At 37.8% G+C, this 71,728-nt stretch overlaps 4 protein-coding genes and 1 long non-coding RNA gene across 15 annotated transcripts in view; 3 read left to right on the plus strand and 2 right to left on the minus strand.

Moving 5' to 3' along the window:
* Positions 1–17,367: 17,367 nt before the first annotated feature.
* Positions 17,368–20,070, plus strand: LOC311277856 (uncharacterized protein). Its single transcript, XM_084388321.1, has 3 exons — positions 17,368–17,841; positions 18,680–18,799; positions 18,999–20,070. The coding sequence occupies exons 2-3, from the start codon at positions 18,742–18,744 to the stop codon at positions 20,021–20,023; spliced, it is 1,083 nt and encodes a 360-aa protein (XP_084244447.1). The 5' UTR covers positions 17,368–17,841; positions 18,680–18,741; the 3' UTR covers positions 20,024–20,070.
* Positions 20,071–33,256: 13,186 nt separating this feature from the next.
* Positions 33,257–37,111, minus strand: LOC311276619 (uncharacterized protein). 3 transcript variants are annotated; one of them, XR_014625099.1, is made up of 6 exons: positions 36,818–37,111; positions 35,572–35,613; positions 35,432–35,482; positions 34,780–34,932; positions 34,590–34,682; positions 33,257–34,167 (listed from the first exon to the last, which is right to left on the minus strand). XR_014625099.1 is itself a non-coding variant. In XM_084386404.1 (4 exons), the coding sequence occupies exons 1-4, from the start codon at positions 35,157–35,159 to the stop codon at positions 34,096–34,098; spliced, it is 495 nt and encodes a 164-aa protein (XP_084242530.1). In that variant the 5' UTR covers positions 35,160–35,391; the 3' UTR covers positions 33,257–34,095. The 3 variants fall into 3 exon arrangements, 1 of the variants encoding a protein (XP_084242530.1); XR_014625100.1 differs by lacking the exons at positions 35,432–35,482; positions 35,572–35,613; positions 36,818–37,111 and adding an exon at positions 34,983–35,392 and having other exon boundaries at positions 34,780–34,875; XM_084386404.1 differs by lacking the exons at positions 35,432–35,482; positions 35,572–35,613; positions 36,818–37,111 and adding an exon at positions 34,983–35,391.
* A 2,868-nt stretch (positions 37,112–39,979) lies between these two features.
* Positions 39,980–53,302, plus strand: LOC311277851 (sterile alpha motif domain-containing protein 3-like). 7 transcript variants are annotated; one of them, XM_084388311.1, is made up of 18 exons: positions 40,006–40,091; positions 41,470–41,599; positions 42,713–42,789; positions 43,999–44,161; positions 44,255–44,351; positions 44,468–44,524; positions 44,640–44,696; positions 44,812–44,868; positions 44,968–45,064; positions 45,181–45,237; positions 45,337–45,433; positions 45,550–45,606; positions 45,706–45,802; positions 45,919–45,975; positions 48,223–49,159; positions 49,845–50,000; positions 50,126–50,215; positions 52,331–53,302. In XM_084388311.1, exons 15-18 carry the CDS (start codon positions 48,224–48,226, stop codon positions 52,652–52,654), a joined length of 1,506 nt encoding a protein of 501 aa, XP_084244437.1. In that variant the 5' UTR covers positions 40,006–40,091; positions 41,470–41,599; positions 42,713–42,789; positions 43,999–44,161; positions 44,255–44,351; positions 44,468–44,524; positions 44,640–44,696; positions 44,812–44,868; positions 44,968–45,064; positions 45,181–45,237; positions 45,337–45,433; positions 45,550–45,606; positions 45,706–45,802; positions 45,919–45,975; position 48,223; the 3' UTR covers positions 52,655–53,302. The 7 variants fall into 7 exon arrangements, with proteins under 7 accessions (XP_084244439.1, XP_084244437.1, XP_084244438.1 ...); XM_084388307.1 differs by lacking the exon at positions 45,919–45,975 and having other exon boundaries at positions 40,031–40,091; XM_084388308.1 differs by lacking the exon at positions 45,919–45,975 and having other exon boundaries at positions 40,031–40,091; positions 41,470–41,566.
* Positions 53,303–61,325: 8,023 nt separating this feature from the next.
* LOC311277131 lies at positions 61,326–68,737 on the minus strand. Its single transcript, XR_014625167.1, has 3 exons — positions 68,596–68,737; positions 64,990–65,103; positions 61,326–62,317 (listed from the first exon to the last, which is right to left on the minus strand). It is a non-coding gene; the product is annotated as an uncharacterized lncRNA (long non-coding RNA).
* Positions 68,738–71,260: 2,523 nt separating this feature from the next.
* LOC311277854 (uncharacterized protein) overlaps positions 71,261–71,728 on the plus strand; it is a 12,022-nt gene continuing 11,554 nt past the window's right edge. For 2 of the 3 annotated variants that reach the window (XM_084388317.1, XM_084388319.1), the window contains exon 1: positions 71,287–71,367. The gene's annotated coding sequence lies outside the window, so the exon portion shown is untranslated. Of the gene's footprint in view, positions 71,372–71,728 lie in introns of all 3 variants that reach the window. The other variant, XM_084388318.1, reaches the window with a different exon arrangement.

The raw sequence follows: 71,728 nt of genomic DNA on the forward strand, positions 1-71,728 counted from the left end.
AGAACTTGTGAAATAATAAAGTAATGATACCTCCAGTATGCTTCGTCGGCACATACAGTTGCATGTTCTGGGTACCATTTCATAACACATCAGAAAATGTTGGATCAGAAAATGGATTAATGTGTGTGTATGTGTGTGTGTGTGTGTGTGTGTGTATTATATATATATAAATATATATTATATATATATAAATATATCTTTAATCTGTTAGACTGGAGTAATGGATAACTTCTAATAAAGAACTAAAGTGATTAAATCTCAGTTGCAATAATGTCATGTTTCTCCATACATGATGGATATATTATCAGGGACCCCCAAGCTCCCAAAAAATGGGGTGAAAGATTTTTTTCCCCAAAAAACAAAAAGTCATGTCTTAAAAAGACATTTAGTTAGAAATGGAACTTTCTGTACTTATAAAAATAAGTACTCTGGTTTAATTTACCACGTAGCTTAGATTTTGATGTTGAAACAGGGATTGCGTGGATGTGCGAGTGAGACTGAGCCAGTATACCGCATGGAAGAAGTGACATCTTAGTGTCTGTAGGGTAGACTGTGTACAGTTGAGACGTGTACAGTTGAGACACATTAAATAACTTGTGTTCGCAGCAAGCACAATTTATGATTTTTGCTGTGTGTGCGTATTAGTCCTCTTTGATCGTGGGAAATTTGAACAACGGACGCATCTCCGATCCGAAGATATCGGCAAAAGTTTTTTTTCTAAGGTAGTCTATGACGTTCACTTCACCATGCACTCTCTAAAATGAATAGCTTATTATCCAAATGTGACTGTTAATGTCACGGTTCATGAATCCACTGTCTCTCTCTTGTCTTGCGTATTGTGTGTGTGTGTGTGTGTGTGTCTGTGGGCGTGGTCACTGATCACTGCTGATCAGCAGCACCAGCTGGTACCAATTGTTTGTGCCTTTATATGTGCAGTAATTCATGTCTCATGTTGTCAGATCGTTGTGGTTCTCCGGTGTGTTCCCGTTCTGTTCCCGTGCTGTCATCTGGATTGTAGATTGTGGATTTCCCCTCTGTTCTTCGTTGTGTCTTTCGTTTGGATTCCTGCACTCAGCACTGGATTTACGAGCACCGTCACGAGGGAAACACCACTGGATTACCGAGCACCATCACGAGTTGTCCACCGAGGTCCCTGCGTCACTTACCATCGAAGCTTGTGATCGTCTGACCCACCATCTGTGTTGTGACTTTCTGTGTTGTTTGCCTGACTGGCTACTGATTATCACCTTCTTAATAAAGCGTTATTTGCAATTGCATCCTGCACCACATTATGGATGCAGCAGGCGCAACAAGTTGGGATGATTTTGCTTCTCGCAGCATAGCGAGGATGGATCAACAAGAAGAGAGTATTGCCAGCACAGGTCGGGCGGTCCAAGCTCTTGTGACGCAGGTGTCCGAGCTCACCCAACAACTTCAACATCTGAGGAGTCCCGCTGCGCCACCCACACCGCCCGTTCAGCCCATTCCACCAGAGCCGCCCCATCAGCACGAGCCACGCTTACCCACACCTGAAGGATACTCAGGTGAGCCCGAGTATTGCAGAGCATTCCTTACCCGTTGCTCGATGTACTTTTCATTACAGCCGCAGACGTTTCGCCATGAACAGACCAAGGTGGCATTCGTTCTCACACTATTGTCGGGCAAGGCGGCTCTTTGGGGAACGGCGGAATCAAGATCCATGCTGCGCCTCGTTCCAGGCACTCTCCGAGGAGATGAAGAGGGTTTTTGATCGTGCAGTGGCGGGTAGGGAGGCGGCCAGACTACTCGTCGATCTCCGCCAGGGAGAGCGCTCGGTGTCGGAATATTCCATCCAGTTCCGCACCCTGGCCGCAGAGTGCCATTGGAACGAGGAGGAGCAGTGGGACCGATTCCTGCATGCAGTGCCGTCGCTGGTGGGGTGCGAGGCCCTGTGCGAACATGAAATGCGAGGCCCTGCTCTTTGATGTGAATGCTCAATTGCGCATGAATTACAGTCACACGGACGTAGCTGTTCTAATTATATTGCACGCATAATCTAGCTGCAATACATTTTTATCAAGTAGAATAATAGGCCTACAGCATAATCATGCACATAGTATTAGTTATGACTTTTTGCTTTTTATTTCAGAGGGAAAAAAATCAACTGTGCAACAACGAGTGGCTTTACATCAAGTCAGCTCGAGAATTTTCATAGAGAATCCGCCTATGTAATTTAATGTGTAGCTTAATGGTCCTGTGGTAGAACTTTCGCCAAGCGTGTTAGAAGTTCTGGGTTCGAATCCACTCGCGTATGGTTTTATTTTTCTCATATAACGTTAGTTTATTTTTTTCTCATCAAAACCTATTATGTTCATCAGTGGTTGTATATCAAGCAGGGACACATTTGTGTGCATTATGTTAGAGTATCCGCAACAGATTGAAGCGCGCGTCCAAATGAAGACAGTGTGGCGTGCGCGAGCCACACGAGAAAACACTGTATCCGCGCCACTGATCGCAGCGGCAACGAGCACTTTGATCACTTGATTTAAAAAACTAATTTCAGCGCTAGATCTTCTCTTGAAAACGAAATGAATGCTCTGCCAGTTAACTGGAGATGTTTTATTTATTTGTAGAATTGTTACATTCGTGCCGCGAGATGTTTTAAAAAGTGGTGAAAAAAAACACACAAAAAACAGTAGGATTGCGAGGCCCCCTATTGGCGCGAGGCCCTGTGCGGTTGCACAGTTCGCACAGTCTATGCGACGGCTCTGCCTGCATGGGCTGGCTGACCGTGTCCAGAGGGAGATTTACATGCTGGACCTCCCTCATAACTTGAATGGACTCATCGAACTGGCGCTAAGAGTCAATGCTCGGTTGAGCAGGATGGGCCGGTTTCAGCAGAGTCATCAGTTTTGCGGCACGGAGAACTCACACACCGACAGGAGGGACACGGTCAGCCCCGTCTCCGATCCCGAGCCCATGCAGGTGGTTAGAGCTCGGCTTTCCCAGGAGGAGAGAGAAAGGCGGAGATCCCAAGGGCTTTGCCTATACTGTTGTAAAGCGGGCCACTTCATCCACTCCTACCCAGTAAAAGATCAAGCCCGGTAGTAACAATGAGGCTACTATCGGGTGGGATCTCTGCCGAGAAGACCTCATCATCTACACTCCTCCCGGTAAGACTAAGGTGGTCCGATACACCCGAGGCTGTATTCGCTAAACTTAAGAGTCGCTTCGTTTCGGCTCCCATCCTCGTTGCCCCTGATCCATCACGTCAGTTCGTCCGACGTTATTCAGTGGGGACATAGTTCCAGCATAGCATGTCATCCAGGGGTTAACCGCACCAGTTTTTTGGTAAAGCAACGATTCTGGTGGCCATTAATGGCTCGCGACATCCGCAGTTTTGTCTTGGCTTGCTCGGTTTGTGCCACTGGTAAGACTTCCAGTCGACCCCCAGATGGGTTACTTCAACCGCTGTCAGTCCCTTCGAGACCCTGGTCCCACATCGCACTAGATTTTATTACCGCCCTCCCGCCCTCCCAGGGCAAGACGGTCGATTTGACGGTCGTGGACCGGTTCTCGAAGGCGGCTCATTTTTTTCCCTTGCCTAAATTACCCTCCGCCAAGGAGACAGCGGTAACTGTTATAGATCACGTCTTTTGTTTACATGGCCTCCCGATGGACGTGGTTTCTGACAGGGGTCCCCAATTTGTGTCCAAATTTTGGCAAGAGTTTTGTAAACTACTTTGAATGTAGTTTAGGTTAACAGCCACCAGTTTTTCCCAGTATGGAATCTGAAGTCGCGGTCTCCTCCGCTCACGCCTTCGTCCAGAGGTGCCGTCACACCTGGAGCAGAGCCCGTGAGACACAGTTAAACGTAACCGGTATCACCACAAACGTTATTCTGTGCCTTAAAAACTGGCATATTTCATGGTATTGTGTCATGCAAGGTCATTGCAAAATCTAGAGAAATGTGCGAGATGGCTAGCGAGTGAGACACACATGTATCAACTGTCCCCACTATTACGTTACACGCTGTTTAGTTGTTCAGTGTGATAACAGGTAAAATGTCGTAATAAGGCAGCATAGGACGCAAATGAAAATTAAATTTGATATTTGTGATATTTAAACTGTGTATTATTAATAAATATTGTTAAATAGGCCTATCTTGGTCCTGCTTTATACATTTTAACCAGTGCTAATTTAAATAAAATGAATGAAATGGATGAATAAACAAACATGTTGCCCAATTGTTATTTTCTTTATTTGTCTTTATTATATTTACAATGAATGGTTAGTTACCTTTACATCATTAAAAATGGGTGTCTCAACTGTACCATGGTACTGTCTCAACTGTACCACATATGGGTACAGTTGAGACAAAAAGCACCTTATTTTTATGAGCTAATTGTGGAAAATATTAGCCTATTATGGGTATTATTGGTTGATAATATCTTAGTCTACAAGCTAATGAAATGTCATGTGGAAATTCATTTAAACCGATTTGTTTTACATATTCTTTCAGCTTCTCTCTGAACTGAATTGATAGTTTAACAGTGCTGGAAATATAGAGTGCATTTCTGATAATAACCGCGATCTAACGCATAAAAGCGCTAAAGAACGACGTTATCAGCATGGTGACGTAAAACTACATTTCTTGTCTATTACCACCAACTGCTGCTTATACCAATGATGAAAATAAGCACAGTTAAGGCCGATTCACACCAAGAACGATAACTAAAGTTATATTTGCATCCACACCAACGAATAATAACGGTCTGTTTATTCTAAGCTTGCGCGGTGCTGTTTCAGAGTGTGTAGGCCTACAACATGTCATTGAACATGTTTTTGTTGTTCTTGCTGCATTTACACAATTTTAACCAGCATATGTCCACAGCAGGCTATTTTTCAAGTGAATCTAGCTAGTGCAGGGGTGGGCAATTAATTTCCCCAAGAGGCCACATGAGAAACCTGGACGGTTGTAGAGGGCCGGACCAATACACTTAACTCAGTTCTGCCCCATTTATTATGTCTATTTATATAAAAAAAAATTAAATAAAATGAATATGTGGAGCACACAATTATACCACTATTTAATGAAAATTCACAAAAATACTGAAATTCTTTTGCAGTGTTTCAAAAACTAGCATCACAACTTTATACAAAAAAGCAAGAAGGCTATTTCAAAGACCACCAGCATCACATTAACTATATTAAAAAGCAATACATGCCCCCACTCCCCAGTGTTGGCATTTATGTAGAAAAATCTTTTGATTTGACTTTTAATACAGCAGTCCATAACTTTTGGCACTCTAGCGGTTAATAAACAGATTTGCATGTGTCTTGTGGAAAAACATTGCAGCCGGAGCTACTTCTCTCATGTCTATGACGAGTCACGCAGGCACTGGTCTTCTCTGCAGCGGTTAACCCGACCGGCCTAAAATAGTCAGAATATAAACACTGATTATAGGTGTACCATAGTGATTCAGGATAAGACAAAAACACGTTTTGGAAAATGTATTTATTCAGCTGGGAAAAAAAACATTCTGAAAGTGATTCCAATTAGGAATATCGTTATCATTCTGATAAGGCAGTTCTGAAGGCGAAATGGGGTCAAACACAGTATTAGTATGGTGTTCCTAATAATCCTTTAGGTGAGTGTACATCGTTATCGTTATAGTGGTGGTGTGAATTCTACTAGTCTATCTTTATCCTTAACTGTATAGTTATCGTTCTTGGTGTGAACGGGCCTTTTGAAAAGTAAAATATGTGGCAGGGCGTTGCTATAGTGTGATTATATTGCATTGCAATAGGTACCAAATCAAAACTAGTTAACACATCATTTGTAATTGAAAGGGTTTGATGACAATAACTCGTTATGGTTACACTTAAAATAGTTACATGAAACAATAATTTATCCAGCATGTATGAAAAATGTTATCTGAGGGATTGAAAGCGAGAGACTGAGCTAATCAGAGATTTACATTTCTCAACCCCAGAATAATTCAGTTCGTTTCTATACGAAGTAAATTGAGTGTTCTCACAGATTTGAAAGATGGCAGCATTTGTTGTCATTGTCAGTCATTTTAAGGTTTCATGGATGAAGAATCGTCTGTGAGTAACTTTAGCTGGACAATAACTTTATTCTAGAGCTGCTATAAAGCCAAAACAATCTCTGTTACTTTAATTTCCTATCAATGTAAAGCCGCTTTGAAACAATCTGTATTGTAAAAAGTGCTAAATAAAGGTGACTTGACTTTAAATGAATTATTTTGTCAAATATCTTCACAAAGTCTTGTTTTTCCCTCACATTTTAAAATAGTTTATTATATATATATATATATATATATATATATATATATATATATATATATATATATATATTCCTCATAATTTGATGGCTTAAGCAAACTTTTACTGGGTTATTTAAAACAAATCTGCACATCACTTTTGGCCACTACTGTATTACTTTCATTTCTGCAGTTAAGAGTATTGATTTGTAGAGTAGGGGGAGCTAAAACATTTCTTAAAGGTCAGTAACAAAAAGAATACCTTGATGATCAAGCTTTTATCGCTTGATCAACTCATCATTTAACTCCAAAATATTATTTGTTTGTTGGAAAGTGTGTGTTCTCCTACTCTCTGCTGCCATCTTTACTCTTAACTAGGTTAGGATCCCTCTCCAGCGCTCTTAAATAGTTTAGGAGCTGAGACCTAGTCTTAACACTTAGAAACCTGTATGATTCACACTTATTCTTAAGGTTAGGAATAAGAGTAGAATTATGTCATTCTTAGAATTTTGACACACTAAAGACTAATATTTTACTCTGAGCGGCTTTATACATTCGGCCCCTGATATAGATTTCTCCCAAAAAAATAGTCTGATAAACACAGTGAATTAATTTAGTTAAACTGTTTCATGAATCACAAAATCTGCTCAAAATAAGTTAATTTTCATTACTTTTGTGGACTAAATTGTTTGCCCAAATGTAACATATAACCATATAGCTAATGTAAGAACCTAAATGACCTTATTTCATAAATAGATAGCAGCTGTAAAACAAGTCTGTAAATTGTATCTGCTCTCAGTGATGCGTTTGTCGAGTCCATATTATGAGAGGAATCGCCTTTTAAACAATTGGTGCCATTTTTTTTCAAAAAGAATAAGTGTTTACTACTACTGGTTAATTAGCAATGCTGAATACAATGTTAAACTAAATTAAATCTATTCATTAAACCTAAATAAATCAGAAGTTTTATTCAATTTTATTATTGTGCAGAGAGTGATTCAATCCAACAAAGTTGTCAATATGTTCTCAATGCATCACCTCTAAACAGCAGGACTAATATGAATATGCATGATATGATATATGAATGATATTTGATAAACTATTGTTTCCATTGTTTCACAAATGCCTCATATGTACAATACAAATAATTAAACCAGAAAGTAACAAAATACATCCCTTCATAAATCATGGTGTTTTATGGCGACACACAAGTTTTCTGAACTATTATTCTTGTACATCTGTATGAGATGACCATGCACTGCTTGAGCGATGACACTGACACAAGTATTTTCACATTGTTGCTTTACTGTTCAGTTCATCTTGTATACAGGTAACACTCAGTGTTTACTGCGCATGTGCGACACAACAGAGGATCGATACGGGTGTCGGAAGAACAAAACATGCAACACTTAGAATGCAATTCACAACCATTTTAACCAGTTCCCCTCATCAAACAATCAAACTTCAATACTAGTTTTAGATTAAATTAATGTATTAAAGCAGCACTCAGTAGCTTCGGGATTTCTTCGCTGTATTCTCGCTTTTTGCTCGCAGGTTTCTCTCTAGAGCTCCCCCCACAGCTTCAGAATAGATATTTGACAACACTGTTGTAAAAACTCTTTGGTGATTCTCAGACACCAGAGGCTAGTAGATCAACGACATCAAAGCAGATGGGACATTCTTTAACACGTCTTCTTCATTCAGGTTCGGACAGCGTGAGGGAGCGCAATAATGACGGCATTTTAGCAGATTTCTTTTGGCCGTAAAGCAATTGTTTACATCGCGAGACCTGATATCACGCGATACTTCCTGCCGCGGCGGCCGGTGGCCCGCCGGCTCAAAGTTGCAAGTGCGAATTTTCCGCTCACGGGCACCAGGGGGGTGCGAAACGACCACCATTCAACCCGAAATAAGTATTATAACCATTCCAATGACTCCGAAGCTGTTCAGTTAAGGTAAAAAAGTTACTTAGTTCACCTTTAAAGGTTATTCCATCTTTTGCTTATTTACAAGTTATGGGAGTGAACTTTGCTCAATTAGACACCTTTGGGCAATGATTTTTCTTATGTGTCTGCAGACTAGATGATTGGGTGAAACTCTTCCCGCATGAAGAGCACTGGTGCGGCTTCTCTCCAGTATGAACTCTCTCATGAACTTTCAGGTGTGCTGACTGAGCGAATCTCTTTCCACAGTGTGAACACTTGTACGGTTTCTCTCCAGTGTGAATTCTCTGGTGTTTTATTAAGTGGCTGGATGAAGTGAAGGTCTTTCCACAGTCAGAGCACACATAAGGTCTCACACCAGAATGAATACGCTCATGCACTTTTAAATGTTCCAGTTGTGAAAAACTCTTTCCACATACAGAACAAAAGTGAGGCTTCACACCAGCATGAGTTGTAAGGTGTCTTCTAAAGCTTGATTCAAAAACATATGTTTTCTCACACTGATCACAGCTGAATGATCTCACTCCAGAGTGACGGCGCAGATGTTTATCGAGAGAGCTTTTGTAACTGAAACTCTTTCCACACTGAGAGCATGTAAACGGTTTTTCTCCAGTGTGAATTCTCATGTGTATATTTAGGTATCCTTTGCTAATGAATCCCTTTCCACACAGAGTGCATGTATAAGGCCTTTCTCCAGTGTGAATCATCATGTGTATCTTCAGCTTTGGTTTACTTCTGAAACTCTTTCCACACTCAGAGCAGGTGAAAGATCCACCAACTCCAGATTTTCCAGCTTGTTTCTGTGTGAAATTCTCTTCAGTCTTTGAAACGACTGCATTTCCATCTTCATTTGTGATATAATGCAGTTTTTGAAACTGATGCTGTTTGTCTTCATTCACTTCCATCAGGTCTAATATAAACAAATTAATTCCTCATAATTTAATAAAAGGATACACGAGAAACAAAAGTAAACATTGTTCAAATTCTCAATTTTGCTCAAATCCAGTTTACTATTGAGTCTACTAGTATCTAGTTTTAGATGTTATTTTAATGTCAGTTTTCATCTTAATGTTCCTCATCAGTCATTAAAGAGAATGAAGGAAAACACCAACCTATTTGTTCCTCTGTATCTTCATCTTTTATTCTGCAGGGTTCTTCCTTAATCTCCATCTTTACAATAGTATGTCAGTAGTTTCTCCTGGAGTAATTCCTCCTGCTTGCTTCTTCTCCTATGGGAAGATGGGAATATTCCCCAGCATTTAAACTCTCATGAACGGCTGTGGGAGCTTCACTGACTGAAGGAGTGAATTGTGGTCGTTGTTGCTCATTTAGTCAAGTCAAGTCAAGTCAAGTCAAGTCAAATTTTATTTCTATAGCACATTTAAAAACAACAGAGTTGCGCCAAAGTGCTGTACAGAGCTACAGTGTGCAAATAAAAAGCATTAGAATAGACAAGACAAAATACAATTATAGACACGATTACACCCAATATAATCCATTTAATAGATCATATAAAATCAATCAAAAGAGACTTAATTAAAAGCCAGAGAGAATAAATAAGTTTTAAGAGCCGATTTAAAACTGGATAATGACGGGGCAGACCTCACAGCGAAGGGCAAACTGTTCCAGAGTTTAGGTGCCGCAGCAGAGAAGGCCCGACCACCCTTGGTTTTGCAGCGAAAGCGCGGGACAGTTAAAAGAAGCTGATTACAAGACCTGAGAGTTCTTTGGGGAGTGTACAGAGTAAGAAGCTCAGATAGGTATTCTGGTGCAACACCGGATAACGCCTTGTACACAAAAACTGCTATTTTAAAATCGATTTAGCAGATGATCATCACACTTACAATCTCTCTCAATTATTCAGGTGCAAATGGTCGCTTAGAAACAATTACATGATTACTGAATTTACACTTTGAGCTTCATATCAAGCCCAAAGTGTAAATTCAGTAATCATGGAATTTGGCTGTTAAGTGGTGATGCACAATTATTGTAATTCATTGCATCTTGAATTGAGTGTAGAATTTATGTTACAAAGAAAAAACAAACTTGTGCTAAGTGACTTAAGTAATTAACACCTTTCCTTGAGTAGCCATGTAATCAATATAAGGTAAACCCACATGTTAAGTTTGAGCCTGTGTGTGGGGATGTGTATCTTGTCTTCTCTCTCTCTCTCGCTCTCTCTCTCTCTCTCTCTCTCTCTCTCTCTCTCTCTCTCTCTCTCAGGTGCAGCTCTGCCTTAATTGAACATGTTCCTCGAGGATTGGCGGACGAGAGAAAAGCGTTCTTTGAAACACAGCGTGGATGCTGATGTGGAAGAGAGATGCTGTTGGCGTTTTGAATTGAGAGAGTGTTATAGTGGTTTTCTTATTTATTTATTTATTTATTTATTTATTTATTTACCTTTATTTTACAAAGAAGTCTCATTGAGATTAAAATCTCTTTTACAAGAGAGACCTGGCCAAGGTAGATATGTACAATTTTGTTAAAATACAACAAATACAAAATAAAAAGAAATATTAGAACATAGTATCCTCTCAACAAAAACAATCACAAGCCTTCATTATCTTTATGATGCCTTTAAATTCACCAATAGACCACAATTTGCCTAGTTTTAAAACTTTTTGCAAATTATTCCATGTCCAGGGTCCATGATAGGAAAATGCAGTTTTCCCCAGTTCTGTAAAAACTCTAGGTACATTTAAAAGTTTCTTGTACATATACAAAAACACTTTGAAGAGTGTAAAAATGAGCACGTAGAGGTATAGATAAAATCATTCTTAAACGAAATCATGCATTACAACGTTTTCTGATTTATTATTTATTAAATATAGTACCCAGAACATGCCCCTCCATGCAACGGTATGTGCCGACAAAGCAGTGTCATTACTTTATTATTTCATAAGTTGAGCCCTGGAAAGCAGCCCTGGATGAGCCTATCGTGGAGCCCTGGAAAGCAGCCGACTGGTATCACTCAGGCGTGAGTATGGGTGTGGTTTCAAAGAGAAAAGTGATCTTGACAGACGCCTCCAACCTAGGTTTGATAGATAGTCCCCTTTACGAAGACAGGCCCATCTCAAGTCCGGAGAGGTGCCTACATATAAACTATCTAGAGACGAGAGCGGTTGCTCTATCACTGAAAGCTTTTCTCCCATATCTAAAAGGCCACCATGTCCTGGTCCGGACGGACAACATGGCAGTGGTGTCCTACATAAATTGCCATGGCCAGCAGTCTCATACTATGGGCTCAGCACAACCTGCGTTCGCTGAGGGCGGCGCATGTCCTAGGCATTTTGAACCAGGGTGCGGAAATGCTATCCAAAGACAATGTTCCCCCAGGGGAATGGTCTCTTTACCAACAGACAGTTCAGCTGATATGGAGCGTCTTCGGCGAGGCAGAGGTCTACCTCTTCGCCTCAGAAGACAACGCTCATTGCCGAACATTTTTCACAAAAAGGAGGGATGGCTAGCCCACGACTTGCCGAGCCGCCCGCTGTATGCATTTCCTCCGGTCACGATGCTACCGCAGGTCATCGAATGGATCAGGGAGAGCAAGCGTGCAGTGCTACTAATAGCCTCACTCTGAAAGACCCAGTTATGGTCCTCCGAGTTGGCGCAGCTGCTGGAAACAGCCTCATGGGCGATACCGCTGAGGAGAGATCTCCTCACGCTGACGAACAGGAAAATCTGGCATCCCCGTCCCGACTTGTGGGCCCTTCACGTATGGCCCCTCAACGGGTATTCGGGTGTCTCCCAGAAAGGTTGTTAAAAACCAACACTGAAGCGAGAGCACCTTCAACTAGGCACCTCTACGCTCAAAAGTGGGTAGTATTCTCCGGCTGGTGCGCAGCACAGAGCCTGGACCCCTACTCGTGCGAAGTATCAAGGGTACTCACCTTCTTGCAAGAGCTCTTGGATGCGGGTCGTACCCCCTCCATGCTCAAAGTGTATGTGGCGGCCATAACAGCATCTCACGCTCTTTTGGCCGGGCAATCATTTGGAAGAAATTACCTTGTTGTGCGCTTGTGTGTTAAACCCTCCTTGACCCCCCTCTCTGCCTATCTGTAACCTCTCCACGGGGCCCCATTCAAGCCGCTTCGGTCTGCAGACCTGAAGTCTTTTTCGCTCAAAACGGTTCTCTTACTGGCACTAGCTTCAGTCAGGCGAGTAGGCGATTTGCAAGCGCTATCAGTGAGTGCTTTCTGCCTTGAGTTTGGGCCTAACGACTCCAGAGTCGTCCTTAAGCCAAGGCATGGTTATGTTCCTAAAGTGCTCTCTACTCCATTCAGAGCGCAGGTCATTTCACTATCAGCTCTTCCCTTGCCAGAGGAAGAAAGAGACGCGAATCTACTCTGCCCTGTCAGGGCTCTCAGAGTTTATCTGTAACGTTCTGCCTCGTTCAGACAGTCAGAACAACTCTTAGTTTGCTTTGGCGGCTGCACCAAGGGACTCGCTGTTACAAAGCAGAGATTATCGCGCTGGATAGTGGACGTTATCACGCTGGCTTATGAGTCTAAGGGCCTTCATTTTCCCTTAGGCGTCAGAGCTCATTCCACGAGAGGAATGGCCTCGTCATGGGCTTGGTCAAGTGGAATACCTATTGAAGATATCTGTGCGGCGGCCGGCTTGGCCTCACCGTCCACATTTATGAGGTTTTATAATCTGGAAGTTCCCGCTTTGCTTAACCTGGAAGTGTTAAGCACAATCACAAGAGCACAAAGAGGGAACGAGTATTGCGTAACCCGCCGTGCTACTGTACTTCAATCAGGGATCGCTTCAGTCGATTAAACCTGATTCCTATGGCTGGTTGCCGCAGTGCAGCCAATGACCACGCTAGTTGCTCATCTATGTGTCTGCTGTGCAGCTGCACTGCATTGTCAAAAGTTTGCTTCAATATTCTCGAGAAAAGGAGTTTTCCCATAGCGTAAGCTAGCCTTACGCAATACTCGTTCCCTCATCTCGGGGAACTGAGGTTAAGTTAGAAACCGAGACGTTAAACTGTTTCATGAATCAATATGGATTCGGTAATCTGCTCAAAATAATTTAATTGTCATTACTTTTTGGACAAAATTGTTTGTTAAAATAGAACATATAACCATATAGCTAATGTAAGAGCCTAAACGACCTTAAACCTTATTTCATAAATAGATAGCAGCTGTAAAACAATTAAGTCAATTTCATCTTCTCTCAGTGATGTGTTTGTCTGAGTCCATATGAGAGGAATCGCCTCTTTAAATATACATAGGAAAACAATTGGTGCCATTTTTTCAACAGAATAAGTGTTTACTACTACTGGTTGTTGGAAAGTGTGTGTTCTCCTCCTCTCTGCTGCCCTCTATATTTTACATCTATACATCTATACTATACATCTAATTAATTTAGGAGCTGAGACCTAGTCTTAACACTTAGAAACCTTTATGATTCACACCTACTCTTAAGTTTAGGAAGAAGAGTAGAATTATGTCATTCTTAGAATTTTGACACACTAAAGACTAACCTGTTACTACTACTGGTTCATTAGCAATGCTGAATACAATGTTAAACCCCTTGATTTATTGTAAGCTAAATTAAACTTATTCATTACCTAAATAAATCATAAGTTTTGTACATTTTTAATTCTTACATTTTGACAATATGCAGAGAGTGATTGTAATGGAAAAATTATCATCAATTTCCATTGATCTTCAACATATATTGCAACATAATGTGTCACATGTCTATATTGTGGAATGTGAACAGGATATATGTATGTTTGTACACCTGACGTAAGCAAGACACACACAGTGGTTAAGAACCTTTAACTCTTTGGGTATGGAAGATAATTCACGGGGTAGCTGCTGTGATTTTGTGACTAAGCCTCATGGAGGAGAATAAATATCTTTTAAAATACAATTTGATTCTTGGTGTCTCTTATGCAGTGATGATGATTGTTTAATGATGGTTTTTTGCCACAACATGATTCATTCAAATAAAGTCTTCAATATGTTCTCAATGCATCACCTCTAAACAGCGAGACTAGAAACACGTTGTTTGTGATATGAATGATATTTGATAAACTATTGTTGCCATTGTTTCACGAATGAAAATAAACCACAAAGAAACAAAACACATCCCTTCATAAATTATAGTGTTTTATGGCGACACACTAGTTTTCTGAACTATTATTCTTGTACATCTGTGTGAGATGACCATGCACTGCTTGAGCGATGACACTGACACAAGTATTTTCACATTGTTGCTTTACTGTTCAGTTCATCTTGTATACAGGTAACACTCAGTGTTTACTGCGCATGTGCAACACAACAGAGGATCAATACGGGTGTCGGAAGAACAAAACATGCAACACTTAGAATGCAATTCACAACCATTAACCAGTTCCCCTTATCAAACAATCAAACTTTAATAAAAATGTTATGGGAGTGAACTTTGCTCACTTAGACACCTTCGGGCAATTCTTTTTCTTATGTTTCTGCAGACTAGATGATTGGGTGAAACTCTTCCCACATGAAGAGCACTGGTGCGGTTTCTCTCCAGTATGAACTCTCTCATGATCTTTCAGGTTTCCTGACCGAGCGAAACTCTTTCCACAGTGTGAACACTTGTACGGTTTCTCGCCAGTGTGAATTCTTTGGTGTTTTATTAAGTGGCTGGATGAAGTGAAGGTCTTTCCACAGTCAAAGCACACATAAGGTTTCACACCAGTATGAATACGCTCATGCTCTTTTAAATGTTCCAGTCGTGAAAAACTCTTTCCACATACAGAACAAAAGTGAGGCTTCACACCAGCATGAACTTTAAGGTGTTTTCTTAAGTTTGATACAAAAACAAATGTTTTATCACACTGATCACAGCTGAATGATCTCACTCCAGAGTGACGGCGCAGATGTTTATCGAGAGAGCTTTTGTGACTGAAACTCTTTCCACACTGAGAGCATGTGAATGGTTTTTCTCCAGTGTGAATTCTCATGTGTATATTTAGGTATCCTTTGCGAATGAAACTCTTTCCACACAGAGTGCATATATAAGGCCTTTCTCCAGTGTGAATCTTCATGTGTTGGTTAAGGTCTGATTTACATACAAAACTCTTTCCACACTCAGAGCAGGTTAAAGATCCTTTGACTCCAGATTTTCCAGCTTGTTTCTGTGTGAAATTCTCTTCAGTCTTTGAAACGACTGCATTTCCATCTTCATTTGTGAAATAATGCGGTTTTCGAAACTGATGCTGTTTGTCTTCATTCACTTCCATCAAGTCTAAAATAAACAAATTAAATTCCCATAATTTAATAAAAGGATAAATGAGACACAAAAATAAACATTGTTCAAAATCTCAATTTAGCACAAATCAAATTTACTACTGAGTCTAGTATTTAGATGTATTGTCATGTCAGTTTTTATCTTATGCTGGGTACACACCAAAAGATAATCGGGCTGATTTTGGGCCGATTTCCCCCCTTCCGACAATCCTAGCTATGTCCCGATTATCTTGATGGTTCAACAGATTATCTTATCAGATTTTCCCTTGGTGTGAGGTGTGTTAAGAGTGTCCGAACCTGCTCGGAAGAACGTCGGAGCCGCCCCGATCGCGAATCGTAAATATTCAACATGTTTAATATTTACGATCAGAAATCCTGATGTGTGGGGGGAACCCCGAGGACAAACGCGCACACGTTCTGGAGATTATCACGTGAAACGAAACAATATCCAATCAGAAAGTGAGATGATGGAAGACGGTCATTCTCACACGCACACGCACACGCACACGCACACATGCAGGAAGCTGAGTGTTATAAGGGTTCAGTGAGGGATTAAATAGGCTAACTTTTTCTAAAGAGACAATAAATACAATAAAGAATGAATATATTTCTGTATAAAAGGTTATATATAATGGTGGGTACAATGTTTTTTTTTTTTTTTTTTTTTTTTTCTGTGAATTTTCTGTGAAAATCATTCCAAACACTATCATCATAATTTCTTAATGCATATCATCCGACATGCTTATTCTGAAGTCTCGCGAGGTTTTGCGAGATTTCCTGTGTTCACAGTCGAGAATCTGGTTGAAAATCTGTTTGTGTGTGGTGTGCTGTCTTTGTCACATCATGGCACACCACACACTATAGGAGCAAAATGCTTAAATCTAGGATTTTTTGTCCTCATGTTTGTGGTCTATCACATTTTGAAAATCTTATAAGATGTAAAAAATCTTTTGGTGTGTACCCAGCCTTAATGTTCGTCATCAGTTCTTAAAGAGAGTGAAGGAAAACACCAACCTATTTGTTCCTCTGTATCTTCATCTTTTATTCTGCAGGGTTCTTCCTTAATCTCCATCTTTACAACAGTATGTCAGTAGTTTCTCCTGGAGTAATTCCTCCTGCTTGCTTCTTCTTCTCCTCCTGTGGGAAGATGGGAATATTCCCCAGCATTTAAACTCTCATGAACGGCTGTGGGAGCTTCACTGACTGAAGGAGTGAATTGTGGTCGTTGTTGCTCATTTAGCAGATGATCATCACACTTACAATCACTCTCAATTATCCAGGTACAAATAGTCGTTTAGAAACAATTACATGATTACTGAATTTACACTTTGAGCTTCATATCAAGCCCAAAGTGTAAATTCAGTAATCATGGAATTTGGCTGTTAAGTGGTGATGCACAATCATTGTCATTCATTGCATCTTGAACTGAGTCTAGAATTTATGTTACAAAGAAAAAACAAACTTGTGCTAATTGAGTGACTTAAGTAATTAACACCTTTCCTGTGTATGCGTGTGTGTGCGTCTCTCTCATCTTTTCTATCCCTCTCTCTCTCTCTCAGGTGCAGCTCTGTCTTATTTGAACATGTTCCTCAAGGATTGGCGGACGAGAGAAAAGCGTTCTTTGAGATACAGTGTGGATGCTGATGTGGAAGAGAAATGCTGTTGCCGTTTTGTATTGAGAGAGTGTTATAGTTGTTTTCTTATGATTCTTGATCTGTATATTCGTTTGTAAAGTAGGCTACCTCATTTTGACTTTGTCCCTCATGGTCCATGTGTTGTATTTTTCATTTCGTCTTTTTATTGTGGCTGAAGACTTTGCTTCATTTTTGTTTTTGGCAAAGCTGAAAGAAAAAACAAAGAAAGAAACTGTTAAAACATTTTATTTGTTACTTTCAAATCTCTCTATATGTCTCACATTTTTTATTAATAATTTTTGTACCATCTAACTTGAAAATTAAGTCAAGATTTATATTAAAATAAACAACATCAGTAACACAGAGTCCAGATGGTAAATACAATTACAAAATCCTTAGCAGATATTTGAAATTTGAATCTCAAAATGATCTATAGTGAAGGTGAACAGCTGTGTAACCTATAAGATGTAATTTATAATTAATACTTAATTATTCCAAATCAAACATGTTTGGGAGCTATATAAATAAATGTATACATATCAACCAAGATAACGAGGTTATCGTGGTTGTTTTATATCTGGGTTAAAGAGTTTAATATGGTTTCCGCCAGTAGCGGCACTCGAGCAACCGAAGCAATGACACACATCCGAGTCTAGGAGAAGAAGAGAAGTGAGCGAGGGAAGGGAACATAAACATGAGAAGTGGAACACAGCCGCTCATTCTGCTCGAAATCTGCTGTTTTCAGACTGTGAGTAGGCTACATTCATTTTATCATGTAATAGGAGAAATCTACATGACTATTAAAGATTCGGTTAATTTTAGTGAATCTAACGTTAACCAGCCGGAGTGTTTAGCCTACCGAATTAATCCGAATCAGATCTTGAATCCGAAGTTGAGGCATTTTCATTATGCTTGACTAGAGTGAATCCCTTACGAAAATTAACCACGGGTTTACTACAAATAAAATAAAAAAACACACACAAAAAAACATGGTTACTATAGTTAAACCCATTACCATAGTTTAACCGTTGTATTTGCTGTTAAAACTGGTTATATAAATGGTAATCAATCTGCCAAAAGCCAATGGTTACTACACTTTAACTATAGGCTACAAGTCAGGGTTAATTTTCGGCAATGTTGTAAACATAACAAACCATAAGCGCATCACTGACTAGTTATGACAAAGTGTAAATATTTTGAGTTGTTTTGAAATTAATAAATTAAACCTGGTGCATAAACACATTGTAGCATAAAATGTTACAATATTTTCTAACTGTGCTGAGAAATATTTAATATGTATGCTACAATTTTTAGTGACACAAAAGTTTGCCTTCAACTCCTTTTTGATCTGATAATTGGTTCGAAATAGCAGCGTAATCCTTACAGTAAAACCTCAAATTATGAAATTGTTTCTAAATAGCTATTAGAGCAAAACACTTAAAGCCGGATAATTGAGAGTGATTGTAAGTGTGATGATCATCTGCTAAATGAGCAACAGCGACCACAATTCACTCCTTCAGTCAGTGAAGCTCCCACAGCCGTTCATGAGAGTTTAAATACTGGGGAATATTCCCATCTTCCCACAGGAGAAGAAGAAGCAAGCAAGAGGAATTACTCCAGGAGAAACTACTGACATACTATTGTAAAGATGGAGATTAAGGAAGAACCCTGCAGAATAAAAGATGAAGATACAGAGGAACAAATAGGTTGGTGTTTTCCTTCATTTTCTTTAATGACTGATGAGGAACATTAAGATGAAAACTGAAAAATAACAATACATCGAAAACTAGTAGTAACTAGTAGACTCAGTAGTAAACCAGATATGTGTTTAATTAAGACTTTTAAGACCTTAACTTTGATTTATTTTTGTTTCTCATTTGTCCCTTTTTAATGTAATTAACTTAGATCCAATGGAAGTGAATGAAGACAAACACCATCATTTGACAAATGAAGATGGAGAACTGACATATAAAAATGAAGACAAACATCGGTTACAAAAACCTCAGTGTTTCAAAAATGAAGATGGAAACACTGTCGTTTCACAGACTGAAGAGAATTTCACACAAAAACAAGCTGGAAAAGGATCTTTCACCTGCTCTCAGTGTGGAAAGAGTTACATACATAGATCATCTTTTGTTTTACACATGAGAATTCACACTGGAGAAAAACCGTTCACATGCTCTCAGTGTGGAAAGAGTTTCAGTTGCAAAAGCACTTTAAAAAATCATTTGCGCCGTCACTCTGGAGTGAGATCATTCAGCTGTGATCAGTGTGATAAAACATATGTTGTGGCATCACAGTTAAGCAGACACCTTAAAGTTCATGCTGGTGTGAAGCCTCACTTTTGCTCTTTTTGTGGAAAGAGTTTTTCTCTACTCCAAACTTTACAAGTGCACCAGCGTATTCATTCTGTTGTGAGACCTTATGTGTGCTCTGACTGTGAGAAGAGCTACACTACATTGGCCAACTTGAAAAATCACCAGAGAATTCACACTGGAGGAAAAACGTTCACATGCTCTCAGTGTGGAAAGAGTTTCAGGTACAAAAGCACTTTCAACAATCATCTGTGCCGTCGCTCTGGAACGAGATCATTCAGCTATGATCAGTGTGAGAAAACCTATGTTGTGGCATCACACTTAACCAGACACCTTAAAGTTCATGCTGGTGTGAAGCCTCATGTTTGTTCTTTTTGTGGAAAGAGTTTTTCTCTACTCCAAACTTTACAAGTGCACCAGCGTATTCATTCTGTTGTGAGACCTTATGTGTGCTCTGACTGTGAGAAGAGCTACACTACATTGGCCAGCTTGAAATATCACCAGAGAATTCACACCGGACAGAAACCGTACCAGTGCTCTTCATTTGGAAAGAGTTTCACCCAAGTATCTACTGTACAGACTTTGAAAAAGCATTGCCTGAAGTTGTCGAAATGAGCAAATGTTGTCTACAAGCACAAATAAAGGTGAATTATTGTATTGCCTTTATTCTCACTCGTTTTTTGAAGCAGATTCTGTGTCTCAGCATCAGGATAAATCAGTGTTTCTATATAAAGTGAACATTTACAATTCCACAGATTTGACTCTTGATGGCTGCATTGTTGTCATTCTCAGTCATTTCAAGGTTTCATGGTTGAAGAATCGGCTCTAAATCTGCTGACGACACTGAAATCTAAACAAATCCAAAGAAGCACAAAGTGAAGACAGACACAAATTTTTAAGGTGTAATGCACCTCACATAGGTTTTCATTTTATTAAAAATAAATACAATTGTATACAATTACAAATACAAAAATAAACAGAAAAGTGTATGTATTGAGTTTCTGTATTAGCCTATGAGTAAAATTGTAGATCAGCGCTGACTCGAGACGCGAAATGTTTTGAACGATTCAGTCCGATTTAGTGAACTGGTTCGATCGGTTCATTAAAAAGAACCGGTTCAAAAGAACAATTCGTTCCCGTAGCGACACCACGACTTCAAATAATAATAAGACGTCTTCGAAGTCACAGAGTTATGCTTGGTGTGTGTAATTGCTGTTCGACCGAATAAATTTGCATCAACCAGGTACAGAAGCGTTTGTATAGAATTGTAGATGTCCTGGTCGCTGGAAGATTGGATCCGATCTCAATTTATCTCCATAGTGGTTAAACATGAGATATAATTCGTCTTGTGTAGACCTAACGGGCGATCTTTGGTGCCATGAATCTATAATTTGTTCCCTGGCCAATCGTTTTGGCTGAGGGCTAAGTGAAGTTTCATAACTTTATATATTTGGGCTATTTAACTTTACCGTTGTAACGTTAGACTAGAGCGCTAACTTTGACTGCATTGTTTGCTTTCTTTCTTATTGTATAGCTTCTTGTACCTATCACTTATACTTTTATAATGGCTATTAAGAAAATTAACCAAAAGAGGGTTGAATTTTGTCATTTTTAACTTTATTACAGTGAAGATGATCGGAGTACAAATGCACATATTGCCTGAACCATATTAATAAGTTTAATATTTTTTAAATTTAAACGAAGAGGCAGGGTCGTGGTTAATAATTAATTTTGTTATAAATAGGCTAACGTTATGCATGCAGTGAATATAATCAATAGGCCTAAGCTTGCCTTAACTACATTTGTGTGGCGTACTATCGTAAACCTCGGTTCCCTGAGAGTAAGGGAACGAGTATTGCATAGCTATACGCAGTGGGGAAACTCCTTTTCCTCGATAATACTGAAGCCTAAAATGTAAAACACATTTGCAGCTGCACAGCTAGCACAGTGAGTGTCTGGCTCACTCATTGGCTGTGCTGCGGCAACTGCCAATTAAGACTGCCAAATTGGGCGTAGCTAAGACTATATTAGAGCCCGAATTCGCCATTATAGCAAGTTTAAATCAACTGAAGCGACAAACTTGCCATGTTACTATAGTGCGGCCGGCTACGCAATACTCGTTCCCTTACTCTCAGGGAACCAATGTTACGATTGTAACTGATTATGTTCCCTTGTGAGAACGGTCAGTTCGTATTGCGTAGCTATACGCAGTGGGGACGGCATGTAAAACGCTGCACTATAAGTAACTGGTTGCCTACTGCAGCTCAGGACTCCTGAGCTCACAGAAACAAGCCAGAAGGGCTTCAGTAAGATTTTTTATGTTTTTAAAAGAAGTATCTTCTGCTCACCAAGGCTGCATTTATTTGATTAAAAATACAAACAAAAACTGTAATATTGTGAAATATTATTCCAATTTAAAACAGCTGTTTTCTATGTGAATATACAGTAAAGTGTAATTTATTTCTGTGATCAAAGCTGAATTTTCAGCATCATTACTCCAGTCTTCAGTGTCACATGATCCTTCAGAAATCACTCTAATATGATGATTTGATGCTCAAGAAACATGCATCATTATTATCAATGTTGAAAACAGTTGTGTACAATTTCTTTTTTCAAAATTCTTTGATGAATAGAAAGTTCAAAAGAACAGCATTTATCTGAAATCTAAAGCTTTTGTAACATTAAACACTACCCTTCAAAAGTTTGGGGTCATTAAGAATTTTAAAATGTATTTTTGGGGTAAAGAAATAAAATAAATCAATACTTTTATTCATCAAGGATGAGTTAAACTGATCAAAAGTTGCAGTAAAGACATGTATAATGTTAGAAAATATTCTATTTTAAATAAATGCTGTTCTTTTGAGCTTTCAAAGAATTTTGAAAAAAATTTGTACACAACTGTTTTCAACAGTGATAATAATCATACATGTTTCTTGATCATCAAATCATCATATTAGAATGATTTCTGAAGGATCATGTGACACTGAAGACTGGAGTAATGATGCTGAAAATTCAGCTTTGATCACAGGAATAAATTACAGTTTAAAATATATTAAAATAGAAAACTGTCATAATATTTCACAATAGTACTGTTTTTTTAAATAGTTTTTTATCAAATAAATGCAGCCTTGGTGAGCAGAAGATACTTATTTTAAAAACTTTAAAAATCTTACTGACCCTAAACTTTTGAACGGTATTGGAAAAGCCCGGACACCGTCGGGTCTAATAATATATATAATGTCAGTAAGCTCATACCCAACATAATATACCAATAAGACTGGACACCATCGGGTTTATTAAGTATAAGGGATATCAGAACTGGCCAAAGGCGGGTTTTATAATAATAATGGATAATGAGCTTATGAACAGTGACAAAATATGGTCTTAATCATACTAAAAGGACCTTCGCCTGCAGGGAAGGTACCTCCATGTTATAGAACCTCATAATGTGGAAAGCGAGGACCAGCCGGCCGTCGCACAAATATCCTGAATAGGAAACCCAGAGGACCAAGCCCATGACGAAGCCATGCCTCTAGTCGAATGGACTCTAGTACCTATAGGGCAAACCTGACCCACTGAGGTGTACGCCAGAGATATGGCATCCAATATCAATCTGGACAGTCTTTGCTTCGTGACAGGAGATCCCCTGGATCGGCCACCAAAGCAGACAAAGAGCTGTTCTGATAGATTCTCAGTGCTCTGACAGGGCAGAGCAAATTAGCCTCCCCATCCTCTGTGGAAGGGGGAAGAGCTAACAATGTGATAACCTGTGCTCTAAATGGTGTTGAGAGCACTTTGGGTACATAGCCATGTCTGGGTTTGAGGGTGACTTTAGAGTCACCAATTCCAAACTGCAAACAGGAGGGGCTCACAGAGAGTGCCGGCAGATCCCCCACTCGCCTGATAGATGCCAGTGCCAGCAGGAGAGCAGTCTTTAGTGAGAGAGGTTTAAGACCAACCGACTGGAGCGGTTCAAATGGTGGTCTCTTCAGGGCCCCAAGGACCATGGAGAGGTCCCATGACGGCACAGACGGAGGTCTGGAGGGGTTCATCCTCCTGGCTTCCTTTAGAAAACGTACCACCAAGTAATTTCTTCCTAACGATTGGCCAGCCACCGGAGTATGATGAGCTGCAATGACTGCCACATATACTTTGACCGTGGACGAGGAACGGCCCGCGTCCAACAACTCTTGTAGGAAGGAGAGTACCACTGATACCTCGCATGACCTGGGTTCAAAGTGTTTGTCTGAGCACCAGCTGGAGAACACTGACCACTTCAGAGCATAGAGGCACCTGGTAGACGGGGCCCTAGCCTCAGTGATTGTGTTCAAGACCTTCTCAGGGAGGTCCCTGGGTACCCGTTGAGGGACCGCACATGGAGGGCCCATAATTCGGGTCGCGGATGCCATATCATCCCGTTCGCCTGCGTGAGGAGATCCTTCCTCAGTGGGACAGGCCTGGGGACTCTGTCTGTATTCTGAACCAGCTCTGGAAACCACGGCCTGGATTTCCAGAGAGGGGCCACTAGGAGGACTGGGCATCCGCTCTCCCTGACCCCTTTGATGACCTGGGGGATCATTGAAACGGGGGGAAACGCATAAAGGGGGCGGCTGGGCCAGAGATGGGCCCTGTACTTCGAGGACTGTACACTGCGCAGTGAGTGTTGGTTTTCGAGGCGAAAAGGTCAACTTCGGCCTCACCGAACAACACTCCATATCAGACTGACCGTTTGAGGGTTCAGGGACCACTCACCTAGAGGAGTGTTGCCCCGTGAAAGCATATCCGCACCCAGATTCCGAATGGCAGGGATATGTGCTGCCCTCAGAGAGTTCAGATTGGCTTGCGCCCAAAAGAGGAGGTCTCTTGCCATGGTGTACAGGTTGTCCGACCTGACACCACCCTGGCGATTTATGTATGCACGTATATTATGTATACGTGGTGTCCTTTGAGGTTTGACAGAAATGCTTTGAGGGCCAAACAAACTGCTTTCATTTCCAGGCAGTTGGTATGTAAGCTCTGCTCCGTGCTCGACCAGAGGCCGGAGGCAGGAGGCCCTCGTGCAACGCTCCCCAACCTAGGTTGGAAGTGTAAGGGGTTAACAGTTTAGGACCCAAGGACCAGATGTTTGAAAGAAGACCCTGAGTCAGAATTATAAAGAACTGAAGAAAAGATTTACTGAAGATAGTTTGCAGTTTCATCGGCAGAAGTCAGCTTCAAGACTCACACAGTTCATAGACCGCCCCGCTTACAGTTACAAAGATCACAGCAGTTATACCCTACACACACACACACACACACACACACACACAGCAGTTATACCCTACACCACACACACACACACACACACACACACACACACACACACACACACACACACACACACACACACACAGCAGTTATACCCTACACCCACACACACGCAGCAGTTATACACCACACACACACACACACAGCAGTTATACCATTTCCAAGGTCTAAGCTACGTCATTGCTTACAGGTTGAATGATTCTCATTGGCTTAGAAATAGATAAACAATAATTTTCCACACATACAGATAGACTGAAGCATATCTCCATCTGATTATGCAGCTGACACTCGGACCCTGAAGTCAGGCACTTCGTGACCTTCCAGGTCGCAGATTTGGGTTGCTGGGCGCCAGCATGTCCCGAACAACAACTCAGTCAATCTCCAGTGGTTCCTTAACCTGTAACCAAGAAGACTAACACACACACACACACCGACACACAGCTTTTCCAAGGTTGGATTTGGCCAGGCTCTAACTATAAACAGGAGAGTATTCTCAAAACATCAAGATAATGAGTTCTCTCTCTCAAGGAGAACTACACTTTAGTCTAAATGGTAAATATAGGCTTTAACTGAGAAATGGTCCCTTAAACTATAGACCCCTATATGTTTTAACACGTTGAAGACCTTTCTCAAACACAACACATGACCCCATCTCATTTCTGGAAGCCAGGCTAAATAAGTAAGCACTGTTACTGCATTCAGATCAAATACAGACATTAAAGAATACATGAAATGAACATGTCAGTGATCACACTGGTAACTTCAGTAACAAAGTAAAATCTCCAGAGAAGTCATTCAACTCATTTGATATTTAGAAGGAAAAATATTGATTTAATACCTTGATTATAATCACTCATTACATACATTGAAGCAGCAGTGGATTCCAATTCTCTCTCTCTCTTTTAACCAGTTCCCCTTATCAAACGATCAAACTTCAATACTAATTTCAGACCAAATTACTGTTATTAAAGGTTATTCCATCTTTTGCTTACACCTTTGGGCAATGTGTTTTCTTATGTTTCAGTAGAGTAGATAAATGACTGAAACTCTTCCCACATGTAGAGCACTGGTGCGGCTTCTCTGGGCTTTTTGAGTAAATGCTATAGTTTCAGCAACACGTGTAGTTTTAGTTTAACCCTCATCAATATTATTTCAGCTTCTCTCTGAACTGAATTGAAGGATTGATAGTTTAACAGTGCTGGAATAACTCAATTCTGATAATAACACCGCTTTTGAGAAGATAATGACTAAAATACCATAAATAAATAACAGTACTGTTACAGTATAGGCTTACAGTCAGCTCTTTCATTTGAATTTAATTACGGGAATTTAATGTTTTGAGACCCACTGGAAGTGAATGAAGACAAGCAGCACCCATTTCAAAAACCTCATCATTTCACAAATGAACACTGAATTTCACAGACTGAAAAGAATTCATGCAAACAAACGTGTAAAGTGTTTTGTAATGGAAACATTAATGTGCACAGGAGAAATCACACAGATAAAAAATCTATTCTATTTAATTCCTGAGTTTAAATAATATTGCTTCTAACTAACTTTTCAAGATCTGCTAGAATACAGTATCTTGACATCTCTTTGAATGGGCAACTTCCATGCACTGTTATACAGCGACGCATTGCCTGTTATCCGCCAGTAGAGGCGCTTGAGCAACCGAAGCAATGACGCACATCCGAGTCTAGGAGAAGAAGAGAAGTGAGCGAGGGAAGGGAACATAAACATGAGAAGTGGAACACAGCCGTTCATTCTGCTCTAAATCTGCTGTTTTCAGACTGTGAGTACATTAATTTTATCATTTATTAGGAGAAATCTAAATCCAAACGAGTCTGTTCATTTAGTGAATCACTCCGAAATGAATTTAAACGAACTGACTGATGTTGTTCACTCGTAAACTCGTTACTGACTGTTTTTTTCACAATGCAATTTTCATTTTATATAATGGACAAATGAAACCTGGTAAACAGAGTTTTTAATGCTCAGTCATAATGTAAGCAGGGCTCGATGTTTCCCCCTCGTTGATAAAATGACAAAAAAGCTTCCGCTCTGTAAAACCACAAAATAACCCTTACTATCAAAATTAGATCAACTGTGGTGATGATGGGAAACCGCGGCTTTCTGAAGCGTTTGAGGCTTTCATCAAATTGCGCCAAAGACGGTTCATTACTCGAAGCTTTTAACACAATGAGTAGTAGGACGTAGGACGTCTTCGATTGTAAGGATTTTCATTTGTACAATGTAACTGATATATAGATTTGATATCTTAACATCATGTTCTTTTTCTCTATCTCTTTTTATTTGAGTTTTTTTTTTTAGTTCTCAGCTCTTTGTTAACTCTTTTCTCATTTGTATTCTGATGACATTGAACATATTGTTAATGCATTTTGTATATTGTAGCCTATATCATAAACATGTACCAATATATCGGTTATCTGCTTTCAAATATAAAGAATTATCAGTATCTGCAAAAAATTTTATATCGGTACATGCCTATTTTGAGGAGTTAATCACATTAATTGTGCATATATGAGGCATTTGTGTCAAGCTGTTTAGAGATGATGCATTAATAACATGTTGAAAAGACATTTTCTTGCATGAAATCAATCAGAAAAACTCTTTACATTTTGAAACTATGAGAAATTAAAATAAAAAAACTAGTGGGATTTTTTTTTTTTATGAATAAATTTAAATCCAGGTCTGGTCCATACTTTTATGTTATCTTAGGCATGTATGAATTGAAAAGTGACCTTATTTAAAAGTTTTATATTGTAGATATCGATCCATTTAAAATCCATGTGAAAACAGCTAATATAAAAAAAATTAGTCAAAAGGCAAAAGAAAAAATCCACAAAAGTGTTTTCACAACTTTCAAAAAGAGTAAATAAAAATAGATAGAGATTGATAAGACAGTCAGAAGAGAGAACAATAGCAATTTTACTGTCATTACGTGTACTAACATTCTCACAGCAGCCATAACTAGTTTTTTTTGTTTAAATTTTATTTTTATTTTTTTTACAAATTGTATTATAATAATACAAAGTATACAGTTATAAATGTGCATACATTACAAAAAATTTAAGTATAAAAAACAATGTTTTTGAATTTGTGGAGTAAAAGTTATGTTTTTTATTTTGAAGTAAAAAGATAAAATCAGAGCCTTGGGGTAAGATGAGCCACCCAGAATTGGCACAGTAGGTGCCAAGTGGCGTGTTGTTACTAGTGTTATTGTTTTTAAATTTAATAATTATCGTAATAATAGTTAATAATTATTTTCATTTATGGGTGAACTAACCCTTTAAGGGGGGCATCTCCCCCATGTGACCCTACTATTAGGGTTAAAGCTTTTGCACCTGAGTAATATAATAATAATAATAATAATAATAATAATAATATATTTCCATCTTCCCGCAGGAGGAATTACTCCAGAAGAAACTACGGACATACTATTGAAAAAAAGATGGAGATTGAGGTAGAACCCTGCAGAATAAAATATGAAGATACAGAGCAACAAACAGGTTGGTATAGGTAGAACAATACATCTAAAACTAGATCCTAAACTCAGCAAAAAAAGGAAACGTCCTCCCACTTTCAACTGCTTTTTTTTTTTTTAAGCAAATTTCTGATTATGTAAAAAAATATTTATGAACATGGAAAGATTCAACAACTGAGACATAAACGGAACAAATTTCACAGACATTTGGCGACCAGAAATGGAATAATGAGTCCCTTAACAGAGCGGGGCTCAATGTCAAAAGTAGCAGTCATTATATGGTGTTTCCAGCTGTTTAAATTCTATAATGCATCTCATCTTAATGGACTGAGAAAGATTTGGCAGATCTTGCTGTGAGATGTTACTTCACTCTTCCACCAAGGCACTTGCAAGTTCCTAAACAGATCTGAGGGTTCATAATGTAGTTTGGCATTAGAACGGATGATCCGCTGATCTTCCTGTCTCCCTGTAGCGCTGTCTTTGGTGTCTTACATTACAGACACGGCTGTTTATTGCTCTGTTCACATCTGCAGTCCTCATGCCTCCTGAAGCAGGACTATGGCATGTTCACACAGGTGATCAGAGACCCTGAGGATCTTTCTACTGGTGTTTTTCAGAGTCAGTGGAAAGGTCTCTTTAATGTTTAGGCCTGGTTTCACAGACATCGCTTAGATAAAGCCAAGATTATGCCTTAGTTCAATTAAGACATTCAAGTAACTTTCATAAATGTGCCTTAAATACATTACTGTGTGGTTCTTCAGACAATTTTAAGATATGTCAGAGCAAGTTGCTCTCAGTTAAAACGGCTCAAACAAGTATTTTAGTCTGAGACTAGCTTAAACCTTATCTAAACCTTGTGTGAAACCTGGGGGTTGTGTCTTAAAGGGTTATTTCACCGCTGGAAAGATTGTGTATTTAAATTGGGTCATTTATGTAGTTGAAATGTGAAATTATTTTAGAAGTTCGTGCCTTCTAGACTGAGAAAAGACAGAAAGGTATTTTTGGCTCATGTGGATGAAAGACAACAACTCCCAGAATGCACTTCGCTTCGCTGCCCTATGAGGCCACTCCCAAGCCACGCCTACCAGTTACAGAGGGCAGTATCGGAAGACAATAGGCTTGTTCGACTTGAACCGGCACTGCACAGACCGATTGGTTTATGAAATCAAAATACCGCGAGAGCAAATAAAAAGCATAAGGAGCCATCTGCTCTCAATTCACTCTCGCTGTATTTTGATGTCATTCACCGATCGGTCTGTGCAGCGCCAGTTCAAGTCGAACAAGCCTATTATACAACTAGGCTACTAGTTTAGCCTGACGTCATCATACTCAGATTCTAGTCAGAATATGAGTCTGATACTGCTCCATTGGGCTGTGATTAATGGGGCGTGTTTCAACCGAACCAGGAAAGAAAATGCCTCTGCACTCAAATGGATAGACCTACAACCAATCAGAGCAACGGAGTAAGTGACGTATGCTCTTCATTCATGTTTCAGATCAACAAATGCCTTGATCGCGGTTCTCTCTTCCTCTTTTAAAATGAATGCGCTGTCGGCATCTTCTATAACAGACGCGATGGCGGAATCAACACATCTCAATTCTCCAGCGGCAGCCATCTTTGTTGTAAACGAATTCAACCCAAGCGCTCGTTGGTGACGTGGATGATTTCGTTACTGTTGATCATCTGTCCATTATTGTATAAAGCCCGTCCTGACAATTTGATTGGTCTGAACAGCTCGGGCTAAGTTCGGCTGGCATCCAGGCTACTACTAGTCGACTCGAAACTGAAAAGACGCCGTTTTGTCGTGAGATCCCACCCCCTATGGGCGGGTTGAAAACATGCGGAACGAGCTCCTACTACTGGCTGTTGTCTGTCTCACCTCTGGCCAAAAAAGCCTCCGATGACGCTAAATGATGATTTTTTGCATCATCTGAGGTTTTTTTCCAGACACGCAATACAGAAATCTCTCGTCTCAGGGGGACATGAGGGAGGGAAGCACGGTCATTCAAAAATACTACTGGGTTTCTACTGATACAAAGCTTAATGCTAATCGGTGAAGTATCCCTTTAAGGACTGTTCCACGGGTGCATGTGTAATAATTGTTCATGGTTTATGGAACAAGCATGAAAACCATTGTTTTAACTGATCAATAAAGATCTGTAAAGCTTATTTGGATTTTACAAAATTATTTTTGAAATATAGTATCATGAAAAAGGGTACAATATTAAATTATTATTATAATTTTTTGCTGAGTTTGTTAGACTGAACCATATTTATTCTTATTTGTCCTTCTTTTATTGAATTATGGGAATTTAATATGTCGATTTTAGACCCAGTGGAAGGGAATGAAGACAAACAGCAAAAACCTCATCGTTTAACAAATGAAGATGGGAACAGAAATAATTTTACACAAAAACGATCTCGAAAAACTGGAGTCAAAGGATCTTTCACCTGCTCTGATTGTGGAAAGAGTTGCAGATATAAATCAGAGCTTAAGACACACATGAGAATTCACACTGGAGAGAAGCCTTATACATGCACTCAGTGTGGAAAGAGTTTTGTTGAGAAAGGAGACCTAAATATGCACATGAGAATTCACACTGGAGAAAAACCATTCACCTGCTCTCAGTGTGGAAAGAGCTTCAGTCAGAAAAGAAATCTCAAAGATCATCTGCGCCGTCACTCTGGAGTGAGATCATTCAGCTGTGATCAGTGTGATAAAACATTTGTTGTGGAATCAAACTTAAGACAACACCTTACAATTCATGCTGCTGTGAAGCCTCACGTCTGTTCTTTATGTGGAAAGAGTTTTTCACAACTTAAGTCTTTAAAAGAGCATGAGAGTATTCATACTGGTGTGAGAGCTTATGTGTGCTCTGACTGTTGGAAGACCTTCACTTCATCCAGCGACTTAAAAAGACACCAGAGAGTTCACACTGGAGAGAAACCGTTCAAGTGCTCTTCGTGTGGGAAGAGTTTCACCCAATCATCTACTCTACAGAAACATAAGAAGTGTTGCCCGAAGTAAGCAAAGTTCAGATCCATCACTTTCAAAGTAAATAACTATAAGGTAAATGATAATCTGATAAATCAAAAAAAAAAAAAAATTTTTGCAACAAAGCAACATCATCTGAAAGAGAAATGTGTTTTGGTGTATAACAAATATGTTATGGTGTTGGAAAGTGGAGGGAGGTCAAAGTGCTCCAATTTTAGATGGAAATGCTTATTATATGTTAGGGGGTAAATATAGTGAAACTAAATATTTCCAATATTCTGTAAAATTTCATTTTGTTAGTCTGGCTGTTAAGAGCTGTTAAAAGATGCACTATTATAAATGTAATTAATAAAAAAAAAAAATATATATATATATATATATACTTACATTGAATGTAGAATATATTACAAGAATAAAGGAAAAGAATGTGTACTTTTTGAGTGGCATGCACTTTTTTTTATGGAAAGTCATGAGGGAAGGGAGGAGGGGGGGGGGGGGGGGTTACATCATATGTATTGTAATTTCCTTTTACAATTAGTTTGTAGTGTTGAGCACTATAATCAATCACACGTTTCTATTGAGTTTAGAAATGCAATGTCCAATCAGAAGCGTTTTGATTCGTCACCGCGATTTACAATTTAAATTTCAAGAGCACCTCTATAATGACTTAATGTTTATTGGCTATTTACCTTATGCAAGAGATTCATCCCAAATGCCCTAACTGGGCACACCTTCTTTGTATTTTTGATTCTTAAATAAACATAAATGCCATTTCAGATGCAGCTTCTGTTCCACCTTTGCAGTGTAAAAATGGCTTTAGTTGATGGTTGAAAAATTTATCGGTAACAGTCTGATGAATTGTGATGGATTAAAGTAACTGGTTAAATGTAGGTATTTGAACAACGCTGATACAGAGATTCAAGTAGATTTTAATTAGGTAATTGTAAACACCGTCCCCTAGAAAGGCTTAGAAATAAAATGTGTGTATATTAGAGCTGAAACAACTAATCGATTTAATCGATTAAAATCGATTATTAAAATAGTTGTCAACGAATTTAGTCATCGATTAGTTGCTAAATAACTTTTATTTGCCGTAAGCGGCTCATTTCGTGCATATTTTAAATCTGCGGTGACCAAAGTGTGGCAGTAATGAGCCATCGGAGGTTTTACTCAGCCAGTACAGCAGGAGAAGTAGCGAATAGCCAATAGCTGGCCTCGTTTTATGTCACGTGCGTCCCGCACAGCGTCTCTGTCTGCAGTATTCAGCGAGATGGCGGAGGCAGGCGGCAGTGGAGTAACTGTACGTTCACACCGCTGCCGACTTGAGCTTCCAAAGTTACCGGAAGTCATTCATTTTCAATGGAAGCTGGCTTCTCTCAGAAAAAAATAATTAATTGCACAGTCTAACTATCATAGAGTGAAAGTGTATCATTTGCATATGAACGAGCAGAGAGAGAGCGAGCGAGCCCCGGCCGCGCGCGCGCACTCACCCGAGCGCTGTCTTGCTCTCTCTCTCCCTCGCGCATATTAATCAAAATCATTTGATACGCAGATTCTGCAGTACAATGTTGTTTGCAAATGTTTAGTCGTAAAAGCTGATAACATTGCTGTTTAAAGCTTTGCAAACATGTTCTGTGATCAGTTTGTCGTTTACCAGTTCATAATTCAGTCTTGCAGCCTAATTATGACTGAATGAGAGAGGTAAATGTTTAAATGTATTTGAAATGCACTTTTTTTCTAAGTACACTCAAAAAAATAACTCATTGGACAAACTCAATTTAATTGAGGGCAGGATTTCCATCCAATAAATATGTGTAGCCCCAACTTATAAAAAACTCATTCATGCAATGAAATGTAATTAAGTTGGTCCAACTAAATTTTGACCAAATTAAATGAGTTGGTCCAACTCAATTTTGACCAACTTAAATGAGTTGGTCCAACTCAATTTTGACCAATTTAAATGAGTTGGTCCAACTCAATTTTGACCAACTTAAATGAGTTGGTCCAACTCAATTTTGATCAAATAGTTTAGATGAAATGGATACATTTATACAATTAGTTTTATGCTTCTTAAACTTAAATTAGAACATTTCATTGAAAAATCAATTAGGAAATCCTTATTTTGTACCCCATAGAGACAAGAGACAAACTCAAACTCAATAGTGCAATAGTTATTTAATGTGAAAAGTACTTAGAAAAATGCAAGTACACATTAAAGCCTTTATCCAAACATGTACAAATGTCTTTGTTCTGTTGAACACAAAGGAAGATATGTTAAAGAATATGGGAAACTGAACAGTTCTGGGCCACCATTGACTTCCATAGTAGGAAGAAAAAACAACAGCTATGAAAGTCAATGGTGGCCCAGAACTGTTAAGTTTCCCATATTCTTTAACACATCTTCCTTTGTGTTCAACAGAACAAATACATTTATACAGGTTTGGAACAACCCTAGGATCAGTAAATGACAGAATTTTCATTTTTGGGTGAACTATCCCTAAAGACAAGAACGACTAAGTAGAAATACACACAAAAAGCATGTAAGAAAAAGCATGTAAGAGTGTTAAAAAAATAAATAAAATTTGTGGTGTGTGTGCGTGCATAAGTATGTTAATGACTCAATATACAACGTTTTCTCAAATAATTCTCATTGTGTTCTCAAAAAAAGTGCACATCTTATGCAAACAGCTTGATTTTAAGTTGCTGGATTTTTGCATTCAGCCTATGTCCATCCAAGTTCATTAGGATTTTCTGGATAAACTTGAAGGTGTACTTGAGGTTGTCAGGAAAATTAAGATCAAGAGCATAAATGAGATCGAACAGCATGATGAATGCCAGGATCACGCAGTCTAGGTCGCTCAAAACCTTAATGCCCTCGATCACAACTCCGATGTCTTCTGTACAATCTCCTTGACTGTGTTTGGGATTTCATTTTCTGCATCCTCAGTGGCCTGGACAAAACACAAAACACTTTGGTTAAGCCCAGGTGAATTTGACCCTTTATATTTTAAAAGTAATCGGCAAATTGCATTGCTACTTTTCACTTTTACTATTACATTGTTGGCTGCTATTTACTTCCATTTTATGGACATAGACATACACATCTGAAAACTTCTACAAATTCTATTGTGTTCAGATGAACAATGAAAGGCATACACATGAAATGAAAAAAGTTATTACCCCTGCAAAATTATTACTATTAAAAATATTATTTTATTAAAATGAATAAAACAAAATATTATTATTCCACTAATACATATTTTATTGTGAAATGAAAATTGAGCATTTAATAATAATCAATCATATCTTCTTTTATAAAACATGAAAGTATTAACAGAATTGTTGTTATATGAAAAAAAAAAAAATCACTTACCACATACTCCTTGAAGAAAGAGTCTGGATCTTCAATCGGGTAGATCATCAGGCCTTTCAGGGTGCACTCTCTCCTGATGTTTATGTTGTCACACTACAGCAGGGGGGAAATCAAGACTGAAATTAGCCAAATGCAGAAAGCTGTACAATAACTAGACAAAACAGAAGACATTGCATGCATTTATACTAACAGAGTCTGTGATCGCCAGGGCGTTTTTGATCTTTTGCCCCTTCACTCCTCCTTTGCTCTTGAAGATCTGCATCAGTTTATCTGAAAAGTGGTCCAGCTGTAGGAACATTGATTGCAGTGGCTTCGTAGTGATCTGCATGAACTCTGTGTTCACCTTCAAAATGAAAAAAAAAAAGAACAACACAAAATAACATGTTTACTTACTTCTCTCTGCTGAAAAAGAGCTGGCCATTGATTCTTGAACACCTCTATCATGGGGATTGGCTGACGACAATGGGTTTGAAGTCTATTAATGAATGTGGAATGTGGATTGTGTTTCCGGTATCTGTGGGTGTTAAATGTCCTGTAAATGTTACTTTCAAATGCACATCCTACAAACATACACTGAACTGTTTCATTATGCCTGAGATGTCCATTTATGTGTTGAAAATAATCTTTCTGTTGCTAGCTCCTTGCATGAACACACATGACACTGGAATGTTGTTAATTCTTCTGGCTTTGGAGTTTCCTGTTTAGCATGTATTTTGTACGTGTGATTAAGAAGCTTACTCCATATACTAAACGTGCATGGGCAATCTGTGTATGGACATGGATAGCAAAAACTGCCCCTAAAGCACAGATGAGTCTGCATTAAATGCTGCAGCAACAAATACCTGCTAGCTAGTTTCGATGGACACATTCTTTGCACTGCCACATTCACAATCCTAAAAAGAAGAATAAAAAAGTATTATAAGATACCATATTTAACAAATGACACAAGTAGCCTAAATCAGAATATTTGAATATGACTTACTATAACTAGGAGGTTGCTGTTCACCTGGTCATATTCATAAATCTGTGAAAGAGAAGATGTTGATTAGGAGTGGGAACTAGTACTCATATGAAAATATGCTTTTTGAGGTGAACTAATCCCTTAATATGACACTTTACAATTCTCTCAAGTAATTAAATTGATTTTAAAATAATTTAAAATGTTTACTTGGTACAATTGTCTACCAGCAATATTTAACCCAGTCGCATGAAAATGCATATCTATAGCATGCTTTGTGTTTCATCCCGCAGTTGATACGCAAAAATGACTTTTTACATGCATAGCCTATTTACGCACTGTAAACCCTTGGGTAGGTTTAGTGGTGTGGGGTACGTGCATATTATACGCCATCAAAGTGCGTATGTATTATATATAGATAGATAATGTTAGATGCCTATTATTATTTTTTTTGAGAAATGAATGGGAGTTCACAGAATACATAGATCGATAATTTCAACAAATATGCGTTTTATAGCGTTAATCAAATAGCGTGTTTAATGCAAAAACAGACGACTATATCGTCCATTCTGTCACATTTTTCAGGTGTTCTGATGTAACGTTAACTTAGGTTAACCCCTGTATGTCACTTGCTCTGATTTACCATGGGCAGCTCAGCTACGATGTTGTAAATAGGTAGTTTACATGATAAAAGTAATCTTAATATTGAGATATACGTTCTACCTTATAGTTAATTATTTAAACAGGCCTTTGAACAAAAACGATGGTTTCGTGTATTTTCCCCCCCACAGCGCTTAATGTCATTATGGTGATTGTGAAACACGGAACACCTCACTTCATGATTTTATGCTGAAATGTCTTATTTTTCATGTTAGGCAGGTCAAATTTGATCAAGAAAAACGCACTGTGGCCAATTCAGCGTGAGTGAGTGACGCAGCTAAAAATAGATTCGGCGCCGAAACAATCGCGGCGATCGCAAGTCTCTAATTCATTTTATGACGGATATATCAATCCAGCTAGCAAGCCAATAAGTTAAGAACCAATTTTGCACAGTTACAGTCAAATTCGGGATCGTTAGACTGGTCTAACACAGAATTTGCACGTTGTGTGAGTAAGTTAAGCTATCGAAGGGACACTTAAAACAATTCACCTCGCATAACTTTCACTGCTGTTGCATGCATATTTCACTCAAAATTAAGATATAAGTTACACATCCTCTTACAGTGAGGTAAATTCTTTGTTACAAATACTCAAACAAGATAATACTTACCAATAACGAATACGACGTTGCAGTCCTTCTTGCGGCGGCAGACGATAAAATGGCGGCCACACTCTGAGCATGTTCTTCTCTAAGCTTGTCTTGCACATGCGCAAATGGCGCGCTCCGAAGCCAAAATAATTTGAGTTAACCAAATTAAATAAAATCTCATAGATGACACTATTTATACATTTTACGTTAGACTTAATAAATATATATACGTATTAATCCTAATTAGATATATTTAAATAAAGTGAACACAATTTAAATGTGTCATATCTAAGAAGGCCTTGAATCATTTTTTTGAGTGTATGCACTGCTCTTTTTCATACAGCAGGTTTTTTGTGTGTGTCCAATTTTTTTCTGGACAACCTTCTGATGGATTTTGTAACTTTAAATTTTATTTTAAAATGTGAATTCCATTCAGGTTTCATGCCATTGGCACTTTATTCGAAGGATTGTTTACAATTTCACAGCATAAGCTATAAAGCTGTTTCCCAGGTATAAGCTATGTGTTTACAGGAAAAAATAAAATAAAATGCAATTTACTGCAATTTTATTCTGTTTTATTCTTATTCTTAGTGAAAATATGTTCTGAAAGATTCCTTAATAAGCTTTGTTCGGGATGTTAAACTACTTTAGTAGCCCTAAGGACAGCCATGGTGAAAACATTATTTGAAATCTCCTTGTGAAATTTGCTAGAGTACGTATGGGTCAGTGTTTTGATTGCAGAAGAGTTCGACAAAGGATTAGTAACACATAATAAAACACAGGTATGTTTTTGATGAGGATATGACAATGCAAAATGGTTAAAATCTCTAAAAAGTCTATGTTGAATGATAAAGACCCTTTATTAATAATTTACTTGGGAAAAAATGGGCAAAACTAAAATATAAGTACATAAACCGATTAATCGATTAATCGAAAAAATAATCTACCGATTAATCGATTATCAAAATAATCGTTAGTTGCAGCCCTAGTGTATATGTAAAGGCCTATTTGTATACTGTATGTGTATCACTGTCCCGCCAATGGCCATTGTTTAATTTGCACCCGGCCTAAACTGAACTGTTGTAAAGAACTGTTGTGCGTCTCAGAGCAACACAGCAATGTTTCGTTCCAGAAACGAATCCTCATTTTGAGTGAATCAATCGTATGAAACAATGAGCACCTCTACATGCACACCAGTAAGCTGATAACTCACAAATATCAGCTTATTGAAATAACCAGTTTCCCCCGTTTACATGCAAACAAGTAACCTGACAACACAAGTAAAACACAGAGTGTTTACATGACTTTATTAATAAATCAGGTCACGCCCCTGTGTGACGTTGAAACAATCATTTGCGTATCTGACTCCGAGTATTTCATTTATGTCGGTTGTGATATTAAATAAAGCTTGCAACTTGTCAGCAAGAAACCTACAGCTCATATATATATTATCCTCTCATGCAGTTATAGATGCAGCATTTTGACTGAACAACTTCTACTTCTGCACGAGATGAGAGGACATTTTTATAATTTTCTGGGTCATGAAAGAGTCTGTGTTTGTGATAGCCTATATTTCCTAATTATTTTCCTGCGTAGCAAATGAGTTATTCCTTACTAAAAGAAAGTAAATTCAGGAATCATGGAATTGTTTCTAAACGACTATTTGCATCTGGATAATTGTGAGTGATTGTAAGTGTGATGATCATCTGTTAAATACGGTGGCTGAGAAGTGCAAAACAAAACACAATTCCGAAAACAAAAACAACAAATTTATAAACGCAATGGAAAGACTAAAACCAAATTAACAAGTTAGAAAACACAACAAATCTGAAAACACAACGACAAATCTGAAAACTAATTAGCAAGTCAGAAAACTAAGTAAGCAATACGGTACGAGAGGCTGTGCTGTATCGTGAATAAGTAACGGCTGAAGGGCGTCTGTTCTTTATGTGGAAAGAGTTTTTCATTCCTGGACAATTTAAAACAGCATGAGCGTATTCATACTGGTGTGAGACCTTATGTTTGCTCTGACTGTGGAAAGAGCTTTAGTATATCCAGCAACTTAATAAAACACCAGAGAATTCATACTGGAGAGAAACCGTACAAGTGTTCACACTGTGGAAAGAGTTTCTCTCAGTCAGGAACCCTGAAAGATCATGAGAGAGTTCATACTGGAGAGAAGCCGCACCAGTGCTCTTCATGTGGGAAGAGTTTCAGTCATTTATCTACTCTACTGAAACATAAGAAAAAGCATTGACCGAAGGTGTCTAAGTGAGCAAAGTTCAGATCCATGACTTGTAAATAATTTGATATTTAGATTAAGCAAAAAAATTCAATTACCTTTAATCCAGTAGTTTAATCTAAAATGAGTATTTTGATTGTTTGACAAGGGGGAACCTTTGGGGAAGGTCAAAATAATAGTTTAGAAAACTATGTTTTGCCATAAAAACAATTTATGAAGGGATGCGTTTTGTTTCTTTGTGGACAATGGAAAAATGTGAATATATATATATATATATAATATATATATATTATTTTTATTTTTTTCATATAAATATAGGCCTATTTTTCATATATTTTCAGAAATATTTATATAATCTATCCCTCCTCCTGGACAAATGAGAAACAAAAATAAATAAAGTAAATTCTTAATTAAACACAGTTTACTACACTGTAAAAAATAATTGCCATTTCAACTTTTTTTTTTTTGTAGACACAACTTAATTTTTAGAAATTGTCCAGACAACAAGAAAATTTAAGTTTAATTGTCCACAACTAAGCTGAAAGTTGAATTAACTAGTATAACTAGTTGTTTCAACTAGAAAATGCATGTTGATACAATTGCACATACACCAACAAAATAACTAATATATTTTCTTAATAAAATTCTCTTAACAATTTGCAAGAGTAAATTCTAAGTACATTTTACTGCTCTAACATCAAGCACAACTCACTTGTCATTATCAGTTAAAATCTACTTAAAGCAATTCATAAAGTAATATGTAATTATATACATATAAAGGTGCATATATTTAAATGTTAATTTAAGAATTTGTAGTTTTCATTGAATTTTAATACCACCATGTAAAAAAATAATAAGATGGTTAATTTAATACATTTCAACATACCACAAGGATCCTTTTGTTTTCAGTATAGATTTTCGCGGGCTTTGCTCTGTGTAATATCGCGAGATCTAAGTAAGCAGGACTAAAGCAGGTGGAAACTCAAGCAGTTACAGCAGCAGGAGTATTTCATTCAGCATCATCAAACAACCATCGTCTCTGCATATAATAAGGTGAGTTCAATTAATAATTTAATAACTATGATACTAAACTAATCTGGTCGAATTTCATTACTAATTAATGGATTGATTGCCGATTTTCCATGAGCCGGTAAGATATTCGAAATGGCGCCTGTATAAGCTAGTTACGTTAATGATGGTGGTTAAAATGCAATATTTCTCAACTCCTTAACTAATATTGAATTTTATTGTATTAATTTTTACTATTTGGCATAAACAGCAGATGTGGACTGACATTGGGTCTGTCTTGTTTGTTTCCCGCCCTCGTTGGTGATTGAGCAGATATCCCTATTATCTTAGTTGAGTAGAATTTAATTTATGATAGTTTAATAATTACGATACTAAACTGAATCAGTTCGAATTTTAATCCTAATTAATGGATTGGTTACAGTTTTGCACGATGCTATCCGTAATGTAAGCAATTCGTAAAATGGCGCCGAAGCATATAAGTTAGATTTCGGATGAAATTGTTGATCATAGTAGTATTTAAAATGTATTAAATTAGCCTGTTTTTGGACTAATATTGTATTTAGAGTTTGATTAATTAATATTCGATAGCAGGTGCGAACTGAGCACCGGAAGGCTTTTCCAAAGAATGGGCCGCGAATGGTTTCTCACAAAGCCGCGGTATGTATTTTAGCAGGGCTGAGTGAGGTTTAGGGTTTAACGTTAACAGTGACTGACAGGACGATGGGATGCGCAAGATAACTTTTAATAAAACTAGTATTTCTTCGTTTAATATACGTGAGTTTGTCGTTTTATCACAGTATTTTCATTAAGATAACGATGAACCACAAACTAAGCATTCATTTTAATGTAACATTAGGGGAAATATATATATTTTTTTTTTTAACTACAACATGAGTAACGTTAGGCCTAAACCATAACATCCATCTTTTTAATTTACGTAGTTAAATGTTCGGTGTTTAATATAAGCACTGCTGTCAATCAAATTTTTCTTTTATTTAAAAATTCTACTTTTGTGACCTAGTCCTAGATTTTTAGCCCAACCTAAAAAAATAACGTTACTGCAGTGTAATTCTCTGAACTTTCTAGAGCAATAATTATCAAACGTTGAACTTTACCATAGATAGCTATAACAGGGTTATTTAGAAAATGAATGTGGCCAAATGTACCCAAACACATTTAAATACTAAAGGCATGTTAAATGCTGCTTGCAGCAATATTTAAATATTGTCCTCTCTGTGATATTTAATACTTTTCTTTTAAAATGTTCCATGTGTGATTGCCTGAACTGCTATGTCTTGATTAGGGAGTAGATATGACAAATTGTTGCAAACGACTAAACGGATTGAAAAGATGTACACTACTTAATATACATAAAAATTAATTGATGTTTGTATATTTTCAGGAAATGGTCCCCCCCTTCCCTGGATTGTGACAGTTTCAATGAAATGGAAATGCAAGCTTTGCTCATATAGTTCATCGAATCAACGCACAATAACAAGGCATTATACACTAAAGCACGGACACTACAGCAGGTTTTGTCCCTTACCATGTTTGTATAATGATTGTGTTTGTACGTTCAAAAGACAAATTGACCTGAAAAGGCATTTGAGGCAGCATGGGCCATCACAAAATTCATCAGAACCCCTAACTGTTCACATACTCTGTGACTTATGTGGTTTTTCAGAACCCTGCCACCTTCGCCAGTATTTGGCACATTTACGCTGCCATCTAAAAAATAAGGAAACTGTGAAATGCCCTTATCGGCAGTGTTCATTCCGTTCTAACGTGTACTCCACATTTACAGCACATCATAGTCGTTTTCACAGTTCAGGTAGCGTAAAGGACTTTCGACCAGAATTGTTTTGTGAGAATTATTCTAATTTGGATGAAGACAATCAAGGTAGTGCATCTGTGGTTGAATTGGATGAGTCCATTTCTGATGTTGAAGAACATGATGATGCCAATAATGAGGTGTATCTGCAGCGAAAACTGGCATCCCTTTTTTTGCGAATGCAAACACTATTGCATGTTTCAAAGTCAGCCACTCAAGAAATAATAGATGGGTTTTATGAGGTTAGTGTCCTCACAGGAGAACTAAGCAAGAAATTAATAGAACAAATTCTGCTGCAACACAATGTTAATCTAGAAACATCAACACTGATAACAGAAACATTAGACAAAACGGTCCCTCTTTCTTTCTTGTCAAGGACTGGTCCATTAGGCACTGACCACAAGAGGTCTTCTTTTTTCAAGGAAAACTTTAAGATTATTGAACCTATTGAGTACATTTTAGATTTAGATAAGGGTAGAAAAAAGGTTTATGTCCCGATTTTACCTGTACTGAATGAGTTGTTAAATAGAGATGATGTCCTTGACAAAGTTTTACCTGAGAAGGTTTCTGGGTTAAACTCTGGGGTGTATGAAAGTTTTCTTGATGGACAGTATTTCAGGGAAAATCAGTTTTTCTCAACAGAAGAGTTACGTATTGCGATAGGGTTGTATATTGATGACTTTGAAGTTTGTAACCCTTTAGGCACTTCAAGGAAAAAGCACAAGATTTGTGCCGTCTATTGGGTTCTGGCTAATCTACCACTTCGGTATAGATCATCTTTATCATCTATTAATCTTGCACTGTTATGTTACAGCAATGACTTGAAAACCTATGGATATGCTGCTGTTCTAGAACCACTTCTTAGAGACCTTTAACATCTTGAAAATCAAGGTTTGTACATCAAAAGACTAGGGGCACATGTTCAGGGTACAGTTGCTTTTGTATCTGCAGATAATCTAGCTGCCCACTCACTAGCAGGTTTCCAAGAATCCTTCTCTGTTGACAAATGTTGTAGGTTTTGTCTTGCGAGTCGAAAGGACTTTCAAACTGTACCAGTTAGGAGTGGATCATTCCCACTCAGAACTAAACTTTCCCATGATGGCCATGTTTCGTGTCTCAGTAGCGATGAAACACTAAAAAGTGTTGAGGGTGTAAAGGCCAGCTGTGTTTTGAATAGACTAGAACATTTTCATTCATCAACAGGTTTTCCACCTGATGTTCTACATGATCTTTTTGAAGGAATTGTTCCAGCAGAACTCTGTTTGTGTCTGTCAGATTTGATTGAAAGAGGCTTTTTCACACTTAATGATTTGAATAGTGTCATCCAAAACTTTCCTTATAAGTTTTCTGATAAGACTAATCGACCTCAGAAAATACCAATAACGTTCAAAGCTAAACGGACAATTGGAGGAAATGGACATGAAAATTGGACACTATTGAGACTACTTCCTTTCATGATTGGTCATTTGGTTCCTGAACATGACAAAACCTGGGGTATCATTTTGGAGTTAAAAGTGATTGTTGAACTTCTGTCTTCACCTACGTTTACTGAAGAATCTGTGTGCTTTTTGGAGTCAAAAATTTCTGACCACAGGCTGTTGTTGCTGGAGGTTTTTCCTAACTTCAAGTTGAAACCTAAACACCATTTTGTGGAACATTATCCTAAACTAATCCATTGTTTCGGACCTTTATTGAACTTCTGGACAATCCGCTTCGAGGGAAAACATAGCTTTTTTAAAAAAGTTGTCCGCGATGTCAACAATTTTAAAAACATTTTACTCACTTTAGCCACAAAGCACCAACTTATGTTTGGCTACTGTCTTGATATGCCCAGCCTTTTCAAGCCAGAACTTGAAGTACAGAGTGTTTCTGTTGTTTCTCCTGCTATATTGGACCATGGCCTAAAGCAGGCCATTAACAGGAAGTATGAAGATGTTGCATCTGTTTCCCTGGCAACAACACTTTCTCTGCATGGAACAACATATTCAGAGGGAATGTTCGTCTCCGTTGGAAGCACAAGTGGGCTTCCTGATTTTGGGAAAATTGTCAAACTGCTCATAGTGGCTAACAAGGCAATGTTCGTTGTTGAACCTTTTTCAGCTGTGTACTTGGAACATCTTGGATCTTTTGAACTGTTTAGACAACTGTCTGCTGATCTCCTACTGCTACAACCTGAGGAACTAAACCACTATTACCCACTGTATTCCTACACCATCCAAAGACGGCTTCTTCTTACACCAAAAATATTTTTACTTCATTAAAGGTACACTCAGTAATTATTATTAACTTTTGGAACAGTATAATGTTGTTGTTTTTTTAATATGTTAGTAAGGTATTGTTCATTGAACATTTTCAGCTGTGGACTTGGAGCATCTCGTGTCTTTTGAACTGCCCAGCTAACTCTCCGCTGAACGACTTCTGCTCTCTCCAAAAGACTTTTTACTTCTTTAAAGGTAAACTCAGTAATTTTAATTATTATTAACTTTTGGAACAGTATAATGTTGTTGTTTTTTTAATATGTTAGTAAGGTATTGTTCATTGAGCGTCTCGTGTCTTTTGAACTGCCCAGCTAACTCTCCGCTGAACGACTTCTGCTCTCTCCAAAAGACTTTTTACTTCTTTAAAGGTAAACTCAGTAATTTTAATTATTATTACCTTTTGGAACAGTGTAATGTTGTTGTTTTTTAATATGCTAGTAAGGTATTGTTCATTGAGCGTCTCGTGTCTTTTGAACTGCCCAGCTAACTCTCCGCTGAACGACTTCTGCTCTCTCCAAAAGACTTTTTACTTCTTTAAAGGTAAACTCAGTAATTTTAATTATTATTACCTTTTGGAACAGTGTAATGTTGTTGTTTTTTAATATGCTAGTAAGGTATTGTTCATTGAGCGTCTCGTGTCTTTTGAACTGCCCAGCTAACTCTCCGCTGAACGACTTCTGCTCTCTCCAAAAGACTTTTTACTTCTTTAAAGGTAAACTCAGTAATTTTAATTATTATTACCTTTTGGAACAGTATAATGTTGTTGTTTTTTTAATATGTTAGTAAGGTATTGTTCATTGAACATTTTCAGCTGTGGACTTGGAGCATCTCGTGTCTTTTGAACTGCCCAGCTAACTCTCCGCTGAACGACTTCTGCTCTCTCCAAAAGACTTTTTACTTCTTTAAAGGTACACTCAGTAATTATAATTTTTATAAACTTTTGGAACAGTATAATGTTGTTGTTTTTTTAATATGCTAGTAAGGTATTGTTCATTGAGCGTCTCGTGTCTTTTGAACTGCCCAGCTAACTCTCCGCTGAACGACTTCTGCTCTCTCCAAAAGACTTTTTACTTCTTTAAAGGTAAACTCAGTAATTTTAATTATTATTAACTTTTGGAACAGTATAATGTTGTTGTTTTTTTAATATGTTAGTAAGGTATTGTTCATTGAACATTTTCAGCTGTGGACTTGGAGCATCTCGTGTCTTTTGAACTGCCCAGCTAACTCTCCGCTGAACGACTTCTGCTCTCTCCAAAAGACTTTTTACTTCTTTAAAGGTACACTCAGTAATTATAATTTTTATAAACTTTTGGAACAGTATAATGTTGTTGTTTTTTTAATATGCTAGTAAGGTATTGTTCATTGAGCGTCTCGTGTCTTTTGAACTGCCCAGCTAACTCTCCGCTGAACGACTTCTGCTCTCTCCAAAAGACTTTTTACTTCTTTAAAGGTAAACTCAGTAATTTTAATTATTATTACCTTTTGGAACAGTGTAATGTTGTTTTTTTTTTAATATGTTAGTAAGGTATTGTTCATTGAACATTTTCAGCTGTGGACTTGGAGCATCTCGTGTCTTTTGAACTGCCCAGCTAACTCTCCGCTGAACGACTTCTGCTCTCTCCAAAAGACTTTTTACTTCTTTAAAGGTAAACTCAGTAATTATAATTTTTATAAACTTTTGGAACAGTATAATGTTGTTGTTTTTTTAATATGCTAGTAAGGTATTGTTCATTGAGCGTCTCGTGTCTTTTGAACTGCCCAGCTAACTCTCCGCTGAACGACTTCTGCTCTCTCCAAAAGACTTTTTACTTCATTAAAGGTACACTAAGTAATTTTGTGATATATCAGCTCACAGCAGGCACACACTGTGTAGTAATTACAGGGTTCCCGCGGGGTCTTAAAGTCTTAAAATGTCTTAAATTCTGAAACGTCTTGAAAACAGCCAGATTTTCATCCACGGTCTTAAATTTCATTTAGTCAGGTCTTAAAAAAGATTTCACCCTCGTTCATTTCCAGAAACGCTGGCCGCATAAAGTTATTACGAAGTAGCAAAAAAGTATCGAAGTCGCTGGCCAAGAGGCAGTTCACATATCGCTTCTTTTTCGCGCTCAAGTTCATTCAAATGTAGGCGCGCAGCAAGCGCGCTTATAATTAAAGCGACGCGTTCGTTTTTTTCCAGGCGCAGCAACATGAAAAAAGACATGAAGGATGCGGGTGCACTACGGGTGTTTTTCTCTTCTACGTAAATAAATCTTGTAACAGAGCTACAGCAAGCGTTTTTCGGCGGTGGAAATCCATTAGCCACTAAAACTTTTTTGTCATTGTGGAGTTGCATAGCAACGACACACGCCACGGGGAAATCGGACCGAATTTTACTATTTACTATTAATAATAAAAGATAAGCTAAAGTGTATTGTAAATGTCACTAAATCATTTTTTATAAAAAGAATAAGTCAAAGAAGATAAATTAAAGTTTGAAATATGTGAGGTTTATGTTTTTATAAAAAACTTTTTTTGTTAACTTCAGGGCTCCAAACTGCGACTAAAATGGTCGCATTTGCGACCAAAAATATTTATTTGCGAGTGAAATTTCTGCCAAGGTCGCCATTGGTGACAATACAAATTTACTCCCTTTGATTGTAAAATTTGCATCCTACGTGCATGTTTTATAACCAGTAGCCTATCGTAGGGGTGTGCGATATGACGATTTTTCATCATGGACGATTAAAATGTCTCCACGATCTGCTTTTGAAGAAATATCGTAGAATCCTGCACTCTAGTTGCTGTTCTGGCGCCTCTGTCCCGGTCAAAACATACTGAACAACGCGACGTATATTCACATGTTAACGCAGCGGAACGGGACACTGCAGTTCACAAAAGTTAATAATTTGCATGTGCTTTAATGCCTTGTCGGTTAAACATTTAATTTGCGTGCTGATGCGCTGTATGTGCCTTTCTCAGCGCGTACATGTGAAGCTCACATGCACTAAAAGCCTGTCTACCAGCGCCTGGATACTGGACTAAGTTATATTTTGAGTCTTATTGTGCTAATACTGTTAAATACACACAAGGTTTACATAAACAAAGTCGGTTATGTCTAAAGTGTAGCATGATGGGAAGTGAATAAGGTAGCTGTAAATGTCACCGAACTCAATGTCAGGAAGTTTTTCTACACATTTAATGCCTGTAAAAAGAACTTGTGGTGCTTCATAAGGATCTATGATTCCTAATTCCTTTATCTTACTCTTGTATATGTCTTTTTGTGATGACATGAAGTGAAGAGTTGCCCATCTGACGGCCGCTGCGCCAGATAGTGGTCAGTGTTCGTCTAAACCAGTGACGGCGACGCTGCTGAAGTGTGTGAGAACAAATGAATAACATCAGTGCGAACCACGAACATTTATTTATTTGGATTAAATATTTAAATATTCAATTTTAATCGTTCTGTGTCATTTTTCAATGTCAATATTTTCACTATTTACATGGCCAAAATGCTATAATATTCTAAGTTGACTGTCGTTCTCCTCTACCCTGTGTAGCCTACATTAAATAGCCTAACGTTAGCCTATTTAACATCGTTACAGGCACCTCGCGAGCATTCATTCATTCAACTATTTTAAAAGACTGGAATAAACACCAACACACAAGCAATCTTTTTTTTATAGTCAATTTAATAAAAAAATGTAAGCCCAACCGGTATAAAATGTCAGAAAGAGAAAAAAAAATGTTAATGGGAAGACGAGCATAGGACTGCTGCAGTTTAGTGGATAAATATATTTAGCCTATTTTATATTCAGATTGCACAGTTGGAAAGAAAATATATTTATAGGAACATTTCAGCAGGCTCAAGATAATTAATACAGTGACCATTATTCATTATTTTAATCAATTCGCAGCCATAAAACGTGATAATCCGCATTCTCATGTATGTAGTGCGCTGAAGTATTCCGTCAAAATGGCTGACACGCGGCTAGGGGTCACGTGACTGGGAGATCCCTATAACCAGCTGCGTATTGCTACTTGTATTTTGATAATCGGTTCTTTCCCTTCTGTGTTTTACATTTAGGATGTTGCTCAGGGTTGTGTTGTCACCAGATGACATCAGGAAGGTGGTGATTGATGAGCTGCCAGAAAACGTTGAAGATCTGAAGTTGATTTTGAGGTCTAAACTTAATCTGGATGGGGAGTTTGTGTTACAATATGAAGATCCAGATTTTCAGAATGATTTAGTCAATCTGACAAGACTAACAGATTTACCAAAGGAGAGAGCGACACTGAAGATCATCCAGAAGACACCACCAAATGAACAGTTTAATGACCGCAGTAACCATGACACCCCCAGCACATCTGCATCATCATTGGTGTCGGGTACACCCAGTCAATCAAAGGGCTGGCCTGAGCCCTTCATCATTCCAAGTTTTTCATATGATGCGGAACTGAAGCTCCGGCGATCAAATGATGCACACACAAAAGATGGTTCCCTTTTGGATGTTACAAAGGAACTTAAAACTGAAATCCTAAACAAACTTGCAGAAGTTATGTTCAACTTTAATCCATACCCATTACGGGAACAAATTGAAAGCGTTGCCAAAGCCTTGGTTGAAAAACATCCGTGCTTAAAAGAGCCAGGGTCTTCGTGTGGCTGGTACTGCTGGAAGTTCAGTTTGAGTTTTAAAATGGGAAACTTCAGACAGAAGTTGCGTGTAGCAGGATGCCCAGCACTGTCAGTCTCCACAGATGGCACAGGTAAAAGACGCCTTAAGAAGCCGAGGCGGTCTGAAACCAATTTTTTGCCTGATATGCCAGAAGGCGAAACCACCAGCTCCCTCGAAGAAGAAAGGAGAGCTCTGCTGATAGAAGTTAAAAAGAAGAACCCTAATAATAAATTCATTGATGCTGCCATGGCAAGCACATATGCTCTAAGGAGAAAAGAGATCATTGATAAAGAGCCACTTGTGAGTGATGTTCAATCCAGATGGCCAGCGTTATTCACAGAAAGACAGGTATTTTGTTGGCATTTTCAAACACTAAACGCTTTCGATATTAAGAATTCAATTGTTCATGCTGCATTAATTGCATTAAATTTTTTAATGTGTTAAACAAAGAAATTGGATGCATGCGTTCATCTTAACAGCACTTATACAGGTCCTTCTCAAAATTAGCATATCGTGATAAAGTTCATTATTTTCCATAATGTAATGATAAAAATTTAACTTTTATATATTTTAGATTCATTGCACACCAACTGAAATATTTCAGGTCTTTTATTGTTTTAATACTGATGATTTTGGCATACAGCTCATGAAAACCCAAAATTCCTGTCTCAAAAGCATATCATGAAAAGGTTCTCTAAACGAGCTATTAACCTAATCATCTGAATCAACTAATTGAAAGATTAATTTTTATCATTGCATTATGGAAAATAATGAACTTTATCACGATATGCTAATTTTTTGAGAAGGACCTGTATATATATCTATCATTAATCACTGGATGTGATATGGTTGGTTTTGAATGAGAAACGGAGTATGTAACTCCCTTTGCATCTTTTTGGTCTGTGTCTCCCAAATCATGTAATATTGCTTAAGAAGACAGTTAATTAAACTACTATAATTGTATAATAATCAGTAATGAATAATATAATATTAATTTGAGTCACATGGTCTTTTTTTAATGTTATGCTTTTAGATTGTTGCTGAATTTAGCCGTCTCTTGTCTGCTGACCTTATGAGTTCATTCTATGAGGGCTTAGATGAACTTCTCCCCAGGTTTTTGGAGCTGTACAAAAACATGGACCATGACAGTGTACAGCTTCATAAAATCCTCCAATGGCTTGATGCTGATGTAAGTATTCCTTGTAAACCAATAAGGGTTTTGTGAAATGTTTTGTTAGAACCCACATAAAACAACATATAAATATATTTCTTGTGTGTAAGTACTTGTGTGTTGTGTGCATACTGACATTTCAGGACTCAAACCAGAACAAGCGAACTGCTGTCCTGCTTGGCTTGCCCCACTTCCTTCGTGAGAACTCCTCCAGTTTTTTGAAGTCTTGTGAGGTGTGTTTAAAGACAGACAATACTTGCATATGAGATTAATTGTGCTCTTTGAAAATTGTCTCTAATACAGAAATTTATTTTAATACTACTGTTAGGGATGTAACGATTCATTCGCAACCGGTTGAAAAGCGATTAAAATGTCATTCAAGTCGGTTGATGTTAAACGAATCTTGATTCACGTTTTAAACAGCAGGGATAATCGACTGAACCGATTCAAATCAAGTTCAAAGAAACATGTTTGTTTGTATACTCGTCATCATGTTGGTAAGGTCGTGTAAGTACCGCCCCATTGTTTACTAGCGTGGAGAAGGAGGATCGTTCAAATTTTATTATATGTCGAATGACATATTTATGTCTGTGTCAGTTTGTTTAAAAAGGTCCTTTCGTGTATGTTTAATGTTTAATGAATGTTTAATGTCACCTGTGACCTTTCCAACGTGATGACGTCATGCCCGGCACATCGCAGACCAGCAATTGTGGAAAAAGACGAACAATTGTGGTTAAAGTATTTACATTTTTATTTTTTGGGGGAACTAATCCTTTAACCCAGTGTTTCTCAAACTTTTTCTGCCATTCCCCACTTCGGAGGTAGGGAAGGGTTCCGAGCCCCACCTGTCCCCAATCACCCCAACAAAATGTTAATAAACTAGGCTTTAAGTTTAACTGTTAAAATGCATTTTATTAACATCACATTTTAAAAACTTTACATCAAATAACAGCATTAAAAACTTTCAAATAGAGAAAATGAAAGTGCAATTATATTATCACGTTGCATGAAATAAGTCTCAAAAGTCAAGTGTAGATAAATTGTTTGCATTTAGCCTCCGATAACATCAAATTCAGAAACTGAGAAAATACAAGTGTGGACTAGTTGTGCTTTGATTCATTTTGTCACTTCGCAAACTGCATGCAAAAAGGACAAAAAAATAATCTCAAATTGAGCTAAAGGTGGTAAATTCCTAATAATGTACGTATTTTAATAAGATACAATACGTTGCGCATATCTAACACGATCGTTATAAAGGTGTTTGAACAACAAAACACATCCACTTGCATATTTGACAATCGTAATATCAGATATTTCATGCCATATCTAACACATTCATGAATATTTTGAATAAAAAAGGAAAAATGACATAAGCAGATCATTCATTCGGGCGGGATTTTGACATTTCAAAATACATTTGTAATTTCGTTATTTCAAATGTAGAAGCATTGCGCGTGGTTAGCGCACTCATAATCCGCCGGCGCGACCACAACATTGTCCGACATCAAATGGCAAACGTAATGCAAGCAGAACGAAACTGCTCGTTATTGTGTTGTTGACGGACCGTTTATCAGTTTGGACCAAAGCAGCGCGAGCCGATCTTGATCAAGCGACACTGTTACTACACAGCGCTAATAAGATATCCAGTAAAGAAATCATTTTAATTCGCTACAGAAGTAATAACATCGCTGCGATATCTAGTGAGAAAAATTCACATTTCTCCGTTATTAACGGATCAAACAGTGCTGACGTGGAAACCAGGAAGAAACATTGTGCCATGAATGAACTATCCAGTGTCCACAGATCAGCAACATTCACCATGGATTTACTGTAGTAACACTCACTGTAACCATGGAAGTTTGGCAGGAATAGTAGGCTATAATGCCTTCAAGTAACATTACGTCGGTTTTATTTTGACATTATGAATACAATTGCTGCCCTCAAATGTTAATCATTCTGAACTAAAATAAACCTTTGTTTATAAGTACTACAATATATTTTCCAAGGAGCTGTTTTGTTTTATATGCTCCTAAGAAGAGTCAATTATAGCTCCAGAATTGCTCAAAGTAAAAAAAAATCAAAATTAAAAAAATTAAATCAAGGAAATTTCTCTGGCATTTCTTTCTTTTTGCTGTATCAAAAATGTACCAAACCGAACTGTGACACAAGTGTATCGTATCGAACCTAACCGTGAATTTTGTGAACCGTTACACCCCTACTGTTTACACAACAGCTGATGCGAGAGTAAGTGTAACATAAAGCAATTTGGCAACTGTGTTAATCTCTCTTGTTGTTGTTGTCATGTGGAATGGGTTAAATTTTTTTCTTGTCTTTTCTTTTCTTTTCAGCCATCCAGTGAAATTGAGGACGTTGTGAAAGGAACTGACGTGGGCATTCTAATTGTAACTGAGGAGCAGCAATGTGATGTGCTTCCCAAAGACACAATTGATATCGCTCTCATTTTGGAGGAACATCTTGTTGTCACTGACATCTCAGATGTCCCCAAGGCATTTGGACTCCTGATGGGTCTTCTTTATGTTGTCAATATCGACTACCCCAAGACAATGAAATACACCTTTGAAGCTCTGCAAAAACTTGTTATGAACATTGGTGGGAGCAGCTGTTCATCACGTGTTCATGGGCTTCGCAACAAGCTCTTGCGCAAAAAGTAGACCTTTTTTTTTTTTTTTAAGGAGCTTTAGGCTTTTTTGTGCCTTTTGCTATACTTTTTAGCATGCACATTTAAAGTTTGTCATGTTCTGACTTCAACTATGCATGTTTACACATCTCATGAAAACAAATGTTAATGTTTCCCGTCTCAATTTTCTATACAGTATAATATGCAATTTCCTCTTCTATCCCTTCTATCTTTGTTTCGTTTTATGACCAATAAATTGCATTGTGGTAGGAGTGTTTGGAAATTTGCAAGGTTAATATTCAGTGTTTAAACTGCTGTCTTATTTGAGCTATGCTATGTAGAATCAGACCTTTATGCTTTTATTACATCTGTTTTAATGAATTGAAATGTAGTATTTAACATTTGTCATATGATGTTTCTTTAAAAGGTGTGGTCTTTTTATGTACTTCTTGCAGAAAGTTGATTTAGGAACTTTCTCATGATTTGTGCTATGCATATCCTACAATTTTTATTTCTCTTATAGTACAGTACACTCATTTTCCTTTAAATAGATGAGTGATTTTGTCTTGCTTACAAATCAATACAAAAAAGTGATTTCAGTTGATCTGTTGACAGGAAATTGCTTGTTCAACTTAAATGTGAATGAAAGAGTTGTCTATCATTAAATAAATGAATGCAAGGCAAAATGTGTTGTCATCTTTATTTTAAATTCAAGTTAAAATATTTTTCCAGTTGACATAACTTGACTTGTTGACTGGACTAGGAAATTATGGTTAATTCCACTAATGGTAAATTACTTCAGCAAAAGATATATTGTCAAGTTGACAAAAAAATTTAAGGCAGCGGGGTAACAAAGTTTTTTAAGTTGACTCAACAAATTGTTTTTTACAGTGTACTGAGTCTACTAGTAACTACTAGTTTTCGATGTATTGTTATTTTTCTTTTTTCATCTTAATGTTCCTCATCAGTCATTAAAGAGAATGAAGGAAAACACCAACCTATTTGTTCCTCTGTATCTTCATCTTTTATTCTGCAGGGTTCTTCCTTAATCTCCATCTTTACAATAGTATGTCCGTAGTTTCTCCTGGAGTAATTCCTCCTGCTTGCTGCTTCTCCTGTGGGAAGATGGGAATATTCCCCAGCATTTAAACTCTCATGAACGGCTGTGGGAGCTTCACTGACTGAAGGAGTGAATTGTGGTCGTTGTTGTTCTTGTTCATTTAGCAGATGATCATCACACTTACAATCTCTCTCAATTATCCAGCTTTAAGTGTTTTGCTCTAATTACAGAAGCACAAAGTGAAGACAGACATATCTTTATGTTTTACCATTCTTGATGCTTAAATAGGTAACAGATTTTTCAAGCGTTAAGTCAAGCGTTTTGTTTAATTAATAATGGCACTGTTAGGGGTTAACAGTTTAGGACCCAAGGACCAGATGTTTGAAAGAAGACCCGGAGTCAGAATTATAAAAAATTGAAGAAAAGTTTTACTGAAGATAGTTTGCAGTTTCATCAGCAGAAGTTCAGCTTCAAGACTCACACAGGAGTCCGTAGGCCGCCCCGCTTACAGTTACAAAGATCACAGCAGATATACCATTTCCAAGGTCTAAGCTACGTCATTGCTTACAGGTTGAATGGTTCTCATTGGCTAAGAAATAGATAAACATAGTAATTTTCCACACATATACAGATAGACTGAAGCATATCTCCATAGATTATGCAGCTGACACTCGGACCCTGAAGTTAGGCACGTCGTGACCTTCCAGGTCGGGGATTTGGGTTGCTGGGTGCCAGCATGTCTCGAACAACAACTCAGTCAATCTCCAATAATGCCAGTGGTTCCTTAACCTGTAAGCAAGAAGACTAACACACACACACCGACACACATCTTTTCCAAGGTGGGATTTGGCCAGGCTCTAACTATAAACAGGAGTCTCGTCTCAAAACATCAAGATAACAAGTTCTTTCTCTCAGGATAGGACACTTTAGTCTAAATGGAAAGTATAGGATTTAAATGACAAATGGTCCCTTAAACTATAGACTTCCATGACCCCTATATGTTTTAACACATTAAAGACCTTTCTCAAACACAAATCCAGTCCCTATTTCATTTCTGGAAGCCGGGATAAATAAGTAAGCACTGTTACTGCATTCAGATATCAAATACAGACATTAAAGAATACATGAAATGAACATGTCAGTGATCACACTGGCAACTTCTATAACAAAGTAAAATCTCCAGAGAAGTCATTCAACTCATTTGATATTTAGAAGGAAAAATATTGATTAATACCTTGATTATAATCACTCATTACATATACATTGAAGCAGCAGTGGATTCCAATCCCCCCCCATTTTTACAGTCACCAAAAATGTTATTATTACTTTCAATTCTGCAGTTAAGAGTATTGATTTGTAGAGTGGGAGGAGCTAAAACATTTCTTAAAGGTCAGTAACAAAAATAATAACTTGATTAAGCTTTTATCGTTTGATCAACTCATCATTTAACTCCAATATATTATTTGTTTGTTGGAAAGTGTGTGTTCTCTCTGCTGCCATCTTTACTCTTAACTAGGTTAGGATCCCTCTCCAGCGCTCTTAAATAATTTAAGAGCTGAGACCTAGTCTTAACACTTAGAAACCTGTATGATTCACACTTATTCTAAAGGTTAGGAATAAGAGTAGAATTATGTCATTCTTAGAATTTTGACACACTAAAGACTAATATTTTACTCTGAGTGGCTTTATACATTCGGCCCCTGATATAGATTTCTCCCAATAAAAATAGTCTGATGAACACAGTGAATTAATTCAGTTAACTTGTTTATTAAAATAAGTTAATTTTCATGACTTTTTTGGACAAAATTGTTTGTCAAAATATTCACTATAACCATATTGTACTGTTCTCCTTGCATGTACAGATGCAATTTAACAGCCAGCCAAACTCTATCCATAAAGTACAGATGATGCAGGATTCATCTTAGTCTTTGCCGTTTAATAAGATGCCAGGTACATTATGAATTAGGAGTAAAACTGTAAATAACAGCAAAATAAACAATAATCAGAACAATAATACAATGACTAAAAACCATTCATGTAGTTCTGAAACTTTTATCTGAAAATACCCCAAATGAAATCAGTGTCATCAATTTACTTAAATGGAATTATCGGATAACAAAGAAAATAGCAACAAATACAGATATAAACTCGTATAGTGAAGTTATCACATCAAAGTAGAATGGAATCAACACATTTAATGCTATATCAAAGAAAGGCTAGGCTAATAGCTAAAGGCTATCACAAAAATAACTTTAAATCAAAGCTTCAAATAAACCTATCACAAATATACGCAAATATATATCATCAGGCATTATGTAATGAAGAATTAACTTACAGATGATGCTTTTACAAACGCAAAACAAAGGATGGCATCCAAAGATCGAGCAGAAGTTGACTGCATGAAATGTGATCGCTTATATTTCTAGAGAACTACCACAGGGGGGCGCCAGAACTAAAACAACTATACAAAACAATAGCTAATGTAAGAGCCTAAAAGACCTTAAACCTTATTTCAGAAATAGATTGCAGCTGTAAAACAAGTATCAATTTCATCTTCTCTCAGTGATGTGTTTTTCAGAGTCCATATTATGAGAGGAATCGCTTCTTTAAATATACATGGAGAAACAATCGATGAAACATTTTTTCAAAAGAGTAGGCTAGACAAGTTTATTTATTTATATTGCACATTTCATACACTATGGCAATTGAAAGTGCTTTACGTAGAAAGGAATAAAAATAATAACAAAATAAAAGCAAGGAAAATTAAAACAGTTAATCAAAATGCTTTACATAGAAAGGAATTAAAATATCACACTATGGCATATTGTAAAATTTCAAACACAACACGTGTTTACTACTACTGGTTCATTAGCAATGCTGAATACAATGTTAAACCCCTTGATTTATTGTAAGCTAAATTAAACTCATTCATTACCTAAATAAATCACAAGTTTTATTCATTTTTTTTCTCTCAACTTTTCACAATGTTCAAAGAGTGATTCAATCCAACAAAGCTGTCAATATGTTCTCAATGCATCACCTCTAAACAGCAGGACTAATATGAATATGCGTGATATGATATATGAATGATATTTGATAAACTATTGTTTCCATTGTTTCACAAATGCCTCATATGTACAATAAAAATAATTAAATCAGAAAGTAACAAAACACAGCCCTTCATAAATCATGGTTTATGGCGACACACTAGTTTTCTGAACTATTATTCTTGTACATCTGTATGAGATGACCATGCACTGCTTGAGCGATGACACTGACACAAGTATTTTCACATTGTTGCTTTACTGTTCAGTTCATCTTGTATACAGGTAACACTCAGTGTTTACTGCGCATGTGCAACACAACAGAGGATCAATACGGGTGTCGGAAGAACAAAACATGCAACACTTAGAATGCAATTCACAACCATTTTAACCAGTTCCCCTTATCAAACAATCAAACTTCAATACTAATTTTAGATTAAAGTACTGTATTAAATGTAATTCCATCTTTTGCTTATTTACAAATTATGGAAGTGAACTTTGCTCTCTTAGACACCTTCGGGCAATTATTTTTCTTATGTTTCTGCAGACTAGATGATTGGGTGAAACTCTTCCCACATGAAGAGCACTTGTACGGTTTCTCTCCAGTGTGAATTCTCTGGTGTGATTTTAAGTTGCTGGATGAAGTGCAGCTCTTTCCACAGTCAGAGCACACATAAGGTCTCACACCAGTATGAATACGCTCATGCACTTTTAAATGTTCCAGTTGTGAAAAACTCTTTCCACATACAGAACAAAAGTGAGGCTTCACACCAGTATGAACTTTAATGTGTTGTCTTAAGCCTGATACAGAAACAAATGTTTTATCACACTGATCACAGCTGAATGATCTCACTCCAGAGTGAGAGTGGAGATGACTGTTGAGAGCGTATTTCTGAGTGAAACTCTTTCCGCACTGAGAGCATGTGAACGGTTTTTCTCCAGTGTGAACTCTCATGTGCTCATTTAGGTGTCCTTTGCAAGTGAAACTCTTTCCACACTGAGTGCATGTATAAGGCCTTTCTCCAGTGTGAATCATCATGTGTCTGTTCAGGGTTGACTTACATACAAAACTCTTTCCACACTCAGAGCAGGTGAAAGATCCTTTGACTCCAGATTTTCCAGCTTGTTTCTGTGTGAAATTCTCTTCAGTCTTTGAAACGACTGCATTTCCATCTTCATTTGTGAAATAAGGAGGTTTCAGGTCTAAAATAAACAAATAAAATTCCCATAATTCAATAAAAGGATAAATGAGAAACAAACATAAATATCAAATTCTCATTTTAGCACAAATCCAGTTTACTACTGAGTCTACTAGTATCTAGTTTTAGATGTTATTTTTATATGTCAGTTTTCATCTTAATGTTCCTCATCAGTCATTAAAGAGAATGAAGGAAAACACCAACCTATTTGTTCCTCTGTATCTTCATCTTTTATTCTGCAGGGTTCTTCCTTAATCTCCATCTTTACAATAGTATGTCAGTAGTTTCTCCTGGAGTAATTCCTCCTGCTTGCTTCTGCTTCTCCTGTGGGAAGATGGGAATATTCCCCAGCATTTTAACTCTCATGAACGGCTGTGGGAGCTTCACTGACTGAAGGAGTGAATTGTGGTCGTTGTTGCTCATTTAGCAGATGATCATCACACTTACAATCACTCGCAATTATCCAGGTGCAAGTAGTCATTTAGAAACAATTCCATGATTACTGAATTTACACTTTGGGCTTAATAATCAAGCCTCATTTTGACTTTGTCCCTCATGATCCATGGTCCGTGTACTTTTGCGTCCATTCCTTTGTCCTTTTTTAACCCATAATTGAAAAACGAAAAATGAATGGTTGTTATATTTTTAAAGCGCAAAGTTGATTATGTCGGGTAGGCCTGGTGTATAGAGATGAGGACTCAAATGCAGTAATGAGAAGTGAAAAGTTTATTAGTACACTTTGTGAACAATATAAAGTTCAGTGACACAGTGAACAAATGTTAAGCTTCTCCGATTGGTGGTTCCTGTGAGCACAGCCCGCACACATAAGGACGTGGAGAGAAGAGGAGACCACCGACAGACAGAGAGATCCCAGGAATGTCCAGCAATAGACGAGTACTGGGTCCAGCAGGAGAACAGTCCTGCACCGACCCCCACGTCTAGGTTTCCTGAACACAGATCACAGGTAGCAAAAACAGAGAACACAAACAGACAAAGAACGCACACGCGACATGTAACAATCCACTGACAACACTGAACACTGACAGGTGAGGAAGATCAGCTCGTGATTGTGCTAATTGCCCACATCACGAGCTGCAGAAATGGCAGGATAAAAAAACAAACAACAGAGAGGGGCCAGTGACACACCCTGACCCATGACAGATTATTAGGCTAACTATTATCTAACTACACCGATACGATCTATCTAGCTAGCGCTATCTTCGTTGCCGGACAAACCCTAAAGGTCTCGAGCAACACCAAGCGTCCCCATTTCTTTCCCGAGCGCGGAAAGCCAGTCACGTTCACCACTGTCGAGACTCCATTCTCTCACCTCTCCTCTCTTAAATGTCCTCCTCTCCAGGTGAGATCAACTATCCCTGCCTTCAGTCAATACAACGAAAAAGTGCTGCAGAAAGGTTCAGATGGGCGGAACCAAAGCCAAATAAAAAGATAAATCCCCAGCATTCATCACAATACCATGAAATGTGCAAATAAAATCCAGAAATCAAATTTCACATTTTTGTAAAACGGAAAAAAAGTTGTATGTCAATTATTTGATTTTCAATTAAATAAGCATTGCATATAAGGAAAATAAGTTTGTATGAATATTTCTTCACCAGTCTAAAAACAAATTAGGAAGAAAGCATGTTTTTCGTTTTTCAATTACGAGTTAAAAAAAGGAAAAAGGAATGGACGCAAAAGTACACGGACCCTACCTATATAAAGCTTGAAATGTCCACTTTTAAACGAACAAATTCGAATCGAAAGCAAATGTCGTCCAATAATGTAATCCGTATGAAAGGTGCATTTCTCTCTAAAGGCGCATCCGCTTTACAGCGGAGATGGAGATATGTTTGCAGCCGACCAACACTGTTTGAACTCGTTACCTGTATAAAAGACACTTGTCCACACACTCAATCAAACAGACTCCAACCTCTCCACAATGGCCAAGACCAGAGAGCAGTGTAAGGACATCACGGATAAAATAGTAGACCTGCACAAGGCTGGAATGGGCTACAGGACAATAGGCAAGCAGCTTGGTGAGAAGGCAACCACTGTTGGTGCAATCATTAGAAAATGGAAGAAGTTCAAGATGACAGTCAATCTCCCTCGGTCTGGGGCACCATCCAAGATCTCACCTCGTGGGGCATCAATGATCATGAGGAAGGTGAGGGATCAGCCAAGAACTACACGGCAGGACCTGGTCAATGACCTGAAGAGAGCTGGGACCACAGTCTCAAAGGAAACCATTAGTAACACACTACGCCGTCATGGATTAAAATCCTGCAGCGCACGCAAGGTCCCCCTGCTCAAGCCAGTGCATGTCCAGGCCCGTCTGAAGTTTGCCAATGACCATCTGGATGATCCAGAGGAGGAATGGGAGAAGGTCATGTGGTCAGATGAGACAAAAATAGAGCTTTTTGGTCCAAACTCCACTCGCCGTGTTTGGAGGAAGAAGAAGGATGAGTACAACCCCAAGAACACCATCCCAACCGTGAAGCATGGAGGTGGAAACATCATTCTTTGGGGATGCTTTTCTGCAAAGGGGACAGGACGACTGCACCGTATTGAGGGGAGGATGGATGGGGCCATGTATCGTGAGATCTTGGCCAACAACCTCCTTCCCTCAGTAAGAGCATTGAAGATAGGTTGTGGCTCGGTCTTCCAGCATGACAACGACCCGAAACACAGCCAAGGCAACTAAGGAGTGGCTCCGTAAGAAGCATCTCAAGGTCCTGGAGTGTCCTAGCCAGTCTCCAGACCTGAACCCAATAAAAAATCTTTGGAGGGAGCTGAAAGTCCGTATTGCCCAGCGACAGCCCCGAAACCTGAAGGATCTGGAGAAGGTCTGTATGGAGGAGTGGGCCAAAATCCCTGCTGCAGTGTGTGCAAACCTGGTCAAGAACTACAGGAAACGTATGATCTCTGTAATTGCAAACAAAGGTTTCTGTACCACATATTAAGTTCTGCTTTTCTGATGTATCAAATACTTATGTCATGCAATAAAATGCAAATTAATTACTTAAAAATCATACAATGTGATTTACCTTGTCATCATTACCTAAATAAATCACAAGTTTTATTCATTTTTTTCTCAACTTTTCACAATGTTCAGAGAGTGATTCAATCCAACAAAGTTGTCAATATGTTCTCAATGCATCACCTCTAAACAGCAGGACTAATATGAATATGCGTGATATGATATATGAATGATATTTGATAAACTATTGTTTCACAAATGCCTCATATGTACAATAAAAATAATTAAACCAGAAAGAAACAAAACACATCCCTTCATAAATTATAGTGTTTTATGGCAACAGTTTTCTGAACTATTATTCTTCTACATCTGTATGAGATGACCATGCACTGCTTGAGCGATGACACTGACACAAGTATTTTCACACTGTTGCTTTACTGTTCAGTTCATCTTGTATACAGGTAACACTCAGTGTTTACTGCGCATGTGCAACACAACAGAGGATCAATACGGGTGTCGGAAGAACAAAACATGCAACACTTAGAATGCAATTCACAACCATTTAACCAGTTCCCCTTATCAAACAATCAAACTTCAATACTAATTTTAGATTAAAGTACTGTATTAAATGTAATTCCATCTTTTGCTTAGTTACAAATTATGGAAGTGAACTTTGCTCTCTTAGACACCTTTGGGCAACGTTTTTTCTCATGTTTCTGCAGACTAGATGATTGGGTGAAACTCTTCCCACATGAAGAGCACTGGTGAGGCTTCTCTCCAGTATGAATTCTCTCATGATCTTTCAGGTGTCCTGACTGAGCGAAACTCTTTCCACAGTGTGAGCACTTGTACGGTTTCTCTCCAGTATGAACTCTCTGGTGTTTTATTAAGTTGCTGGATATATTAAAGCTCTTTCCACAGTCAAAGCACATATAAGGTCTCACACCAGTATGAAGACGCTCATGCACTTTTAAACTTTGCATATGTGAAAAACTCTTTCCACAAAAAGAACAAAAGTGAGGCTTCACAGCAGCATGAGTTGTAAGGTGTCTTCTAAAGCTTGATTCAAAAACAAATGTTTTATCACACTGATCACAGCTGAATGATCTCACTCCAGAGTGAGAGCGCAGATGATTATCGAGAGAGCTTTTGTAAATGTAACTGTTTCCACACTGAGTGCATGTATAAGGCATTTCTCTAGTGTGAATTCTCATGTGTCTCTTAAGGCCTGATTTACATACGAAACTATTTCCACACTCAGAGCAGGTGAAAGATCCTTTGACTCCAGATTTTCCAGCTTGTTTCTGTGTGAAATTCTCTTCAGTCTTTGAAACGACTGCATTTCCATCTTCATTTGTGAAATAATGAGGTTTTTGAAACTGATGCTGTTTGTCTTCATTCACTTCCATCAGGTCTAAAATAAAAAAAATCAATTCCCATAATTCAATAAAAGGATAAATGAGAAACAAAAATAAATAGCAAAATCTCAATTTCGCACAAATCCAGTTACTACTGAGTCTACTAGTATCTAGTTTTAGATGTTATTTTTATATGTCAGTTTTCATCTTAAAGGGTTAGTTCACCCAAAAATGACAATTCTGTCAGTAATTACTCACCCACATGTTGTTCCAACCCCGTAAGACCTTCGTTCATCTTCAGAACACAAATTAAGATATTTTTGATTAAATCTGAGAGCTGGATCACTCCTCCATAGACTTCTAGTTCTAGGTGACCGAAACTTGCTGGCCCAGAAAAGTTATTAAAGAGATCGTTAATATAGTCCAAGTGACTACAGTGGCTCAATCTTAAGTATATCAAGCGACGAGAATACTTTTTGTGCGCAAAAAACAACAAAAATAACGACTTTATTCCACTATTCATTTCCTTCTCTCTGGGCCTCGAGTTAGTTCACATTAGGGCTGGGCGATATATCGGATGACATTGTTAGGCGCATCTCGTCAGTAAAGCCGTTTCCTTGATTAGTAATAAATCGCCTTCACCTGCTTTCAGATGGAGCGGCATTCACTACAAAGAGCTGTAGTTAACTGACAAGCTGAGCCATATCGCATTAATTATCGCTGGCGATACGTCCGCGATATTAATGCGATATGGCTCAGCTTGTCAGTTAACTACAGCTCTTTGTAGTAAATGCCACTCCATCTGAAAGCAGGTGATGGCAATTTACTACTAATCAAGGAACCGGCTTTACTGACGAGATGCGCATAACAATGTGATGCGATATATCGCCCAGCCCTAGTTCACATAGTGTTTTTGCGCAGCCCGTCTGTGTTACACGTCACCACGTAGGCTTACTATTGGCCGACGCTGGTCATGTGTGTGATGCGTGTGACGTACCACACAGACGCGCTGCGCAAAAACACTACGTGAACTAACTCGAGGCCCAGCTAGAAGGAAATGAATAGTGGAATAAAGTCGTTATTTTTGTTTGTTTTTGAGCACAAAAAGTATTCTCGTCGCTTGATATACTTAAAGGTGCATTGCGCAATAGTCTGAATTTTCGCAGAATTACGCCCCCTCTGGCGGCAAGCGAAACTGCAACCAGAGGTGTGCACGCTCACGGACCACACGCACACGCACGCTTGCACGAGCACTGGTCATAACCCAAGGAGCATCAGCCGCACAAATCTTTTGTTTACAATCATAATGTCTTCAGAGGTAATAAAGTTTTAAATCTGCAAGTAATTTAAAATATGTGAAAGGAAAGGCAACTGAGTAAGTAACACACTTATGTGTGAGGGGAAAAATGGGGGTAGTAGAAAACTTCGTTTTTTATTCCCATCTATCTCCATGTTGAACTGTGTTATGCGTTTACTGTATCCACTTATGACTATTATTATGGAAACACGTTTATGAACAATATAAGTTATTACTTTGTAAAAGCTCAAAATAGTAATCATGATACCATACCATACACAGTCGGTCAACAAAGTACACCCAAATGTCTCAAGGTAATAAACAATCAAGTGGCACTATGACGTTTCCATAAAAGCCAAACAGGCTAATCCGCCGAAGATTTGCGGGGGTTTAGCCTGTTTTATTGATCAGCTAAGTAGCATATTCCAATAGCAATACATCGTAATTAAGCAGTAATTTGCTCAAAATTTGTGTCTAAGTATCTAACTTATATATCAGCATTTTATATCACAATCATTCTGAACCTGATCACTGACAATGGTAAGTTAGTAAAACCTATTCCGATTGTACATTTATCTAGCTTACGCTAAAGCATTACACATTTTATGGATCGTCATTTATTGTCATTATTGGCCGTATCAGACATTAGAGAATGGGATATATCTTACCTTTTTATCAAGAAAAAAGCCAACTGAGGATCCCGTTTGAGCCCTAGAGCAGACCGGAGATCTCTCCGTTTGTTGAAAGCCTTCCCTATGTTTACTCTCGTCTTACCCCGACGCCTGTCTGACTCCAATTTGGACCTTTTGGTTGCACTAGACAAAAGTTCTCTTTTTTTTATCTTACGTGGAGTTTGCGTTGGTGTTTGAAATGAACTACAAGCCGGTCTCTTAGAATCCATTTTCTACGGAGAATGGCGGCGTCGGCGCATACACAAACCTGCCAGACATATGAGCGTACCGTGAACGCGCATGACGTCACGCCCAGTCTCAGATTCCGACCCGAATCCCTCTTATTTATTTTACTGTACAGGATTATAGAGGCAATCGCAGTGATCAGAGAAGGGCTCATTCAGTCCATCAGGCAATTGTTTAAGCATGTATGGGTTAGAAAACGGGTATTTTTAACATGAAAAGTTGCGCAATGCACCTTTAAGATTGAGCCACTGTAGTCACTTGGACTATATTAACAATCTCTTTAATACATTTTCTGGGCTAGCAAGTTTCGGTCACCTGGAAGTCTATGGAGGAGTGAGACAGCTCTCAGATTTCATCAAAAATATCTTAATTTGTGTTCCGAAGATGAACGAAGGTCTTACGGGGTTGGAACAACATGAGGGTGAGTAATTACAGACAGAATTGTCATTTTTGGGTGAACTAACCCTTTAATGTTCTTCATCAGTCATTAAAGAGAATGAAGGAAAACACCAACCTATTTGTTCCTCTGTATCTTCATCTTTTATTCTGCAGGGTTCTTCCTTAATCTCCATCTTTACAATAGTATTTCAGTAGTTTCTCCTGGAGTAATTCCTCCTGCTTGCTTCTCCTGTGGGAAGATGGGAATATTCCCCAGCATTTAAACTCTCATGAACGGCTGTGGGAGCTTCACTGACTGAAGGAGTGAATTGTGATCGTTGTTGCTCATTTAGCAGATGATCATCACACTTACAATCACTTGCAATTATCCAGGTGCAAATAGTCATTTAGAAACAATTCCATGATTACAGAATTTACACTTTGGGCTTAATAATCAAGCCTCATTTTGACTTTGTCCCTCATGTTCCATGGTCCGTGTACTTTTGCGTCCATTCCTTTTTCCTTTTTTAACCCATAATTGAAAAACGAAAAATGAACGGTTGTTGTATTTTTAAAGTGCAAAGTTGAACACCAACATTTGAATATGATCTGCAAAAATAAATAAATATTGACCTATTTTCAGATTTTTGTTAAGATTAAGATGAAAATTGATATGTCATATGAAACTGACAATACATCTAAAACTAGATAGACTCAGTAGTAAACTGGATTTGTGCTAAATTAAGATTTTTTTTTTTCAGACCCGATGGAAGTGAATGAAGACAAACAGCATCAGTTTCAAAAACCTCATTATTTCACAAATGAAGATGGAAAGTATCGTCACTTGCGCGTGCTACAAGGGGAATGACAGCATAAGAAGCGCCATTTTTTAATATACAGTTGAAATATAATACTACTGTTATTGTGCCACGAAATGTAGTTTTAAGAGTTTTTCAGGCGAGAATTTAGTTGTTTAAAGCTCAAATCTGTGGTTTATTTATAAAGATTTATGAAAAATTGATCCAGGTTGTGAGATCCAGGCACTCACCGGGCGCTCATGTACCCCGCCTGGAACAGCCTTTCCTCGGCTAGTCGTTCTGACGTTTGCCGCTGACTCTGACGTCTCAGTAGTGATTAAACATGATATATAATTCGTCTTGTGTACATCTAACGGGCGATATTTGGTCTCGTGAATCTATTATTTGTTCCCTGGCCAATCGTTTTGACTGAGGGCTAAGTGAAGTTTCATAACTTTATATATATAAGCAATTTAACTTTACCGTTGTAAGTGTAACCGTGCTACACTCTAAACGTGAGCTAACACTGTGCTAGGTTTGGAAGGAGCTAAGTGATATAAACTGTACCCATAAAAGGAAGTATCAGGCCAGGTAAGTTGTAACCAGTAACGTTTACTCACAATACGGATCTAGAAAAATATTTATGGGGTGGCGAGAGGGGGGCAGGAATTTTTGAGGGGTGGCAAGTCTGGCAACATATGGCAGACGTATATATACTGAATTTAGTCACAGTTAAATTGGCCATAACTTTTAATTCGTTGCTGCCAATAGGGATGGGTATCGTTCAGTATTACTACTCTTACCAATACTCCTTATCGATCCGGTACTTTAACGGTATTCTTATCGGTTCTTTTTGTTATATTAAAAAAAGGGAAAAAAATCATTTAGAACACAATTAATATTGCTTTATATTTTGAAATGTTAAATAAATATCTATAGCAAAAGAAAAAGCAATGCTTTAACAAAATAAAACATGTATGTTATGCAGAAGGGTGCAGGCTTTTGTGTTTTATATACAGAAGACATAGGACACCAAAAACAAAGCACAAACACATGGTCAAACAAAAAAAGTATACAGTAAAACAAATATACAAATTATATATCCAGTGCTTTAATTTCAGTAATGTCTACTGACATTACTGTTCAGGAGTAATATGGGCTAAAAAGACATCTAATAAAGTCAGATGTAAAATAACACTGCATAGTTTATCATAGATAGATTTATATCATTCAAGAGCTGCGACTGATTTTCTGTTTGCCTTTTGTTGTTTGATTCACATTAATGGAGCAATCGTCAGCAGGTTTATTAGACTGCTGCCTCTTTAAGACCAAATGCAGATCTAATCATTATTACGCATCATATTTTCTCCCAACTATTAACGCCCATACTTAATCCTATTGTATTTGTTATTATCCCAGTTGTAACCTGGTTTCATTGCTGTGATATCTGAGAGAAATTGGATTTAATAGGACTGCTTAGCTAATCAAATGATCGATCTCCTAACTGGCACTGTATTGTGTGTTGTAACGTAACGTACGTCGGCGTAACGGCGACCATCAGTAAACGTTATGGATACAAACAATATATTTTTTTTTTATTAAGCTGTTCTTGTCTTTACTAAAATCAAAATTAGGCTAATCAAAGGGAAGAGTGCTCTTACAAATCACGAGGGAGCGATTTGACCGCTGATTTTGGCTAACGTAATAGACTCGCTGTTTTTGCTGATACTGAATCGTCTTTAGCATACAAATACATTCATTACAAATGTAACTTTAAGTTAAACGTGTGTTTAAACTGCACCTGGGGAAACTCACTTCACCTTCAGAGGCTCTGGGGCAGCTCAGTCTCTCCAGTCGGGTTGCAGGGCCACCGCACCGCAGCAGACTCGCTGTGTGAGCCAGACTGAGCAAACGCCGCTCTGCACGTTTGAATCAGGGACGTAAGGGGGAGGGGCTAATAATACATTTAAAATTCAAAATTAAATTGTTCACTTTTGGTAAATGTATTGTTTAGTTCACTGTTTTGAGAAGCTTGTGGACATAGTGTTTTTACAAGTACAGTTTTTGGATCATCAAAGTTAGGGGGGCAGCTGGGGGGGCAAGGCGCTAGAGTGGGGGGGCACCCTTGCCCCCCTGTAGAGCCACCCATGGATAAAAGGGATCTTCCAAGTAGTTCTCACTCTGTCCATAAGACCTGACCTGTTTTTTTTTTTTTTTTTTACAAACAGAAACTTTAAAATGATGTTCTATATACGTTGTACAACAATCATACTAAGCATAACAACCATGTAACATTAAGCATCACATGCTGCATAATACTAAATTATCACATGTTCAGGCCTATTTATCACACTTCAGTTCAAACTTCAAATCTCAGCTCAATATCTAGATATATCTACAGTAACCAGCATATAACGTACAACCTTATACTTATTCAATAACAGCTGATAATAAATCAACAGAAATTACATCAAGCTACTCTTATCCCTGTATTAGAAAGACTGTAGGCAGTACAGGATCTACATAAGTTGAGTTGCAACACATAACTGTAGTTGCAATGCTAATACTCTAATTAGAGTAGCCTACCCTTATCATAACAAAATGTTTTATCTACCCACAGCAGAATTTAAACATTAAAGTTTAACATTTCCACACACCACATTAAAATAAAATAATCATAGAAACCATATAGTAGGCTATTGTTTTCCTCAAATAGCAATGCTGTGTAATTCACTCAGCTACTCCTTAAAACAAAGCAAATGAACTTAAAAACAGCTGTGTTCAGGTAACTTAAATATCAGCTTACTATTTCAGTTGCTAATTAAAATTAAAACTTTGTATCACTGTCAGCAATCAAATACTATGGCGCTAGGCAGTGAACACCCCCTTAACTCTTAATACACATACAGTTAGCAATAGTAACATCATGCAGTTCACTAGCTTACCGAGACAAATAGAGGTGGAAAACGGGATTTTTTAAAACTCCCGGCTGCTCCTCCTTATCCTGACTTCTGTGTTGGTTCTTTAGCTTCTTCTTCTTCCTTCCGTTTCATGGCCGACCGTTCACTCCTTAGGAGTATTATCGCCACCTACTGTATACCTTGCGCACATGAGTAATGGATCTGAATTGCAGGAGAGAGAGAAAAAAAAAAAAAAAAAAAACTTTAACATCCCAGAGGATCAGAGACCAAGCTTCAGCTGACGCTGCGTGTTCAGCTCCTCCAGCTTCCACACTGATCTCCTCAACCTCCAGGATGATCAGAGCTACTTGCTCCTTCTCCTCAGGCTCTAGATCCGATGATCTAGTCCTGTAAGCTCTAAAAAGGATATCACGTCCTTAAACCCCTGTCTATCACTCAAACCCTTTCCCAATAAGTCCATTATACTCACTGGCCTGTTCTTTATATTTCTAAAAAGATCGCTACGCTGTTCTTCATATTTACTACATTTAAAAAACACGTTCTACTGTTTCAACATCACCACATTCATCACACATACCAACCATTTCCATGTTTTCCCATTAATGCCAGTGTTGAGTTTAACCCTGTATGACCCATCCTTAGTCTAGAAATAATTACTTCTTCCTTTCTATGTCTTCCATAGCACAATTCTTTTTTCCCTATTGATTTTACAATACTATAATACCACCTACCTGTACTCCCATCTTTGTTGCCATATTCTTATTATTTCTCTATTAATTATTGATCTAACTTCATTTCTTCCTAAAGGTATCTTAATATCTATCAAGTCTTTCCTTAACGCTTCTTTTGCTAATTTATCCCCTATTTCGTTTCCTACTATCCCAATATGTGCCGGCACCCAACGAAAGTATACAATTATACCCTCTATGTTCAGCCTATATAATAATGTATAAATTTCTACTAGCAGGTCTTCTCTGTCAGTTTTTGTTGACATTATACTTTTTAAATGCTGATGCAGAATCTGAGCAAATTACAGTCGGCATCCTATTTGGTTTAATCTCCTCTAACCACTGCAATCCTACTATTATAGCAGTTAGTTCTGTTGAATATACAGACATTTTATCACTCAGCCTTAAACTTATTTTCTTCTCAAATTTTGGAATATATACTCCTATTCCCACTTTTTGTTCAACTGGGTCTTTAGATCCTATACAAGAATAAAAAATGTATCTCATAAAACCATTAATTTCATAACTATTAGAATATCTTTCTTCTGCTTTCTCCCGATCCTCCAGCAGTCTCATTTCAACATTAGGTTCAGGAATATTCCACACTGTTGCTTTATTATTATTTATTATGAATTTCTTAAATAAACAAACTTCAACAACATAAGGGCAGATCCTTTGAGCAGTGCATTTCTCTCTAAAGGCGCATCCGCTTTACAGCGGAGATGGAGATATGTTTGCAGCCGACACTGATTTAGAAAACTCTAAGTTTATTAATAAACAATTAAAATGCCTCGTTATTTTTCAGACACATTTATTATCATTAGCATATAAATCACCTCTCTGTGTGGTTCCAGAGACATGGCTCTTATTCAGCACTGCGGGAAATATATAATTTCCAGGTTCTAATTTGGCCTTAGAAAACCAGTAAAATCGACTTTTTTTATTTGTGAATATTTCAAATGTTTAATAAAGGGGCAAAAAGTCATAAATAAAAATCTGAAAATACGTCAATATTTATTTTATTGCGCAGCATTTGGTGTGTAAAGTTCATATTCAAATTTTGATGTTCAACTTTGCGTTTTAAAAATACAACAACCGATTTGGCGTAGTCTAGATCCTCAGAATTACTTATTATATTTAATAACTTATAATATAACTTATTAATAGGTTGTTATAACAATAGTTTTGGACTCTACAGTAGCATTTCTTTGTCAACACGTCAACCTTTTATAATAGCTATTTATACATCTGTATGAATGCATGCTATAGTTTTAGCTACACGTGTAGTTTTAGTTAAACCTTCATATCTCTGATTTGCAAACTATGACTTTGTAATTTGCCCACATTCACACATTTAATCGATGTCTGATTACAGCGATAAACCCTCATCAATATTCTTTCAGTTTCTCTATGAACTGGATTGAAGAATTTATAGTGCAACAGTGCTGGAAATATAGAGCTAATTTCTGATAATAACACCACTTTTGAGAAGATAATGACTAAAATACCATAAAGAAATAACTGTACTGTACAGAATGCCAACAGTCGGCTCTTTTGTTTTGTTTTTAATTTGATTTATCTTTAATTAAATGATGGGAATTTAATGTTTTGAGACCCACTGGAAGTGAATGAAGACAAACGGTATCCGTTTCAAAAACCTCATCATTTCACAAATGAAGATGGAATTTCACAGACTGAAAAGAATTCATGAAAAAAAAGAAAAAGAAAAAAAACCAGTGTAAAGTCTTTCATAACGTAAACATTAATGTGCACGTGAGAAATCACACAGATAAAGATCTATTCTATTTCATTCCGGAGTTTAAATAATATTGCTTCTTCCTAACTTTTCAAGATCTGCTAGAATATCTTGACATCTTTTTGAATGGGCAACTTCCACTGTATACCGCGACGCATTGCCTGTTATCCGCCAGTAGAGGCGCTCGAGCAACCGAAGCAATGACACACATCTGAGTCTAGGAGAAGAAGAGAAGTGGGCGAGGGAAGGGAACATAAACATGAGAAGTGGAACACAGCCGTTCATTCTGATCTAAATCTGCAGTTTCAGACTGTGAGTGAGTACATTCATTTTATCATTTATTAGGAGGAATCTAAATCCAAACGACTATTCGATCCGTGTAGTTTTCATAATTTCATTTTCTGTTTGGAATGGAATAACGAGAAATGAAAAGACAGCTCGTTTATTCGTTTTTTTTGTTTTGTTTAGAAAACATAAAATTTGATTTTGGTTCGATCTCTCATTTTTCGTTTGTGATTTACAAATCGGTGTATGTGTTCAATCTGATTGGTCAAACCGCTCCGCCTTAATACGGCCTTTTAATTCTGTCAGGCAGAATAGTAGGCTACGAGTGCAGCACTTTAATAAAATAATGTCTGAAACAAACCACCACTCACTGTTAACTACGCATAAT

This window comes from Rutilus rutilus (genome assembly GCF_951802725.1).
Source record: "Rutilus rutilus genome assembly, chromosome: 18".
Lineage (NCBI taxonomy): Eukaryota > Metazoa > Chordata > Actinopteri > Cypriniformes > Leuciscidae > Rutilus > Rutilus rutilus.

Coding starts and splice junctions, on each gene's coding strand:
- LOC311277856 (XM_084388321.1), top strand. CDS start 18,742: ATGGAGATTAAGGAAGAACCCTGCAGAATAAAAGATGAAGATACAGAG. Junction 18,800..18,998: donor AGATACAGAGGAACAAATAG/GTTGGTGTTTTC, acceptor TAATTAACTTAG/ATCCAATGGAAGTGAATGAA.
- LOC311276619 (XM_084386404.1), bottom strand. CDS start 35,159: ATGTTTGTAGGATGTGCATTTGAAAGTAACATTTACAGGACATTTAAC. Junction 34,933..34,982: donor CTCTTTTTCAGCAGAGAGAA/GTAAGTAAACAT, acceptor TTCATTTTGAAG/GTGAACACAGAGTTCATGCA. Junction 34,683..34,779: donor CCCTGGCGATCACAGACTCT/GTTAGTATAAAT, acceptor CCCCTGCTGTAG/TGTGACAACATAAACATCAG.
- LOC311277851 (XM_084388313.1), top strand. CDS start 48,224: ATGTTGCTCAGGGTTGTGTTGTCACCAGATGACATCAGGAAGGTGGTG. Junction 49,160..49,844: donor CGTTATTCACAGAAAGACAG/GTATTTTGTTGG, acceptor TTATGCTTTTAG/ATTGTTGCTGAATTTAGCCG. Junction 50,001..50,125: donor TCCAATGGCTTGATGCTGAT/GTAAGTATTCCT, acceptor CTGACATTTCAG/GACTCAAACCAGAACAAGCG.